The sequence below is a fragment of the Marmota monax genome, unplaced genomic scaffold (assembly GCF_021218885.2).
Source record: "Marmota monax isolate L192 unplaced genomic scaffold, Marmota_monax_Labrador192_F-V1.1 WCK01_AAM20220418_F8-fsc00041, whole genome shotgun sequence".
NCBI classification, from domain to species: domain Eukaryota; kingdom Metazoa; phylum Chordata; class Mammalia; order Rodentia; family Sciuridae; genus Marmota; species Marmota monax.
Window position 1 is genome coordinate 10906018 of NW_026695238.1, and position 71212 is coordinate 10977229.

Here is a 71212-nt window from a genome sequence, read left to right on the forward strand (position 1 = left end):
TAAAAACACAAACAGATTTTTTAAAAATTGCCTTTAAAAAAAAGAAAAAAGAAACCAGAACTTGACAGCTGCCACTCAAAGACCAAGTTCTGAAGCATTTCCCTGTTTTCTTCTAGTAGGTCCAGAGTGTTGGGTCTTACAATTAGATTTCAATCCCATTTTGAGTTAATTTTTATTATTTGGTGAGAAACAGCATTCTAGTTTCATTTTTATGCATGTGGCTATCTAAGCAATTATGTTTGAAAGACATAAATACACATTTTATTGTGCATAGTCTTATGCATACTTTGCTAATCATCCTTACCCACATTTATGCTAACAGTGCTTCTATTTTTTAATGTCACCATTCTCATTTCTGTGATCTAAAGGAAACTTTTCCTCCCCCCTCCCCTTTTTGACAATTCCTCCTGCAAGTGTGGCTGTCAAGAGGAAGAAAGACAAAAGGCAGCCATAGCGGGAGGGGGCCTGGTTTAATAGATGCTCTCCTATTTGAAGGTAGGAGGTAGGTTTTGATGCTGTTGAGGAGGGTGCAGAAAGCGGGGGGAGTTCGTTGCTCCATTTGAAGCGTCTAGAATGGGCAGCACCTCACAGATGCTCAAGGGGGATGGGAGTTAAGGAGAAGAAAACCCCTGAGAAAGGAGATTTAAAAGGCCAGGGAGGGTAGTTTTGAGGGGACAGATGGAGGGAACAGCCTTTGATGGCTGCAAAAAACGGGGAACAGAATCTCACACATCTCAATTGGTAGCCCAAGGCAAAGAGGAGGGTTGGGCAGATCCATGGCCATTTTATGAACTCCACCAAGGTAGGAAGTGCCACCTTCTCAGAGTTGAAGAGGAGGCTTCCTCTAAAGAAAGGGGAAAGCTTTGAGGTAGTTCTTGTAGGAAGAGGGGAATCCAGCAGCTGAGAGAAAAGGGGTGAGTGGGCCAGAAAGGGGTAGAACCGAGGCTGCAACTGTGCCTGATGGATGCCATTTCTGGGGCCACTGACTTATCTTAGCTCCCTCTAGTCTCTCCTGTATTCTTCTACCCCAACACCATTTCCTTCTTATTTTCTCTACCTTGTTCTCTCCTTCTAATGATACAACTAAGACAGAGGGGGTGGGGAGAGAAAGATAAAATTCATTTGGAGCCATCATTGACCTGCATCTTTAAGAAGGAGTAGAAGGTTGGCAGTGGAAGACAGAGCTTTCAGGGAAGGTGTGGCCGCAGGGAGGCAGGGAGGGAGATCAAGCTGAGATTGTGTGGTCCCGAGCTTCCTTTGTGAAAGCAAAGGCCTGTGTTGAAGGAGCAGTCTGCTGTGTGCCCTGCACCTGCCGCAGTTCATCCCAGGTGTCTGTACTCAGGGGTGCTGTTCTTGGCTGGCTGGTGTGTCTTTGCTGGATCTTGCCTGTCTCATTGTATCTGTCTCTGTCTCATTTCTGAGGGTTTAGCATGGTGCTGAGCACTCGACCATAACTATGAGCTACCAGCAGTAGTGGTCTTAATCACAAACTCTCCCTTCTCATGTAGCCTTCCTTAGATTACTCCGGAGCCCTGGTGAGAGACGAATCTGCGATGGCAAAGTGAAGCCACATTGTTGAGGGCATTTAATGCCAACTGGTGAATCTGAATTGTTGTGTAGGAGTGAAATAGGTAGCACTGGAAAATATAACGGCACGGGGTGGCTTTTTCTTTCTCCATGCGGGAGATTCAACCTAGGGCCTCATGCATGCTAGGCAAGTGCTCTACCACTGAGCTACATCCCCAGGCGAGGGTAGCTTTTTAACTATAGAAGAACCAAAATTCCATAAAAATAGCATTAAATCTCATTATCCCACGTAGTCACCCTATATAGATTTAAACAGTCGGAGTGCACGTCAATAATAAGAAACATTTTAAAGTAGTTTGTTTTGTCAAGGACCATCAGCTTCCCAATCTCTGCCCTAGATGTCCTTAAAGTGTGGCCCAAGAATTCTGGAGGCCCTCAGATTATTATAATAGTCTTTTCCCCAACTCCATATCTGTAGGAGACTGAATTTTCCTCATGTCCTACAATCAAAAGAACACAGTGTAATAGACTCGTTGAAGAAGTTGATATGGGAATCCAGCTGTCTCTGATTAGCTGGACATTAAAGCAGAAATATAAAACAATGCCACTGTACTCACTGATTTTTTAAAAAAATATAGTCATTTTCTCACAAAATGTATTATTTATGTGAGCATGGGATAGGCTTATATTGTTATTTTAAAATCAATTCTTAACTACTTTTTTTTTTTTTGGTACCAGGAAGTAAACTCGGGTACTCGGCCATTAAGCCACATCCCCAGCCCCATTTTGTGTTTTATTTAGAGACAGGGTCTCACTGAGTTGCTTAGCACCGTGCAGCTGCTGAGGTTGTCTTAGCATCCCAAGCTGCTGGGATTACAGGTGTGTGCCACCGTGGCTAATTCTTAAATACTTTTTTAAAAGACAGTGTTAATTTCTTTTCTTTTTTTTTTTTAACTTTCCTGTGTATCTCCTTTAATAGTGGATTCTTTTTTTTAAATTTTTTAGTTGTAGTTGGATACAATACCTTTATTTTATATATTTATGTGGTGCTGAGAATTGAACCCAGGGCCTTGCACATGCTAGGTGAGTGCTCTACCTCTGAGCCACAATCCCAGCCCAGACAGAGTTAATTTCAAACGCAGTAAGTATGTATAAATATCAGCCAATTAACAAGAGCTATCTGAGACCTCAATTATTTTTATGAGCACAGGGTTTGTGAGGCTAAAGTTTGAGAGTTGCTTCTCTACCCTTTCTGTATGGTAAATGTGTTAATGTGTTTTTCAAAATCTGAACGTGGGGCAGCTCTGGGCACAAGATCCCCTGAGGAGGGAGGGAAGTGTACTTTATAGATTGGAAGTCAGTTCAGAGGCCAAAGTTTGGGAGAGTCATGTCCTCCCCAATCCCTCAGGAAGGCAAAGAGCATGTGACAAATAAGGCCTCTAAGAAGAATAGAGTCAAAAAGCCTGTTTGGCTTTCTTTATTTTTTATTTTTTTAATTTTTTATTGTGGGTTGTTCAAAACATTGCAAATTTCTTGACATATCATATTCCACACTTTGATTCAAGTGGGTTATGAACTCCCACCTTCACCCCATACACAGATTGCAGAATCACATCAGTTACACATCCATTGATTTACATATTGCCATACTAGTGTCTGTTGTGCTCCGCTGCCTTTCCCCTCCTCCATCCTCCCCCCTCCCCACCTCTCCCCTCCCCTCCCCTCCTCTCTCTCTACCCCCTCCACTGTATAACCCTGAGGGTCTCCTTCCATTACCATGCAATTTCCCTTCTCTCTCCCTTTCCCTCCCACCTCTCATCCCTGTTAAATGTTAATCTTCTTCTCCTGCTCTTCGTCCCTACTCTGATCTTAGTTACTCTCCTTATATCAAAGAAGACATTTGGCATTTGTTTTTTAGGGATTGGCTAGCTTCACTTAGCATAATCTGCTCTAATGCCATCCATTTCCCTGTAAATTCTATGATTTTGTCATTTTTTAATGCAGAGTAATACTCCATTGTGTATAAATGCCACATTTTTTTTATCCATTCGTCTATTGAAGGGCATCTAGGTTGGTTCCACAGTCTTGCTATTGTGAACTGTGCTGCTATGAACATCGATGTAGCAGTGTCCCTGTAGCATGCTCTTTTTAGGTCTTTAGGGAATAGACCAAGAAGGGGAATAGCTGGGTCAAATGGTGGCTCCATTCCCAGCTTTCCAAGAAATCTCCATACTGCTTTCCAAATTGGCTGCACCAATTTGCAGTCCCACCAGCAATGTACAAGTGTACCCTTTTCCCCACATCCTCGCCAGCACTTGTTGTTGTTTGACTTCATAATGGCTGCCAATCTTACTGGAGTGAGATGGTATCTTAGGGTGGTTTTGATTTGCATTTCTCTGACAGCTAGAGATGTTGAGCATTTTTTCATGTACTTGTTGATTGACTGTATGTCCTCCTCTGAGAAGTGTCTGTTCAGGTCCTTGGCCCATTTGTTGATTGGGTTGTTTGTTCTCTTATTGTCTAATTTTTGGAGTTCTTTGTATACTCTGGATATTAGGGCTCTATCTGAAGTGTGAGGAGTAAAGATTTGTTCCCAGGGTGTAGGCTCCCTATTTACCTCTCTTATTGTTTCTTTTGCTGAGAAAAAACTTTTTAGTTTGAGTAAGTCCCATTTGTTGATTCTAGTTATTAACTTTTGTGCTATGGGTGTCCTATTGAGGAATTTGGAGCCCGACCCCACCGAATATAGATCGTAGCCAACTTTTTCTTCTATCAGACGGCGTGTCTCTGATTTGATATCAAGCTCCTTGATCCATTTTGAATTAACTTTTGTGCATGGCGAGAGAAAGGGATTCAGCTTCATTTTGTTGCATATGGATTTCCAGTTTTCCCAGCACCATTTGTTGAAGATGCTATCCTTCCTCCGTTGCATGCTTTTAGCCCCTTTATCAAATATAAGATAGTTGTAGTTTTGTGGATTGGTTTCTGTGTCCTCTATTCTGTACCATTGGTCCACCTGCCTGTTTTGGTACCAGTACCATGCTGTTTTTGTTACTATTGCTCTGTAGTATAGTTTGAAGTCTGGTATCGCTATACCACCTGATTCACACTTCCTGCTTAGCATTGTTTTTGCTATTCTGGGTCTTTTATTTTTCCATATGAATTTCATGATTGCTTTCTCTATTTCTACAAGAAATGCCGTTGGGATTTTGATTGGCATTGCATTAAACCTATAGAGAACTTTTGGTAATATCGCCATTTTGATGATGTTAGTTCTGCCTATCCATGAACAGGGTATATTTTTCCATCTTCTAAGATCTTCTTCTATTTCTCTCTCTAGGGTTCTGTAGTTTTCATTGTATAAGTCTTTCACCTCTTTTGTTAGGTTGATTCCCAAGTATTTTATTTTTTTTGAAGATATTTTGAATGGAGTGGTTGTCCTCATTTCCATTTCAGAGGATTTGTCGCTGATATACAGGAATGCCTTTGATTTATGCGTGTTGATTTTATATCCTGCCACTTTGCTGAATTCATTTATTAGCTCTAATAGTTTCTTTGTAGAGCCTTTTGGGTCTGCTAGGTATAGAATCATATCATCTGCAAATAGTGATAATTTAAGTTCTTCTTTTCCTATTTTTATGCCTTTAATTTCTTTCATCTGTCTAATTGCTCTGGCCAGTGTTTCGAGAACTATGTTGAACAGAAGTGGAGAGAGAGGGCATCCCTGTCTTGTTCCAGATTTTAGAGGGAATGCCTTCAGTTTTTCTCCATTCAGAATGATGCTAGCCTGAGGCTTAGCATAGATTGCTTTTACAATATTGAGGTATGTTCCTGTTATCCCTAGTTTTTCTAGAGTTTTGAACATAAAGGGATGCTGTACTTTGTCGAATGCTTTTTCCGCATCTATCGAGATGATCATATGGTTCTTATTTTTAAGTCTATTGATGTGGTGAATAACATTTATTGATTTCCGTATATTGAACCAGCCTTGCATCCCAGGGATGAATCCTACTTGATCATGGTGTACAATTTTTTTGATATGTTTTTGTATCCGATTTGCCAGAATTTTGTTGAGGATTTTTGCATCTAGGTTCATTAGAGATATTGGTCTGTAGTTTTCTTTCTTTGAAGTGTCTTTGTCTGGTTTAGGTATCAGGGTGATGTTGGCCTCATAGAATGAATTTGGAAGTTCTCCCTCTTTTTCTATTTCCTGAAGTAGCTTGAAAAGTATTGGTATTAGTTCTTCTTTAAAGGTTTTGTAAAATTCTGCTGTATACCCATCCGGTCCTGGGCTTTTCTTAGTTGGTAGTCTTTTGATGGTTTCTTCTATTTCCTCAATTGATATTGGTCTGTTTAGGTTTTCTATATCCTCCTGACTCAATCTGGGCAGATCATATGACTTAAGAAATTTATCTATGCCTTCACTATCTTCTAATTTATTGGAGTATAAGGATTCAAAATAGTTTTTGATTATCTTCTGTATTTCTGAAGTGTCTGTTGTGATATTGCCTTTTTCATCCCGTATGCTAGTAATTTGAGTTCTCTCTCTTCTTCTCTTCGCTAGCATTGCTAAGGGTCTGTCGATTTTGTTTATTTTTTCAAAGAACCAACTTTTAGTTTTGTCAATTTTTTCAGTTGTTTCGATTTCATTAATTTCAGCTCTGATTTTAATTATTTCTTGCCTTCTACTTCTTTTGCTGTTGCTTTGCTCTTCTTTTTCTAGGATTTTGAGATGAAGTATGAGATCATTTATTTGTTGGTTTTTTCTTTTTTTAAGGAATGAACTCCAAGCAATGAATTTTCCTCTTAGAACTGCTTTCAATGTGTCCCATAGATTCCGATATGCTGTGTCTGTGTTTTCATTTATCTCTAAGAATTTTTTAATTTCCTCCTTGATGTCTTCTATAACCCATTGATCATTCAGTAACCTATTGTTCATTCTCCAAGTGATGTATGCTTTTTCCTTCCTTCTTTTATCGTTGATTTTCAGTTTCATTCCATTATGATCAGATAAGATGCATGGTATTATCTCTACTCCTTTATATTGTCTAAGAGTTGCCCTGTGACATAATATATGATCTATTTTTGAGAAGGATCCATGTGCTGCTGAGAAAAAAGTGTAACTGCTTGATGTTGGGTGGTATACTCTATATATGTCAATTAGGTCTAGGTTATTAATTGTGTTATTGAGTTCTATAGTTTCCTTATTCAACTTTTGTTTGGAAGATCTGTCCAGTGGCGAGAGAGGTGTGTTGAAGTCTCCCATGATTATGGTATGGTGGTCTATTAGACTCTTGAACTTGAGAAGAGTTTGTTTGACGAACATAGCTGCACCATTGTTTGGGGCATAAATATTTATGATTGTTATGTCTTGTTGGTGTATGGTTCCCTTAAGCAGTATGTAGTGTCCCTCTTTATCCCTTTTGATTAACTTTGGCTTGAAATCTATTTTATTTGATATGAGTATGGACACTCCTGCTTGTTTCCGAAGTCCATATGAGTGATATGATTTTTCCCAACCTTTCACCTTCAGCCTATGTATGTCTTTTCCTATCAAATGCATCTCCTGTAGGCAGCATATTGTTGGGTCTTGTTTTGTGATCCATTCTACTAGCCTGTGTCTCTTAATTGGTGAGTCTAAGCCATTAACATTTAGGGTTATTATTGAGATATGGATTGTTCTTCCAGCCATATTTGTTTATTTCTGTTACTAAACATGGTTTGTTTTCCTCTTTGATTATTTTCCCCCCCTTTACTGTCCTACCTCCCACTGTTGGTTTTCATTGTTATTTTCCATTTCCTCTTCCTGTAATGTTTTGGCGAGGATGTTTTGAAGAGATGGTTTTCTAGCTGCGAATTCTTTAAACTTTTGTTTATCGTGGAAGGTTTTAATTTCATCTTCCATCCTGAAGCTTAATTTTGCTGGATACACAATTCTTGGTTGGAACCCATTTTCTTTCAGTGTTTGAAATATGTTATTCCAGGATCTTCTAGCTTTCAGAGTCTGTGTTGAAAGATCAGCTGTTATCCTGATTGGCTTACCCCTAAATGTAATCTGCTTCCTTTCTCTTGTAGCTTTTAAAATTCTCTCCTTATTCTGTATGTTGGGCATCTTCATTATAATGTGTCTAGGTGTGGATCTCTTATGATTTTGCACATTCGGCGTCCTGTAGGCTTCTAGGATTTGGGATTCTGTCTCATTCTTCAAGTCTGGGAAGTTTTCTCGTATTATTTCATTGAATAGACTGCTCATTCCTTTGGTTTGGAGCTCTGTACCTTCCTGTATCCCAATGACTCTTAAGTTTGGTCTCTTAATGTTATCCCATATTTCTTGGATGTTCTGCTCATGGTTTCTTAACAGTCTTGCTGAGCTGTCTATGTTCTTTTCCAGTTGAAATACTTTGTCTTCATTGTCTGATGTTCTATCTTCTAAGTGTTCTACTCTGCTGGTAGTATTCTCCATTGAGTTTTTAAGTTGGTTTATTGCTTCCTGCATTTCTAGGATTTCTGTTTGTTTGTTTTTTATAACCTCTATCTCCCTGTATAGTTGATCCTTTGCTTCCTGGATTTGTTTGCGTAATTCGTTGTCGAAGTGATCTTTCATTGTCTGATTTTGCTGTCTAATGTCTTCCTTGATACTCCAGATCATCTGAAGCATGTATATCCTGAATTCTTTATCTGACATTCCATCTGCTGCAGCTGTTACCTCTTCTAAAGTTGCGTTGACCTGCATTGCTTGTGGTCCTTTCTTTCCTCGTCTTTTCATACTGCTTGCGTATCTTTCCTGCAGGCGCGGGCGGCGGCTCTGCTCTCTCCTTATTCCAATTGGGGTGTCGTGGCTACCACGCCGGCAGGTCACTGGGCCTGTTCTGGGTGCTGGCGGCGGCTCTGTTCTGCCCCTACTCCAATTGGGGTGACGAGTGTACCATGCCGGCAGGCCACCGGGCCTGATCCGCCGGTCGGTTGCAGGTTTGCCTACCCTGCAGGCGCGGGCGGCGGCTCTACTCTGCCCCTACTCCAAATGGGGTGACGTGTCTGTCGTACCGGCAGGCCACTGGGCCTGTCCCGTTGGTCGGTCGCAGATCTGCCCACCTTTCGGGCACGGGTGGAGGCTCTGCTCTGCCCCTACTCCAATTGGGGTGTCGTGACTACCCCGCCTGCAGGACGCTGGGCCTGTTCCTGGCACGGGCGGCGACTCTGCTCTGCCCCTACTCCAATTAGGGTGGTGTGTGTACCACGCTGGCAGGCTCCTGGGCCTGATCTGCCGGTCTGTAGCAGGTCTGCCTACCTTGGAGGCGCGGGCGGCGGATCTGCCCTGCCCCTCCTACCACGCCTGCGGACCCCTGGGCCTGATCTGCAGGTTGGTCACAGGTCTGCTCACCCTGCGGGCACGGGTGGCGGTTTCGCTCCGCCCCCGCTCCAATTGGGGTCACGTGGCCACCACACCGGCAGGGCCTGATCCGGGCGTGGGAGAAGGATCTGCTCTGCCCCTACTCCAGTTGGGGTGACGTGTGTACCACACTGGCAGGCCACTGGGCCTGACCCGCCAGGCTGTCACAGGTCTGTTTACCTTGCAAGCGTGAATGGCGGCTCTGCCCTGCCCCTCCTACCACACCCATGTACCACTGGGTGGTGGGTCTGCCCACCTTGCAGGTGCGGGTGGCGGCTCCACTCCGCCCCCTCTCCAATTGGGGTCACGCGGTCACCACGCTGGCGAGCCGCTGGGCCTGCTCTGTGCGCTGGCGGCGGCCCGGCTCCTCCCCTCTGGCTCGAGGACAAATTGAGGAGACTCGGGTGTCTGTGCCTCACCCCCCTACCAGGAGACCAACTGTTTCTGTCGCCGCTGGTATTGATGAAGTTCTCTCCTCCGCCGCTTTCTGATGACATCAGATCTCTGCCATGTTGGTATCCTATGCGAATGGCAGCCTTTCGTTCTCCTTGCCGGGCAACCAAAGCAACGGGTGAGTCCTGACCGGCCCTCAGCAGGACCCGGACCGAGAAGCAGTTTCCGCGGGCTTCTAGCCCTGGGCCAGGGAAGTTCCGGGAGCCGGAACTCGGCCTCTCCGTGCTCGGTGTAAACTCCTATAAGTGTAGGCTCCAAGAAGCAGTCCCCGCGGGCTCAGTTCCGGGAGCCGGAATTCGGCCGCTTAGTGCTTGGTGTATGCTCTGATAGGAGCAGGGTCCAAGAAGCAGCCTCCGCAGGCTCCGCAGCCCTGGGCCAGGGCGGTTCCGGGAGCCGGAACTCGGCCGCCCCGCGCTCGGTGTTCGCTCCGATAAGATCAGGTTCTAAGAAGCACCCAGGCACTGAACCCTAGCAATCTGTCTGCAAGCCGCAGGCGAATGGCAGCCTGAAATTACCTGTTCTATGGCTGAATGAGCTGCGGTCAGTCGAAAACAGGGATGGTGACGTCAGCTTTCCAACATGGTGGCTGCTGGCCTCCTCTGTGGTCTGACTGGTGTGGAGAACCGAGATGGACCGCTTCCTTCCCCCGCCTCGAACCCAGAATTCAGCCCTGAGTACGGTGCTTGCACGGCTGGCAGAAACTGCAGCGCTGTATCCCTGCGTCGCTATCTCCTCGTTTCCCAGCGCGCGCTGCAGACTCTAGCCGCGGGGCGATTTGCTGAATAAGCAGTGTTACCCTCCGTGCGACAAACCTCTCGCGTTTGAGTCCCCGTAGCCGATCCTCGTGCGATGGAAATCCTTCCTCCAGGTTCCGGAGCACCCCACTATTGCTGGAAATTCCTAACAAGATATCCTTTAGCCGTCCTGACTTGTCATACTCCCACACAGTGAAGCAGCACACGGAGGCAATGCACTCCCCTCGCCGCCATCTTCCCTCTCCCTCGGCTTTCTTTAAATTAATCATTTCTTAAAGGTATTTGAACCTTTTCTGTGAAGTACAGTTTAACATACTGTGAAACTAGGGTTGTCCTAAACAAATTTTGGGAAGCCCAAGACTGATTATTCCCTCTTGGCAGACAATCATCTTCCTGAGTTCTGAGCTAACTTTTCCAAACTAGGTGTCAGAGGAGGGTTGTGTTTTGGGGGATAGTAGAGCTTCCTGGGGCCTCTGAAACTTCACCTCTGGTTGCTTGTGGCCACCTCTATCATTAAGACTGGATCTATAAATGTGACTCATGCAAGAAGAATTTATTGAGAGGGAAGTTCACATGCGAGAAGACGGACCTGAGGACTGTGGGCTTCCCCAGGGAGGGTGCTTGGATAAGTCCCTGAATGAGTCCAGTGTTTGTGGTCAGGGCCTCCCTCTTTGAACATGACTTCAGACCAGTGATGGAAGTGACTGATGTTGGAAGATACCTCCTTTAGGTTAAGTTCGCCTTTTCCTACTGAAGTGATCCCTAGGAATGTTCCCTGGACAGGAGTCAAGAGAAATATAGAATTCCCCTTGGAAAATAATAGTGAGCAAGGAAAACATCAAAGGCAGACACATCTAGTCCAAGACTGGCTGTACTTGCACATATGGATAGCTCCTTTGCTAAATATCCCCAGTGGGTGGGACAGAGGAAAATTTATCCAAACTGATTTAAGTGACTTAATGAGACTTCAGGTATCTAGTAGGAAAATCAGGAGTCTGAGGTTTTTCTATAGAAACTGAAATAACAAGGAAGTGGTCATGTGCCCATCCTCTCCTCTCCCAGAGTTGGTACTTAAGGGCCCCCAGCAGAAAGAGGCTCCAGACCTCCCTCTCCTCTCCTGAGTCCTCTCCTCTCTGCACCTGAGTCCTCTCTACTGACAACATGGGTTGCTGTGGCTGTGGAGGCTGTGGTGGCTGCGGTGGCTGCGGTGGCTGCGGTAGCTGTGGTAGCTGCGGCAGCTGTGGCTGTGGCAGCTGTGGCAGTGGCAGCTGTGGCTGTGGTAGCTGTGGTAGCTGTGGTGGCTGCGGTGGCTGTGGTGGCTGCTGTGGCTGCTGTGGCTGCTGTGGCTGCTGTGGCTGCTGCACCCGCAGGGTGTGCTGCCGCCGCACCTGCTGTCGCTCCTGCGGCTGTGGGAAGGGCTGCTGCCAGCAGAAGTGCTGCTGCCAGAAGCAGTGCTGCTGCTAGGCGGCCGCAGGACCCTCACTCTGTCTTGTTGGTAAGACCTCACTTCCCCGGATTCTCTCCAATCTCTCCCTCCCCTGTCACCAGCTTATCCCCTTGTGCTGCGTGGGGCTCAGGCTTTGTCCTTCTGAGATCTTCCTTTGTCCACGCTGCACAACTCTCCCAAACCACAGACTGTGAAGCAAGCATGAAGCCCAAGAGCTGATGGTAAGATAACTGGGTAAACTCAGAGACCGGCCGGAACCCTAATGGGTTATTATTCAAAAATGTTCCACCTTCTCTAAATATTCCGACTTGGATTTGGCCATTTTGATGTTTGCTGCCCGTGGGCAATCTTTCCTATGGCTTTTGTCTATGTGCACTCTTTTATATTTCCTAATAAAATGACTTAAGACAATCAAAAGCTCTTCATTGGTCGTGTTTTCATCAACTGCTCTGTTGGCTCTCCTGCCTGCACTGTGATTCCAGTTTTGTCTCACACTCCTCCTTCATCCCAACGCTGGCCAGGGGCCTGGACCCTGCCATTTGTTACAGGGGACACAACCCCCAAGCTCCTTCCCTGAAATATTATTTTACCTGAAGCATCTGTGTCTTTGGACTCCCCCAGATCTCCATGATGAGGGTGGTGGGATGGTTGATGTTGGTGGGGGATTTGTTTCTTGAACCTTCACTAAGAATGAAAAAAACGGGCTGAATGGGAAGGTGAAGGTGTGCAGCCTCTGCCCTGTGGTGCCCAGTGAGTTCCAAAGAGGCTGGGAAACTTTCCTGGGCAGGAGCTGTCGGCTGTGGGGTTCTGAAGTTTCTGGATTCATCTGGATTCCTGTGCTCACCGTTCACCTCCGATCTCTTCTGCTGATTGCATTCAGAAATCTCACCAGGCATCCCCAGGGAAAAGGGAACTGCCACTCCCCAGTGCTAACAAGGCAGGTTAATTCACCTCAGCAGGCAGGAGGGGGAGCCCCCATTTTTAAAACGTTTTTCTTTCTTTCTTTTTTTTTAGTACTGGGGATGAACCCAGGGGTGCTTTACTCACTGAACCACATTCCAAGCCCTTTTTTATGTTTTATTTTGAGACAGACAGAGTCTCACTAAGTGGATCAGGGCCTTGCTAAATCCCTGAGGCTGGCTTTAAACTTGTGATCCTCCTGCCTCAGCCTCCTGAGCTTATGGGATTATGGGCATGTGCCACCGCACCCACTTTGATGTCAGTCCAAAGCTTGGTTTCTAGCACAGTTCTACCAGCAACGCTGCAGAGGGGCTCTGTCTCCTTTTGCCCATTAGTTCCTTGGTCTCCCGGTGTGCACGAATGCTTCCATCCCTCATGACAACCCTGGGAGGGGGTGGTATCAGACTTGTTTCATAGCTGGAGACCAAAGCTGGGGCCCTTAGGAAACTCACCCAAAGAATCACAACTAGTAACTCATGATTTAATCCCAGGATTTTTTTTTTTAAACCCACATCTCCATCCAAACCTCTTTTTCTACTTTACTGAGACCCAGCGCTTAAAACTGTTTCCTTTTCCATTTCCTCTTCCACGCTCCTTACTTCCCAAGTTCAGAGACACAGGTGCTGTCACATGGCCCTTCCCGCCCTGCCAGGCGGTTCTTAGATACCGTGTCCTAAGAGCCACACTCTGGCTTCATCCTTCTCAGCCCTCCTCACTGCTGGGCTGGGAGTGCCCTTCTTGCCAGGTGACAGCCGGCAACTCGTTCCTGGAGGATCTAAGTGTCTCCTGATGCCTGGCTCTGGAAGGCAGTGTTCTGAAGTTCCTGGATTCACCTGGATTCCAGCATAGATTGCATCGGAGACATTCTGAGATGGAAGCACTTTAGCTATTTTCCAAGTCATATTCCTTATACCTCTTGAATCTACTCAAGGCCATTTAGAGGTGGCATGACTGTGGGGACACGTGACTAAATCAATGAGGGTCACTCCAAGTGACTTTGGGCTGACTGAATAAAGACACAGACACAGAAAATACCTTTTTCTTTGGGTTCAGTGACCACTCCTCAGCCACAGCTCCCCCAAGGAGGGCAAGGCAGGCAAGAAAGAGAGGGAGCATATCTCGAACCCGGGTTTTATTAATGGGGGGAGTTAATCCATGGAACATTCCATCCAAAAGAGGGCAAAAAGGTAGGATTACAACAACAAGTGTGTATAATTAACCCCATCAGGTGGTGTTCACTCCCAGAGCTGCACCTTTCTTATCTGAGGTGAGGTAAAGTCCAGCTGCATTGCAGAGACCAATACCAGTCCAGTATCTCTTTACTCAGGACTTAAAGGTGTGTGCATAGCTCCTGTTCAGGGCGGCCCCCAACACATGACTTTCCCAATTCCCTCCTTTCCTGTTAAGCCTCCCCCACGTCAACTTACCCAGGGAAGATAGAAGGACTCTGAGCTCCATTAATACTTGTTTCTTTAGTATTAGATAACATATGATTTTGCTATTATTATTGATGAACAGGAGATAAATAAAATTCTACACAGACACACACACGCATACACACAAACACCACCACCACCACCATTTTTTTCTGTTCTGTACAGCTGATGTATCTCTATCTATTCAGGCTCCAGAGGGAATCTGCACACATTGTACGCACTGGCTGGATGCTGAGAATGGAGGATGGTAGGTAAAGCCTCCTGGCCCTGCGGTGTCCACAGCCTAATGGGGAAGACGAGCAAGTAAATGACACCCTGTGTAGTGCAACAAGTGCCACAGCTGAGAGCATCCTAGGGTTCTTGGAAATGCAGGCAGGGTACCCTGTTCAGGATTTGGGTGGGGTGAAAGGGCATACAAAGCCTCATGCAGGAGGTGACAAGATCTAGTCATGAAGGTGAATGCTTTAAAAGCTTTGGAATGAGGGTGAGTCAGGGCTGACTGAGGAGAGCTATTTCACCCAGGGGCAATTATGAGCAAAGACCAGAGGAAGCATGAACATCCAGGAATGGAGAGCAAAGTGTGGTGGAAGTTGAGGCGCAGAGGTGAGGAAGGTCCAGGTTGGACAAGAGCTCGCTCAAGTGTTTGGACTTATGCTCTGCACTACGGAAGAGTCTGAAGGATTCTGGGGGAGAGTGGCATGCTTTATAGAACATACCAGTCTGACAGCACAGGAAGAATGGATTGGAAGGAGTTGAGTCCTGGGGAAGAAAGACTAGACAAGAAGCCATTGTTGTGATCAGGGATTCACATGGGGTCCTGAAATACAGTGCAATGGAGAAATTTGAGAAATGTTTAAAGATAGTGCTGGGACTAATTGCTAAGTTAGTGGACTTGAGAAGAATCCAAGAGTGATGTTTCTGGCTTGGAGAGGTAGTGTGTGATCCAACACGGGCAGGTGGGGCAACAGGGCAAATGGATTAATTGGTCACCCAGAAACAGGGACCAGGGCAGTGAGCATCATTGAATTTAGTACTTACAACAAGGCTAAGAGCAAGTGCTGGTGTTACCCACCCATTTCCTATAGCAAACTGAGGTTGGGAGAGAGAGTTTCTCAGCCGTTGTATGGTGAGGCTAGGATTCAAACCCAGTCTATGACACTAAAGCTCATTTTCTTTCTTTCTTTCTCTTTCTTTCTTTCTTTCTCTCTCTCTCTCTCTCTCTCTTTCTTTCTCTCTCTCTCTCTCTCTCTCTCTCTCTCTTTCTTTCTTTCTCTCTTTCTTTCTTCTTTTCTTTCCTTGGGGATTTGAACCCAGGGCCTCATGCATACCAGGCAAGCACTTTACCACCGAGCCACATCCTCCGCCCACAGCTCATTTTCTTTATTCTACCCTGTGTAGTTCGTCAGGGAGGAGTGGGGCAGGGAGTCTCACCTTGCTCTTCTCTCTGGCCTTTCAGAACCTAATACAGTGTTCACATGGAACTTCTCAAGAATGTTTCTTGGAGTAAATATAATTGAAACTGCTCAATGGGAAATGATGAGACCTTAAATTCTTTGGATTCCTGGTCACATGTGTCTTCCCTCCATCTACAGTCTTGCACAGGCAAGAGGGACAGCCACATTTGCATTTGCAGAACCGTGGTACCATTTAAGAACCTGGTCAGTACCAAACTGTCAAACTCTTTCAAAGTAAGAAGCCAGGCTGAGGCATGGTGGAGGCCAAGCCAGGCAAGGACAAGGTCTGATTCTCTTTCTATAGAATTTTATATTTTACTCATCATGGATTTTTTTTCATACTTATTTTGATTTTTTAATTATATTATTTATCTTAATAATTGAATTTATGTTTTTGGTGCCACCTTAAATTTTGTAGCCCAGAAAATTGCCTCCCTCACTCACTTTATTTTAGCCCTGGAAAGACCCGTTCTTTGGATCCAAGTACTCCCCACAGCTGTTAGCTCTGTATTTAACCTGGATTAATGCGTATTTATTAGAAAGTGTGAACACTTCAGACTGAGACTAAGCATCAGTGACCATGAAGAGCTTGTATGTTAATAAGAAAATCGTCCTCACTGTGATTACGGGAACAAGACAGATTCCCTTTCAGAGGGAAGTCAGCTGTAGAGGCTCCCATAGGCTCATTCCAGGCGTGTGAGAGGCTAAAAACTCCAAACTCAAACTGCACTGCGGCTCACCACAGTGTATTCAGTTTAATGCAATTTGCTTACAGTAAAAACAAAATAAAGTTTAAAAATTCCCCTTTAACATGTTTTAAGGTCTATTTTAACTGGTAAATAAAAACATAAAAATGTTGCATATGGAGAGGATATCAGGTTCCCTTTTGAGTCATGAATACACTGTGCAATGTTTAAATCAGGTAAAACATATTTATCGCCTCAAATATTGATCATGTCTACATGGTGAAAACTTGCAAAATCTTTTCTTCCAGCTTTTTGAAGTGCACAGTACATTATTGTTATCTTCTAGCCACCCTACTGTGCATCAGCATACCAGAAAATAAAGCAAGGTCAGACGCTCAGAGGCAGGTGGCAGTGCTTGGACCCCTCAGGACAGAGGGCTCTTGGACCCTCATCAGGGGAGAGCTGACCTTCTCTCCTTTCATACAGTTTTCATACAGGAAAACCCCTTTGGCCAAGTGTGCTCATGGTCCAGCCCTCTCGGATAATGTGATGCCTGCTCTTCCCAGTGAAGCCTTCTAACTTGAAACAGACATACTTCAGAGAAGCCCTGCTTCAATAAAATAGTATTTACAAAACAACGGGTGGGCTGAAAGCGGGCCTCAGTTTATTGAGTCTGATCTAGACATTGAAGATAAGAAATCCAGTGGTGTACAAGGGTCCAAGGTCAGGCTGCCTGGGCCTGTTTCCCAACTTTTCAACTCCTTTGTGATCTTGGACAATGAACATTCCAATATTTTTTGGAGTGTTATTTCAAGAATAAACTTAAATGTTACATGTAAAAATACTTAGAACATTATAAGATGTTTAGATGCCTGTAACATTATAAGAGCTCAAAAATATTTGCTCAGAAAACCATTTATTTGCTGGGAACAGTGGCACAGCCCTATAATCCCAGTGGCTTGGGAGGCTGAGGCAGGAGGGTCCATAAATTCAACACCAGTCTCAGCACCTTAGTGAGGGCCTAAGCAACTTTTCAAGGGCAGGAAAGTTTCTTGACATTTCCATTTAAGGCTATAAGTTTACATTCCTTAGTGATGATATAATAAAATATAAAAAGGTCTGGGGAGGTGGCTTAGTGGTTAAGTGCCCCTGGGTTTAATCCCTGGTATCCCCCCGACCCCCACAAAAAAGTAAAACAAAAACAAAACAACAACAACAACAACAACAAAAAAAAAAACAGAAAGGGTTGAAGCATTGTAGAATTTTAGAGGAATGATGTATAATACAGATTGGACTTTCTTAGCCATTCGAGAAGCCTTTTCTTTGTGCTCCAATGAACTTGATCAGACCATGTGGGGCACCTAAGATCTTTAAAGGAGTAAATTCTCACCTTAGCTCTGATCTCATCTCCCTCCTGTCCTTGCAGTTACCCTCTCCTGTGACCCATGACCCCTCGCATAAACCCTTTGACTTGGACTAATAACTGTTAGTTATCTGTTTTCCTTCAGCCTTTGAGGTGACAAAATGCAGGAGCAGAACCTCATCTTGGCCACTTTGGTTGATCACTCCTTTCTCCCAGGCAAGCCCTTTACCCAGCACAATACCTGGCAAAGGATGGGCAACATGGTTTGGTTCTTCCTATTAGCTGGAGATAATGAGGAGCCCATTTAGCTTATCCTTCTGTGGCCCACTGAAGTTGCTTTGGAGAGTTATCCTTATTGTACTCATTAATGTAATGTATTATGGATAAAATTTTCAATAAGACTGCGTGTGTTTGAGAATTTTGAGTAGAGATGAAATTCCATACCTGTAGCCATTTAATTGGCCTGTCTCTGGGTTTTCATCTGGAATTTATCCTATAAGCTGCTGTCAGATATATCTTCCTGAAATACCGTTTTTTAAAAACCATGCCATATAAGTCATTTGAAAAGGAAACTTTTCAAAGTTCATTACTGTCTCAACTTGAATTTCCATCTTGAATACACTTTTCACCGTAGGAGAGACTAGCTGCAAGGGCCCAGCTCAGGAGGGAGATGAGATCAGAGCTAAGGTAAGAATTAACTCCTTGAAAGATCTTAGGTGCCCCACAGTAGGAATACACTTTCCTTTCTGTGTCTTGAATAAGTTTTCTCTTTTCCCTGGCCTACCTTGAAATACTAGTAATGGCTAACATCTATTGGTGTCTCAAGCTCTATTCTAAGAGTTTCAGATGTGTTGTCACATGCATACTTCACAACAGCCCTATGATATAGTGTTATTATTTCCATCAGGGAATTAGAAAAGATTGGGTCATGTTTTTCTGGAGGTGGAGGATCAATTCATGCAGGATGATCGGAGACCGTGTCCTGTGCCCTCTCTTCCTTCTTCCTCTCCACCTATTAAGTCTGGTTTTCCACTCCTAGCCAGCTCCTGCTCTGTCATCTCTATAAGCCAGCCTTTCTTTTCTGTGTAATTGGAAGTGATTTGTCACTCCTCTTAAAAATCTTAATATTCAGCTGGAACTTCACCAGCCACTGCTTTGAGACAACTCTTCCTTTATTGAGCTATAAATCTTTCTTTTCTTCCTTTTCCCAATTATTTTTTCTCATCTCTCTTATGGGTTTGGAGTAATTTAAACGCACATTTCTTTGGTTCACCCATATGGCCTTGCACATAACAAGGGTTCGACAAATGCGTATTGATTTGGTCCCATTTTGCTCAGCTGTTTATCTTTCACCATGGAACTATAGGCAGGAAGTTAATTGATAGGTGCACCAAATAGCATCCTCTATGTATTTAGGACAACAACACCTGGCTGTTTTTAGCTGGCATGCTGAAAACATGTAGGAATTTGTGCTACTGACTGCTAGGTGCCAAACTGGAAAGCCAGATGGCTTCCAGTGACTTGGGTTTTACAGGTTGCCTGGATGGGGACTGGGTTGATAATCCCCAGGCCAAGCTGAGCTGACTGCCTATAGGCAGACGTATATGAATGCAGATGCATTTTGAATGAATTTTGATCATTGCTTGATTTATTATTTTCTAATTTTGGCTTAAAATTGTTTTCAAGAAAAGAAAAGTTTTCATTAGCTGATATCTATGTAGGAGTCTAGTATTTGGGGTAATTATAGGGATTCCTACATTTTTTTTTTCACAAGGGAAACCTTCTGATTAAAATTCTGTGTGAATGCCTAAGACCTAGGGGTGATTTTGGGGTGCCCTGAGTCCTGCTTTCTCCAGCTTCTCTCTGCCTTTCCCCAACTTGACCATCCTTTCCATCGGCTCTTGCCTTTGTGAAATGTCTCTAACACAAATCCTTTTGCCACATTCATTGACATCTGTTTTTTCCTCTAGGGCAGCCACACTAATGTACACAGAACCTTTTTGTCCTTTTCTATAAGGAGGAAAGAAGTGGAGTAGGAGCACTTTTTTTTCCCTTACTGAAAGTGTTCTTTTATCTATTTGCTTGCAAAATACAGGGAAAATACACAGTTACAATATTTAAGATAAAAAATAATAATTCCATTTCCTTTAGAGATAACCATAAACTCATTTGCTGTTAAAATGCTCCTTACCAGTCCAATCACAAGTAGCGACTCCAAATGGCAGTTTCCACATAGCCTGGACTCTCGTTAATGCCTTACCCATTATCTGAATGTCTGGCTTGAAAAATGACTTGGAAGAAGGGAAACCTGACGAAGCCCTTCTCTCTATATTTTTTTCGACTTGACTTTTCACAAATACACTCTGAGCACAGAATGACACATAGAAGTGTAATTATAGATTAATTTTATGATGAATTAATTATACAAAAGAGTGGGCAGGAGCCATTAGGTAGAGAAAAGGTATAAAGTGGATTGACTTAGCTATCAAGCTAGAAAGAGGATTTGGAAAGCTGTATGGGTGGCCACAAAAGTTTATCAGTTCTACGATGTCATTTATACTTGGGACTGACTGTCCCCACTTGAGACTAAAGCACCACTGGCCTGGGGAATTCTAAGATGTCTCATTAAGTTGGGAAACATGTGAAATGGAGCTTAAGACTGGGGGATACATCCTAACCAAAACCAAAAGGCAACAAAGTAAAACAAAATCATTTTAGCAGAAAGAAGACAAACAATGAACTTTGGTTCTATTAACAATGCCCCAGTTCTTAGATATGTTTTGAGTGGTATATATTATAATGAGTTCATATTTATATGATTATAAATAGAAAAAGATGTACTCTAGGTCCATGTTGTGAGCCATAACAATTGTACACCACAGTAGATTTGTGCGTGAAGCATGTGGAGAGAAAAATCCCTTGTGAGACATGGAGAGTCCAGCATAGTATTTTGGGACCAAGTAACAGAATGTGGTAGAAGGTAGGGGAAAAACATTCTTTCCACTGCATCAGATTGATATCAGGGTATAGGGTATATCCGGGTGACATTGGCATAGACGTGCTCAGAAGTGTTGGCAATGGCAGAACCACAACATGTGTGGTGGCTGGTGACAGTGATGAGCTCTTCCATGGCATAGCTTTGGCTTGGGACCTTCGAGCAGCACCTGCAGGAGGTGGTATCCACCAGGACCCTACAGCAGTCTTTCCTGCTCACAAGGCCTCAGGGCTGCTTCCCTGCTAGGCTCGAGCGACCAGCCAGGGTAGAAAGACAAGCAAGTGGAAGGGCCACGCCACAGGGCAGCAGAGAGTGGTGTGTCTATGAACACACTGACCCCTCTGTGGACCCTCAGAATAGTGATTGATGGGGCAGGAGGGCTTCAAAGGAAGTGAATGAACCCATGTAGTAAATAATAATAGATAACTCAATTTATCAACTAGTTCATTAACACATTCAACGAATATTTATTGCTCTTGCCTAGCAGGCACAGAGCCCTGGATTCAATCCCAAGCACCACACACAAGTATTTATTGACAACTTACGAAATGACTAAGTACAGATCCAGCAGAAAACTAATGGTTGCTATTACCATGACCCTGTTTTCTCTACTGCAAAGATGACCCCTAAGAATGTTGCATGTCCAACTTGTCACTTTTTCCCCTCTCTCACTAACCCAGCTGTTGGCCCATTGAGGACCACATTCAATTTGGCCAAAACATTGCAAAAGCCCCTTAAGTGGTTCCCTGTTGGATTCTCACCTCCCAAGTCCTGGTTCTGCTGTTGGTTACCTTCCTGAAACATGGATCACAGTTCCCACTGACTTGTACACCTCCGAACGCTTCTTCAACATGGTACCCAAGGATTTGTCCACTTTGACTCAAGGTTTACAGGTGTGGCTCTGACTATTCCTGGCTCCGCACCTTCCCTGTTTTACCTATGTAAGTCTCACCCAGTTGTCCTTTGGATGTTGTAGCCTGTTTGTCCTTCATTTTCCCATCTCCAGTCTTTCCTGCAGCTCTTATGGAAAGCCCCTTCTATGACAGAGTCCCTGTCGTAGGCTTCCCAATTCCGTTTCTCCCATGCACACTCAGAGTTGGCTTATTTCCTCCTTGGCGACTTAAACAGTCAGTCTGCAGGGTTTTTCAGGTCTTGTTCCAGCTGCTTATTGAAATTTCCTCATAAGTTTCTCACCAGACCAAGAGCCTGTGGATTCTTCTTGCTATGTTCTCACGGTGCCCTGCAGAGCCACTTCCTCATTGGAGAAGGCACTTCAACATCAGCTTATTAGATTGAATACGCTGCTCCCCACCAAGGTTTATGTGATGGAAAAGCATTAAGGAACATTAAAGTAGAAGTTTATAAGCCCTTCTAAATAAAAAAGACAAATCCTGGGGGTTAGAGATCTGGGGAGAAACCCAAATGAAAGCATGGAGGAAAAGCTTCCAGGACCCCACGAGGGAAGTACACAAAGGCCACGTGAGATTCTGCTGTCGATGTTTGCATAACAAAGAACAGGGAAGTGACACGCTCTAGGTCAATTCTGCCCCCAGAGTTGGTACTAAGCCCCCACCCTTGCAGGAAGAAGCATCTACTCTCCCTCTCCTCTCCTCCCTCCTCCCTCCTCCCTGCACCTGAGTCCTCTCTACTGACACCACGGGTTGCTGTGGCTGTGGAGGCTGCGGTGGCTGCAGCAGTTCCTGTGGTGGCTGCAGTAGCTGTGGTACTGTGGTGGCTGTGGTGGCTGCAGTAGCTGTGGTGGCTGTGGTGGCTGCGGTGGCTGCGGTGGCTGCGGTGGCTGTGGTGACTGTGGTGGCTGCAGTAGCTGTGGTACTGTGGTGACTGTGGTGGCTGCAGTAGCTGTGGTAGCTGTGGTGGCTGAGGTGGCTGTGGTGGCTGTGGTGGTTGCAGCAGCTGCACCACGTGCAGATGCTACCGGGTCGGCTGCTGCTCCAACTGCTGCCCCTGCTGCCGTGGCTGCTGTGGGGGCTGCTGCAGCACCCCTGTGTGCTGCTGCCACTGCACCTGCTGCCACTCCTGTGGCTGTGGCTCCTGTGGCTATGGGAAGGGCTGTTGCCAGCAGAAATGTGTTGTCAGAAGCAATGCTGCTGCTAGGGGGCAGGTACGGCAGGTAACGGCTATGGGTCAGGTAACGGCTATGGGTCAGGTAACTGCTCTGGGTCAGCTTCCTCCTTCTGTCTCCTCCTCTCTGTCTGAAGCATGACCTCAGCCTATCAACTGCTCTTGAAAACATCCCACATTTCTATAGTTCTTGTGATCTTGTTCAGTTCCTAATCACCAACCAAAGTAACAAAATGCTGTCTTTTCTGTCAATCTCCATTCAAATCATGGCCTCAGCACAATGCAGTAAAGATAGTTAATGCTATACCTCCTTAAACTGCCTCTAAAGGTCTTTATTTATGTCCTGGTTTTATCACTGCATTGGCATATTTTATATACCAAGCAATTCTTGTCTTAATAAATTACTGTAAATCAGCTTCAAAGAGTCGTCTCTTACTCTCTTTCCAGTCTCTAAACTGTCTACGGGGGAAAAATGAGTTTTATTTCAATAGATAAGGCCCATGCTATATGTGCAAAGAGCCAAAATTGATATAAATTGCTTGCAGTAGGCACAGACAGATTAGGGGATGATTAATATTTTGTGGGTTTATTGAGAAGAGAGGGGTGGGGGCACTTCCTCAACCTTGGCACTTCAATGTCATAAACCAAAGTGGTCCCCAAATCTCTCCCTTCATGGAGTCTTTGCAACTAAAGTCTGGTACAAAAATATTGATCAGCCCCCAAATGATCATAAGATCACATAAGAGCACGGCCACTTTTTAGACTTATAATTCCTCAAGGTCCCTATTTGTCTATGCACAGAGTTCTTTTCCACCACATGTTGATCTTGGCGGCCATGGCTTCATTGCTGACAACACTCCAGAAGGCAACGTAGCCAGAGGACTGGAGTCTTGCTGCACTTCTCGTCCATTAGCTGTTTAGTTCACGTTGTGCTTTCCACCAACTGTCACTCATTACAAAGCCTCTTATCCTCTGAGTCATCTCTCCAAGATCCAGACATCTGAGCAGAGATCTAGCCACGTCAGGTACCAGGGAATCCATTTTATCAGCTGCTTCAAACTAGAAGATCAGCTTTAGTTGTAGCATAACATCAGCATTAGAATCATAACAATCAAACCACCCCTAATGTCCACCTGCACAAAAAAGTACATCCCCAAACACCTCTTCTCCTAATGTCAAATACTGCTTCTTGGGCTTTCTCCATGTAGTCTCCAGATTCCTGAACTATTGTGGTTTATTTAGCAGTGAAGTGAGAGTAAAAGGAAGCATATGGGGCCCCCAGCTGGGGTGGGGCTGTGAGGTTGGGGCCAAGGGAAACCAACCTCCTTGGATATATCTCCCAGGAGGACATTTCTGTACTAATCCAACGAGGCCCAGGTGGGGTGTCTTCTTGTCACTCCATGCAGAGTCGGCCACAGGACAAGAGTTTACACAGGCTGAACTGACCCAATGGAATAACATCAACAAAGGAAACAAAAGTTCAATAACTACCTCTTATAAGACCTCCAAATAGGAGTCCACAGAAAGCTAATCTCTTTCCCGTGGAAGTCAGGAGATGGGGTTGGAGGACGGCTTGTGGATGGATGAGCCTCCTAGACTTCAAGTTGACAAGGATGTTTGGGTACTCACCTGGCCTTCCCTCTATTTCCTTTCTTACCTGCCAGAGCCCTGATCCTCTCATGCCCTGAGGCTACCCAGAGGTCCTCTGTTACTCTCAGCATCTGGGGTTCTTGCCTGCAGTCCCCACCTCTGATTCAACTTCTTCCTCCCATATACATCCTGACAACTGCCTCTACCTATAGTAGCTGTCCTTACTCAGGAGGGGGTCAGGAGATGAGCACCAGTTCACCCATCTCTCAAGGCGGAGGAGAGGACTCCTTGAATTCAATTCCCACACAGCAATGTTGATCAGAAGAGTCTGAGACATGGAGTCCCCTCTAGGATCTAAGACCCAACTCTGCTTAGGATCCTGCTCTCCCTGTCTCGCTCATTGGAAATGTGAGGTTGTTCTCAGTCAGTGGAAGTAGAAGACATGGGCAGTAAGTATTTCTTGGGTGTTGCTTCCCAGTGTTGACATGGATCTGTGAAAAAAAAAAATCCAGTACGTGTATGAGTGGACTTCATTATTTTAAAAACGAGATGTCAAACATGGTCATGAGAGGAGACAGAGGAAAGGCTCAGGGAAGGGGTTCATTCCATTCACAGGTCCTGGAGGGATGAGGTCACTGCCTGTCACCAGGGGGTCACTGGGAGGAAAAACTGGGAAAGAGCTCAGACAGCCAGGGAGGAGTGGAGAGGGAGCGTAGCCCCATGGGTTTGTCGATGGGGGTCAGGGTGGAGCCTTTCAAGCAAAAGGCAGAAGGGGTTCATGGGTGCCTCTGAATGTTACTAGGTATCACTCAGGGAGGACAAGGAGGGGAATTTGTGGCTGGGCTCCCTTATCTCATGGTGCACCTGGCCACCAGAGAGGAGCTCAGGATTTACATCACAGTGCTCCACTACCATGTGTTGAACATGCATCTTCCAGACATGGTTTTGTGTCCTACTGGGGACGCTGAGACTCAGTTCTTTCTGCTACATAGGTGACAATTTGTTATGGAAAAGAAAAGTACAAATAGTTACTAGAAACAAGAGCAAAGGGCACATGAGACTAAACATAGGTCACCTGCAAAATGTAAACAAAAGAAAAAAATAAAATGTCTCTCTACTTTGCTTTTGTTATGGGCTTTTGTTATGGGCTGAATGCACTCCAATCCCAATTCATCCTTGAAGTGGTAATTCCAAATGCCAGACATACTGTAGATAGGTAATACTTAAAAAGAGGCAATTAGGTTAAAATGAGGTTAGGATGGGTCCTATTCCAGTATGACCGATGCTCCCCTAAGCATTAGGACACAGACCTGTAGGGAGGGAAGACCATGTGAAGATGGGAGGCCACAGGGATGAGGAAACTCCTGGCACAGACATGCTGGCTGGCCTTCTCATCACAGGAACAGCCCCTGCCTTGCCACCACACAGTCCTCAGTCTGGAGCGCTCAGCAGCACTGGTTCAAACTAGGCTGGACTTGACAGAGAGAACCCACACTGGCATGTTCATGAGGAACGGGGAGCCGTGGACTTGGTGCTTGGAAGATATTCTGGTGTTTTCAGGAGAACAGCATCCCTTCCTCTGATAGGAGTACCACAGCAGTAACCACGCTTAGCCTAGGATGAGTCTTTATGCATGCCATTCCCTCCAAAGGCACTCAGCTGCAGGTCTGCTGCATCGTTGAACTTGCCTCAGGTCCCCAGACCTGGCTTTGTATCTGAGAATCTCTCAATGAACACTTGTTGACAGCAACCAATTTTCTTCTGAAAATTTGTAATGCTTTCAAAGACAACTCATGGTCTGAGTCATAAATCATTTGTCTTTCCATGTGAGTCGTAAGTGTGACTGATAGCTATTGGAGGGTAACTAAAGTCTATAGTTTCCTCTTAGGTATAAAAGAAATAGATCCTACCTTTATAGAGAAGTTGTTCTATCAGGACCCCCAACCCCCAGTCTGGCAAAAGAACACAGATTATGGTACTGATCAAGGATCCTCCAGGCTTACTAGTCCAAAAATTGAGAAAAAAATGAACAAAAACATAAATCACAATTTAAGAAAACCAAGTCTTATCAGTACTCTAAGTATGGTTAGATTGATGCAGACAAAAAACAAATAGTAATTCTATTGAAGACAAGTAGTGAGCCTAGAGGCTGCTTCAAGAGAATAGTGATAACTCAGATCCATCCCATTTTCATTGATGCCTACCCATTTAGCACAACCCGATGGCGTTAATTGTGTAGTTAGGGAGATGGAAGAGCTAAATAAATAATGCCAAGGTTCTAAATGTGCGTGGCTGGCTGAATTTATGTCGGGGGTGGGAGGGATGGGGTTGGGGGACAAAGCAAAATGGTAGCCATCCCTGAGAATCTTCCCTCTAGGCCAAAAGCGAATGCCCCTAGCAATGTCTCTCTGTAGTTTTGTTTGAATTTTTTAACTGTGAACAGAACAGGATTTTGAATGCATTCACAGAAGTTGACCATCTGAAACCAAAACACTTGCCTCAAAATTGAACTCAGATGACAGATATAACCAGATGTATTGTGCGTACATTCCTACCTGAATTGCATGAACAGCAGAAGCAGGAGAGCTATTCACAGTGTCACTGATGACTCTGCCACCACTGTCATCCAACAAAGATCTTTTTGGTACTGGGGACTGAACCCAGGGGCATTTTACCATCGAGCTACATCCTCACCCCTTTTAATTTTTAATTTTTTTTTTAAAATTTTGAGATAGTGTCTTGCTAAGTTGCTGAAGGTCTCTAGAAATTGCTGAGGCTGGCCTCAAACTTGAGGTCCTCTTGTCTCAGCCTGGGAAGCTGCTGGGATTACAGGCATGTGCCAGTGTGCCCAGCTCATCAAAGACCTTTTAAGAAGGATTGAGATGTTTTAGGATACGGGATATGGTCACACCAAAGTAAAGATAAAGAGAAGTGTTTAATGATAAATTTGTATTTTGCTAGAAAAATTTAAAATAGCCATTGACTACTAGGAATACAGAGAGAAAAAGCACAAGATAAAAGTGAAGATAAAAGCACAAGAATGGGAAGGAAATAACCATATACATCAGAAAGTATGTGGGGCCACATTCTGTTTGGATTGGACACGTGACGTGGGCTCCTTTAGGAGCTGGGCTGTCTCAAGCCTTGTGTAGGCTGTTTGTTGTTAGATAGGAAATTCTTCTGATAGGAGGACGGAGAACACCGAAGTGGACACACAGTGACACAGAATGTAGGAGCAAAGTCAGAGGCCAGGGGGAGAAGTCTCAGGATGCTGGAGGACAGGTAGTGCTGGTGAGGAGGTCTGGGGAAAGTCCCCTGCATCTCTTGCCCAGGATCAGAGGCACAAGGCCACCTAGCAGCAGCACTGCTTCTTACAGCCACACTTCTGCTGACAGCAGCCCTTCCCATAGCTACAGCCACAGGAGCCACAGCCACAGGAGCGGCAGCAGGTGCGGCGGCAGCAGCACATCACAGGGGTGCTGCAGCAGCCCCCACAGCAGCCACGGCAGCAGGGGCAGCAGTTGGAGCAGCAGCCGACCCGGTAGCATCTGCACGTGGTGCAGCTGCTGCAGCCACCACAGCCACCACAGCCACCGCAGCCTCCACAGCCAGAGCAACCCATGGTGTCAGCAGAGAGGACTCAGGTGCAGGGAGGAGGGAGGATGGAGGAGAGGAGAGGGAGAGTTGGGGCTCTCTTCTGCAGGGGGTGGGGTTTAAGTACCAACTCTGGGAGAGATGAAAGAGGGCATATGACCCCTTCCTCGTTTCTGATGTGCAAGCAAGAATCTCAGCAGCTCTTAATTACTTCCCTTCACAGATGTCTTTGTCTTCTTTATGTTCTCAGCTTCTTTCTTTCCTTTTTTCTCTTTCTTTCTCTTTTTCTTTCTTTCTTTCTTTCTTTCCTTCCTTCCTTCTTTCTAGTTGTAGTTGGAAACAATACCTTTATTTTATTTATTTTTATGTGGTGCTGAGGATTAAACCCAGCGTCTCCTACGTGCTAGGCGAGCGCTCTACCTCTGAGCCACAACCCCAGCCCCTTGTTTATTGTTTCTTAAAACTACATTCCAGTACAAACAAAAAAGGCCTAACGGTTCCTGGGGAGCATTCTGGGATCCAGAGGCATGACAAGGCTGTCAAAGTAATGGCAGCCTTCTCTCTCTTCCCACAAGGTTTGGAAAACGTGGACCTAGTTTTTGAACTCTGGGCAAGGGCTCACTGACCACAGGCATTGCCTGGAGCCCCTGGCCCAGGGGCTGTGAGCTGTTGAGATGCAGATGAGTGAGGTTTAAGGCTCAGGCCCTGACTTCAGGGCCTACACACAAAGTAACACTGCAACTGAGAATAGGAATAGCCAACGGAGTCAAAGTCACTAGTAAGGCCAGATGCCATCACCCCCTTATCAAGAAGTGGAATCTGCTGGTGGAATATTTACTCCTTCACTAACCACTTCATTTGAAGCATACCATTGTGATTTGTCTTCTGCACACCCAGGCTTTAAGGATTGTTTTAAAAGTAGAAATAAATCTTTATTGAAGTCTACATGTTAGTGGTGCAATTCCTGTCACATGTTGCTTTGGGTGAGGAAGACACTTTTGTCCTTGATTGGACGATATCAACTGAGATGTGAGAGAAATACCTCCCTGCTAACTAGCCTGACCGGGACCCTCTAGATGCTGGGCTATCTGGGCTCTGTCTGTGGCACACACAGTCCAGAGGTCAGGAAGGAGAAGAGCTGACAAGGGAGAGAGCAGTTTACGGCTTTGAACTGAAGATCAACCCCATGGATCCTGGTGGGCTTGGCACTTGGTGATCCACAAGGAAGCTGTAAAAATACAAGGAAACAGATGGGAAGGCTAGCGGGCTGTTCTTAGGTGCCTTCATGCAGGAGCTTATCTGTCAATCAGGGGGAGTTCAAGGGACAGTGCTCAGACCTTTGGTGGCAAGACCCTCTACTCTTCTGTTTGTGAGAGGCTCACTACCCAGGGCCTGTTTTCCCAGCTTGGTAAACTGTTTTTAGAAATTGAGTGAGAGGAAATGCTGGAAGTCTTTAGGCTGATTGGTGGTGGTGGTGGTGGTGGTGGTGGTGGTGGTGGTGTGTGTGTGTGTGTTGCTAGGGATGAAACCCAGGCCCTCACACATACTAGACGAGTGCTCTACCATGATACAGCTGAGCTACACCCCCAGAAAACGTGGGGTTTTTTCCTCTTTATTTCTTTCTTTCAGCAGGATCTTGCAATTTTACCTAGGCCAATCTCCAATTCACAGGCTCAAGTGATCTTCCTGCTTCAGCTTCCCAGGAGGCTGAGTCCACTATAGGTGTGTAGCACCACACCCAGCAGGTTAGTGACCCTAGTCCACCTGCCTGGTCTTTGGATCAGAGGGAGATTTTGCAAGGGCTCAGGGGTTGCTTGAACTGGGTGGGGTTGCTGTGGAACTATGGATGTGTGAATAGGTTTTGCAGCTTTTAAGGAGACAGAATAAACAGAATTTGGTGAGAACAGATACAGGACTGAGAGAAGGGAAGGATTCAAAGATGGCTTTCTCATGCATTCACAATGTATGTAAGGATGTAAACAAAGGAGAGCCCTAGACAATCTTAGTGTGGGAAGTGCAATAACAACAAGGAAGTGAGCACTGATCACGAGTCCTGGGTCTTTCCCTTTTCCTTTTCCCAAGATGGTACTTAAGGGGCCCCAGCAGAAGGAGGCTCCAGACCTCCCTCTCCTCTCCTGAGTCCTCTCCTCTCTGCACCTGAGTCCTCTCTACTGACAACATGGGTTGCTGTGGCTGTGGAGGCTGTGGTGGCTGCGGTGGCTGCGGTGGCTGCAGTGGCTGCGGTGGCTGTGGTAGCTGTGGTGGCGGTGGCTGCGGTAGCTGTGGTGGCTGTGGCTGTGGTGGTTGTGGTGGCTGTGGTAGCTGTGGTGGCTGTGGTGGCTGCTGTGGCTGCTGTGGCTGCTGTGGCTGCTGTGGCTGCTGCACCCGCAGGGTGTGCTGCTGCCGCCGCACCTGCTGTCGCTCCTGCGGCTGTGGGAAGGGCTGCTGCCAGCAGAAGTGCTGCTGCCAGAAGCAGTGCTGCTGCTAGGCGGCCGCCAGCCGCTCCACCAGCAGCCATTCTGGGTAAGACTTACGTCCTTTCCTTCCTGTTCTTCAATCTCTCTCTGTACCTGGACTGTGTTTCTGGTTTTCCTTGGTATTTGAAGTCTTCCTGGCTGAAAAGTTTCCAAACTAATAGGAACCATCTCAATGCCACAGGACACCTGATCCTGGTACCTGAGTGACCCCCAAGTCACTGACCTCTGACCTCTGCTCAATGAGACCACTATTCCCAGCGCTCCCTTGGGTGGGTGATCACTGTCTTCACTTCCCCCTCTGTTCTACTTTTCCTTTTCTATGTAAATGTTTCTTTTTTTCCTTTTTGTTCTTAGTTATTATGTAATAATAACCAAATTTTCTAATAAAGTATATGCACATAAAAAGTATTCTTTTTTCCTGTGTTCTGTTTGACCACATGAATCCTTGTGTGTTCTGAAACTCGAGGGATGTTTTATTTTGAGGAAAACCCTTGAAACACTTGTAATGGTAGCATCTCAAGCAAAGGGTCACATAAGAAGCTATGGCCAGCTGGGCCCAGTGGCACCTGTGCCCAGCAGCTCTGCAGGTGGAAGCAGGAGGATTACAAGTTCAAGACCAGCTTCAGCAAATTAGTGAAGCCCTAAGGAACTTAGCAAGACCCTGTCTCAAAATAAAAATATAAAAAAAGGCTGAGGATGTGGCTCAGTAGTTTGAGTGTCCCTGGGTTCAATTCCCAGTACCAAAAAAACAAAAACAAAAACAAAAAAAGCAAAACAAAACAAGGGTTGAGATTGTGGCTCAGCGGTAGAGCACTTGCCTTGTACCTGTGAGACACTGGGTTTGATCCTCAGCACCACATAAAAATTTAAATAAACAAAATAAAGATATTGTGTCCATGTATAACTAAAAAAATATTAAAAAACAAAAACAAACCAAAAAGCACACACACACACACACAAACAAACATACACTATGGCTGGCCTTATGATAACCAAACCCCTCCCTCAGTGAAACATTCAGTTGTCTTTACAAACTCCCCCTCCCTCATGCTTTCAGTGTGCATTACCCCTGGAAGATTCACAGTCCCTATTTTATTGATCTAATATGACATAGTCCTTGAGCTGCAGCCCCACATACCAAACATGGGCATTCCTATCAAGATCTGAATATCGTACAGAATGGCAGGACTAAGCCTATTTGGGTTTTACAAAAAAACAAAACAAAACAAAAAAAAAAACATTATTTAACCAAATATAAGAATTAAAAATGTAGTTCTACAACTGGCTTGAATCCAGGATATCTAATTAGGTGACCTGTGTTACTAAATTTGGCCTGATCCAATGCGTCCCTTCTACAATGTGTAAGATCCCTTCCTACGCATGCTCTCCCAATTTATTTTCATAAAGCTTGAAGGTCACACATTTCTTTGGGTGAGGAGTGCACTACCTCCTGGGTCACATTCTGTAGCTCTCCCTTCAGGGCCTGCCGGGACTTGAATGTAGTTTTAAGTCTCCAGCAAAGAGAGAGGCAGGGATAATGTATGGTCCCTGGAAAAGGAACTGCCCCCGGGGAGCCTCCGCATGTCCTTCAGGTGGAGGAGGGCTAACCTCCACAGGTAACTGGAAGAGCTGAAGCTGCTGCAGAGAAGACGGGGCAGAATTTGGGGGTTAGCTATTCCCAGCTTCCATAGGAGTGGCCCTGTTTCTGTTCCAATTGTCACAATTCCGCTCCTTTCCAATCAATGTCTGACTTCATGAGAGATGACTGAAATCAAAACAAATCACACTTTTTTATAAGGTTCGGCCCAGAAGGTTAATATATTATCTATTATTGACATCAAGACTCCCAGCAAGGCTGGGAGTTCAACTTACATTGTAGGATGAGATTTTGGGTTTGATTTTTCAGAATATTAAGTTTCATATAATAATGGGGTATAAAAGTTTCCTTTAGGTCAAATGCAGGCTTTTAAGTCATTAATGTGGTCCTTAAACTGGGAATTCAAAGTCCCTGACCTCATCCTTCTCCTTTCTTCTAGTTCCTTGTCGACAAGTTTCTTAGCTTTCTTGTCAACAAGCTAAGAAATGTCCAGGGTTGCTGACAACCATCAGATACTAGGAAGAGTCAAGGAAGGACCCTTCCTGTGGAGTCTTCAAGAGAACGTGGTCCTGCCAGCACCTTGATTTCAGACTTAACCTCCAGGGGCACTTCGGTAGTTTAGTCTGTTCACTGTGCACAATTTCTTATGGCAGTCCTTGGTGTCTCTGCACCCACATCATGCCATGATTACCAGTCCCCTCTTTAACATTGCAAATAGATTCATTGTGGTTTTAGATATAACCAGACTAGTTAACCAATTCCAGAAAACCAGAAACAGTTCAGGAAACTCAGTAAGATTCTTTCATGACTGCTACCAAAATCTACATCAGTCAGGGTTCATCCTAAGAAAGAGAACCAGTAGGATATATAGAGGAAGAGGTTTATTTCGTGACTCACCTGATAAGGGACTGTTGAGGTGGTTCAAAACTCCACAGATGGAGTTTTCACTTTTAAGGGAAGCCTGAGTTTGTCTCTTAAAGATCTTTCAGTTGATTGAATCAGGCTCACCCAGATATTGTAGGATTATCTTTTGGAATTAAAGTCAGCTAATTATGAACTCACATCTGCAAAATACTACACAGTAACACCTAGGTTAGTGCTTAATTGAGTAAATGAGGACTGTAGCCCAGTCAAGTTGATACATAAAACTGGCCATTACAAATTGAATTTTAAACTTATAAATTAATCTGAGAAGAATTGAAATTGTTATGATATTTATTCCATATACAATGTCATGGTAAAATTTAACTGAAAAATTTCCTTTGATTTTTTTTTTTTGCTTCAGTTTGTGGGAATTAAATATGAATATTCATTCTAACTTTTTGTGCTGATATACAATGTTAGTATAATAATCATGGTTATCACATATTGATCACTTAACTTAGATCTGCCCTGATCTAAGTTGTTTACCTATTTCTGAAATCGAAACAAATTACACTTTTATAAGATAAAAGATAAGGCCCAGGAAACAACCTTTTCAAAAATTTGTCTTTAAAAGGGATGAAAAAATGACTTACTCTCAAGCCTACTGTTAGCCAAAGCAACATTCTTTTATAGGACAGAATGCCTACTGTTTACATATGCTTTTTCTTAAAAAAAGATAAAACTAGATTTGTGATTAGGAACAAATAAGAGGTTTCTAGGTATTGGCAATGTTCTCTTTCTTGGGTGTGAGAATTGGAATATTTGTTTTATAATTACCTGCTATAATGATTTGTTATGCTATTGGTCAACCAGTACATTTGTTTTATATACCTTTCTCTATACATGTAATAATTCAAAGTGTTAAAATAAGTTTAAGAGATTCATAAGATCATGTGTGTGAAAAAACACAACAGATAATATGACTACTGAGTCACAAAATGTATTTGAGAAGGAATATTCCAAATTACATGTAGACCAAATTTGACTCAGAAACTCCAAAATTGTGTATACTAAGTCTGGCTAGTAGGTGAATGTTTGTATCTTTCTGATTTAATTAAAAGTGGTGTTTGAAAAATCACATAAATATTGAGAACTAAGACAGGAAAAAAAAGGATTAAAAAAAGTTCAATAATCAAACCACAACAAACAATTCCTTGATATCATCGAGTCAGCAATCAAATTTCCCTAATTGTCTCAGAGTATTTTTAGCTTTATTGAATCAGGACTCAAATGAGTTCACACATTGCCATTGATTGACAGTTCTCTTAAGGAACTACCAGTGTCTCTTTTCTCCTTGCATTTTGTGTGTTGAAAAAAAAAACAAAAACCTGTAGTTTTTCAGATTCAGGTGTTTTTTTTTTTTAAATTCTATTCATGGATGTCATTGAATAAATTCTATGTCTTCTCTCTTTCTTGTAAATTGGTAGTTCAATGTAGGAGTTCACTTGCTATTTTAGTGATAATTGATGTATCTTCATTTTTTTTACCCTTCTATTTTTCTTGCTCCTTAATTTCCCCTTCCTTTCTTGAATCTTGTGTTAATATTTTTCCATAGTATATATTTTATTTTTTTCTGTATATAACTTATATCACATACTTCTGATTTTTTTTAATAGTTACACTTGAAATATTTACATCTTAAATAAAGCATTGGCTTGTCAAGGACAGTGGAGATGGTGGGAGTGATCTGCCCTGGGTTCAGGCAGTAAGTGGGAGAATGATCTGTAGGGAACTTTAAAACGTTAGTAAAACTGATGAAAAGCAATAGTAAAACAGTCTGCTTTTTATTACTGCTGTACACAAACAATCCTCAATGATGATGGTGATAAAGTATGCCTCATTGCCTCATTGCCTCATGGGCATACAGGAGTAGTGGGAGCACTAATTAAAAACTTAATCTCCAAATCATATGTTGATGGTATTTAAAGGTAGGGCATTGGAAGGTAACTGGGTTTAGATGAGGTTTAGATGATGGAATTAGTGACTTTATTCCATCAAGCTATTCTCTCCTTGCCAATTATGCCACCTTTCTTCGTCCATTATATTTTAAAAATATTTTTAGTTGTATATGGACACAATGCCTTTACTTATTTATGTGGTGCTAAGGATCGAACCCAGAGCCTCTTGTGTGCAAGGCAAACACTGTACCACTGAGCTACAACCCCAACTCTCTTGATCCATTTTTTGATTACTATAACAAAATAGTTGAGTCCAGGGAGTTTACAAATAATATAAGTTTATTTGGCTCATGGTTCTGGGGTCTAGAATGTCCAAGAGTATGGTGAATCATAACATGGTGGAAGGTCATTGCATGGTGACATGAAGCAAGTGTGCCAGCTTAATTCATTCTTTCTCTCCTTATAAAGTCACTAATTCCATCAAGCGACATCACCCTAGTGACCTCATCTAAACCTAGTTACCTTCCAATGCCCTACCTTTAAATACCATCAACATATGATTTGGAGATTAAGTTTCTAATTAGTGTTCCCACTACTCCTGTATGCCCAGGTGCAGAGCACCCTTCCAGCACTGGGTCACCTTATGGCATCTCTCCAGGGAGATGCTGCAGCTCAGTAGTGGGTTGAGGCAGCCAGGGACAGGACTGGCCAATTGGACCTCTTTTGGGCACCCTTCTGGTGCTCAGATGCCTAAGAAGGCTTTTACCAAACAAGAGTAAAATCCAGAATCACTTCCTCTCTTAGGTCTATGTGGCAGTTGATTAAGTTACCAAATCCATGCCAAACCTGACTCCAAATGAAGTTCTCTAACGGATCTGACAACTGATTCTATAAATGTAATGATTGAAGCACCTCTGTCAAAGGGAGAGGCTACCACTGGGCTCTGTGGGTATCTTTGCAGGGTCTTAAAACTTCAGGAAGAGTGCTGTGTTTTGGATAAGGGTGGAAAATATTGTGAACACAAGGTGAAGCTTTTGACCTCTACAACTGCAGAAGAGATCTTGGAGAAAGTATACGAGGAAACCATAAATAAATAAATACAACGGAAAGTGCATCCTTGAGGGACTTTCAAATTTCTAACCATGAAGAAGCTGCTAAATAGGAAAATTTATGTTAGATGTGAGGTATCCCCCAAAAGCTCATGTGTGAGATAAGGCAAGAACATTCAGAGGTGACATGATTGGATTATAAGATTTTTAACATAATCGATGCATAAATCCTTTGACAGGGATTAACTGGGTTGTAACTGCAGGCAGGTAGGGTGTAGCTGGAGGCGTGGGTCCCTGGGGGCGTGCTTTGGAGTATGTAATTTGTCTAGAGTAAGTTGCACTCTCTCTCTGCTTCCTGGTGTCATGTCCCTAGCTGATTTCTTCTGCCGCCCATTCTGCCATGATGTTACGACTCACCTTGAGCCCTGAGGAATGGAGCTGACCACCTACGGACTGAGACCTCTGAAACCATGAGCCCCCAAATAAACTTTCCTCCTAAAAATTTTCTTGTCAGGTCTTTTGATCACAGCGCAAAAAAACTGACAAAAACAGAAATATCTTTAAGTGCTCAAAAGAACATGGGGGGGGGATACATAAAAGAAAAAGTAGAAATTAAAAAAAATCTATATGTTTAATGCACCATGAAAGATGGCAATTAGAACATGAATTCTTTGACTCCTCATTGAATGAGTTATCTTAATTGTAAGCTAAATAACAATGTCCCTACAATATTTCTGGAGTTCTGGGGATCGCCTTCTAAAACCGTTTTCAGGTAGCAGAGGAAAACCTGTGATGCTGCTTCTGTAGTTTGACTTTATATTTTAAGATGCTTATCTGAATGCAATTTTTTTACATATTTTAAAAACTCTATGGAGCATTTTGTAAAAAAAAATAAATAAGAATCATCAAGACTTGTAATCTAATGTTAATTATTTTTGAGAAACCACTACATTTTCTTCCTCTTCCATGGTAACTTGCACCTTCAAATCCATTGGTACTTACCAATCTCCAAATCCTTCAAAGAACAATGGGGACATGGAAGTATATTAAAGTTGAAAAGGATAAGAAATACTTTTTTGCATAAAAAAGGTTTCTAACACATGAACTTCTGGGAGCCATATTCAAAAAATGGTACCACTCTAGGAGTAACTTATGAACCATTTTTATCTTCTCGGGAAGAGCACAAAAATCTTTAGTTTTGAACACATTATCACTCTCCAGTATGTTAGTATTTTAAAAAACTTTTCAACATAAAAATGTAAACATTACTATTTTGCTTTGCCACTGTTTGCTTGGGTTTCCTGCATCTTTAGCTTCCTTCTGGTTTCCTCCTCCTCACGTGCCTTCCTTTGGGGTAAGTCCTCCTTCCTCAAGTGCCTCTTTCAGAGGCTTCTGTAAGGGTTTGCTGGTGATACCCTGCCCCCGCCATTTCTGTTGATCTGAAGATGTTTTCATCTTGTTCTTATTTCTAACGTGGTCTTCTCTTGGTGCACCGTTTCAGGCTGGCAATAATTTTCTCCAACCCTTTGGAGATGTTATTCCACTGTCTTCCTGGCTTCCACTGTACCCCAGTGAGAAGGCACTTGCCAACCAAATTGTCACTCCTCCTAGGTGATGTTCTTTATATCCCTCTGGCCTGTTTTTTAAAAAATTTCTTTCCCTTTTCCCTTCTTTCTTTTTATTGGGGGAGGGGTATTGTGAAGTTTCCCTACCATGTGGTTAGAGATGAATTTCTTTTCAGTTTTCCTTTTGGAGATTTCTAGGCCTCCTAACTTTGAGGATTCATTTATCTCTTCTTCAGAATTTCCAGTGAACGTTTCATTATCTGTCCTTCTTCCACTCAAGTAACTCTGAATAGATAGTTAAATATCTAAATAGATATTTGCTGACCTTTCTCACTTTAGTCTCCATGTATGATAATTACTTATTTTCCATTTATACTGCTCTGAGTTGTAAATCTAGGTGATTTCTTATAGTTTAATAGTTTTTCATTATGTGAATCTAAATTGCTCTGAACATGTTTATCAAACTTCTAATTCTGTATTTTGTCTCCTAATATTCATGATCATTTATGATGTATCTTGTTCTACTCTTATTTTCTTATTTTCCTCTGTATGCAAACCTATTAAACATATTTACTTTCTAATGCTAAAGATAGTTCCTTCCATCTTTGATCATTCTATTTATTATTTCAGTTGACATGTATATAACACTATATTCTTGTATGATGTTGGATTTTTAAAAATCATAGGCTCAAATTGAGCAGAATTTTATAGGTGGTAATACTTTTAATTTGATTTTTTTTTATGTCACTGGGGACTGAACCCAGGGATGCTCTACCATTGAGCTATATCCCCAGCCCTATTATTATTATTATTAATCATTAAGACAAGGTCTTGCTAAGTTTCCCAGGTTGTCCTTAAACTTGTGACCCTTAAACTTGTGACCTCAGCCTCCTGAGTTGCTGGGATTACATTCAGCGTGTGTCATGGAGCCTGGCTTGTGGCAATGTTTTGATTCTAGTGTTGGAGGCGTTTTCTAGAAATTATTTGCCTTTGATATACCTGAGGACATTGCCAGTTAGGACCACTTTAAACTAAATTTAAAAATGTTTTAGACAGATGTAGCCTGTAGGAATAGATTTCCAGAATTTTGTGTATTGGTTTGTGAAGGCAAATTTACTAGCAAATTCTTCCGGTAAATTCCTCAGACTCCATCCAAATTAGTCTTTGTCTAGGTTCCCTCCCCTGTAATCCCGTATTTTGCTCTGATTCACCATTCAGCGGAGATGGCAGGGGGTGATCTGTCAGTCTCAGGCTCCACCATTTTATAATCTATTTTAATGTTTTAACTCAAAGAACAGCTTAAGTTGAAGATCAGCTTTTTGTTATCAAATGAAATAACAACTTATGTGGATTTTCAGTGAATTTGGGGTCCTGGTCATTGAGACATCACATCGTTCTCCCACTTTCTGTTCTCGTGGAGATGGACGCAAGGCAGTGACCTGGAGGAATAGTACTGAGAGTTTGAGCTTGAAGGAGAAGAGGGCACTGGGGGTTGTTTGAAATTTTAAAACACATTAATAAATGTTTTTAAAAAGAATAAATTAGGAAATCTCCTTCAATAAAAGCATCAGGCCTTTTAAAATTGATTAAAATAAGAAAGGTTTCCTTTTATTAAGAAACAACAAACTAAATATCAGAACTATCTTACACCACAAAACACCTACATTTCATTGATACCAATTTTTTAAATGTAATTATAAATGGCTGAATTGGTAGGAAACTAGGAGAAGTCCTCAGAGGTCAAAGCAGGAACAATAAACCAGGTACATAAGGAAAAGCCACGTGCCACGGACTCAATACATCTGCTGGCTCCTCAGTGACCTGGAGTTTTGATTTTAGTGGCAAACCCCACGCCATGTGTGAGTTCATGATTGTAAGAGGAAACCCTTCAGCTGAGCTCTCAGGACTGTCCAGAGTCACATGCTCGGCACCCAGGGGACTGTGTCCACTGGGAGGGGGATGGTGAGAGAGTGGTTAATGGCATCAGAGCAGAGGTGGGCAGTGAGGAGGCAGCTCTGACTTTGTACAGCACAACAGGACAGCTCTAGCCTACAACACCAAATTACACATTTCCAAAATAACTAGAAGACCTTGAAGGTTCCTAACACATAGAAATGATAGTATCTGAGGAGACAGAGATGCTAATTACCCTGAAGGGATCATTACACATTGTATGCAAGTATCTGATTAGAACAGCATAACCCATATTTCAGAGCAAATATTATGTCAATTAAAAAATAAAATAAGCTGGGTATAGTGTCGCATGTCTATGATCCCAGTGACTTGGGAAGCTGAGGCAGGAGGATCAAGAGTTCAAAGCCAGCCTCAGCAAAAGCAACTCAGTGAGAGGTTGAGTGCCCCTGAGTTCAATCCCCACAACCAATAAATAAATAAATAAATAATAAATAAATAAATAAATAAATAAATAAATAAATAAAATAATTCTTATATATGGGAGGCTATACAAACTTCAAACAAATACCCATTTCATACACTTAAAACAATAACATCCTGTTTTACTTTTGGTGAGGTCATCTTTCTGGGTAGAGTGCTCCTGTCCTTAGTAAGCCTTTGGGAATTAAAACTAGAAATCCATTTTCATGATTCTAACTTTTATCTAATTAAAGGTAGACTAAAGTACCAGTTATCCTAGCTGGATCATCTAATGGAGCGCGCAACCAGGGGCCGTCCATCAGCTGGTCCCAGAGCAGCTGCGCATCAGGGCTGCAGGCCACAGAGCTGGGGAGGAAGGGTCACTGGCTTTCCAAGAGAAGACGCCAGAGAGGAGCCGCACAGTGCTGTGGGTTTTATGAGTCCAAGGCGCCACTGTGCACAGCCAACTTTTTTTTTTTTCTTTTTTCATGCGAACTTCTCAAATTGGCAAGAGTTGCTTTTTCGTATCTTAAATTTCAAGTCCCTTGGAGGAGACTGAAGGGTGTAGAAAAGAGATTGTGAGTGGGTGAGGGGTCTTTTTGTGAACTCCCTTGGTCAGAATTGATGTTCTCACACTCTGTTCTCTACTCCAAAGCGTCTGTCTGCAAACTGGGGGATGCGACTGAGGGGAGGGAAAGGGGTGGAGGGATCTGATAATGGGTAACTCATGTCTGGGTGTTCTGCCATGAGCCTGCGGGGTGTTATGACTTCATTTACCTAATTGAAGGATTGTTTTTAAAAGTTAACTGTTTTGAGATGTTGTGTTTTTGGTAATTTACCCATCACCTCCAATACCCATCTCTTTTTGTAGAGCCTCCCCCAATGTATTTTAGGTCATCAGCGTATCATACTTCCTATTCCTCAGTTCATGGCTATGGCTCCTTGCACAACTAACTGTGTACTTACTGCTAAACTAATCCTCACATTTTTTTAGATGAGGTAAAAATGCTCCTCTTGGCTTTTCTCACGAGCCTTTCCCTCTAATCTCCCTTGTTTTGGAAGATGTGCCTTGAAACCTCTTTTTAAGATCGTCCTGCTCCTGAAATTGGGAAATCATGAGCAGCCTACATCCCAAGACCAGTTTGGGAAACACTGAGAAATGAGAGAAGTACTTCAGAGTGTCTCCAAGCAGCCTTTGCTTGACCAATCTCTGTGTCATGAAATCACTGGCTCGGTTTATTTTTTCTACTATTTAGATTCCAACCTTTTAAAGTGGCCTTTGGCCTTGTGTTCATAGAATCAATGATCAACAGACATTTATGATTGAGATTTGGGGGGTTTTAATCAATTTGCTTTCATATTATTTACTCTTCAAAGGTTAGCTCAAGCATACTTGCATTCCTATCAAAAATCGATTTTTAAGACAGCAAACTTGTACAACCAATATGGAAAGCAGAATGGAGTTCCCTTGGAAAACTTGGAATGGAACCACCATTTGACCCGGCTATCTCACTCCTTGGTTTATACTCTTAGGACTTAAAAACAGCATACTACAGGGACACAGCCACATCAGTGTTTATAGCAGCAAAATTCATAATAACTAAATTGTGGAACCAAACTATATGCCCTTCAGTAGATGAAACTGTGGTATATATACACAATGGAGTATTACTCAGCATTAAAAGAATAAAATCATGGCATTTGCAGGTAAATGGATAGAGCTGGAGAACATTAAGCTAAATGAAGTAAGCCAATCCTAAAATACCAAATGCCGAATGTTTTCTCTTATATGAGGATGCTGATACATAATGGGGATGGTGGCGGGGGACAGAGCATGGGGAGAAATGGAGGAACTTTAGATAGGGCAAAGGGGATGGAGGAGAAGGGAGGGGGTATGGGGGTAAGAAAGATGGTGGAATGAGATGGACATCATTACTCTAAGTACATGTATGAAGACACAAATGGTGTGACTCTACTTTGTGTACAACCAGAGATGTGAAAAATTGTGCTGTATATGTGTAATATGAGGTGAAATGCATTCTGCTGTCATATATAACAAATTATAATAAAAAGATAAAAAATCAATTTTTAAGAAGGCTGCTTTTAAAAAAACTGGTTCTTTTAAAATATACATGACAGCAAGAGTATATTTTGACATATTATACATACATGGAATATAACTTATTCTAAACTGGATGCCATTCTTGTGGTTATACATGATGTGCTGTTTCACTGGCTGCTTTTTAAAACTGGGGATTTTTAATATAAATAATATGATATATATATATATATATATATATATATATATATACACACACACATATATACATATATATATTTTTTTCAGGGAAATGTTTGTAGGACTAGCATTGGTCTTCTGTTATGACTTTGCATTTTGTAGTTTCTGCTTTGGCACGTGGCTGACCTGGTCCCTTCTTCAGGAGCTGAGCTTTAAAATAACTTCCCATGGAAGAACTCAATAAAAAGTTGTTCTAGAGCTGAGATGTCAGCAGAGAATAGAAGATATGACAGAAATACAAAGGAAAATTTGGGAGAAGTTCCTTAAAAAGTCTATATTTCTCTTGGTTGGGAAGGAAAAGAGATTTGGAGTTCTTGAACTATTTGGGGATAGAAAAAATAAAGCTTGGATTTTTTTTCTATTAAATTTTAGATCCCCCCTCCCCCAGCTTTCCATACCTGTGCGACATCCCCTTTAATTAGACAAAAGACTAAAATGTATTTGTTTGTCAACAGAGAAGACATTTAAGACAGGTTACACAGAACAGGGGCACAAAAGGTGACGGATGCATGGGTCCTTTTCATCTCTAGTCCTGCCTTGCCTAACTCAATTATTGAAATTCACTCATTTCAAACTAAGACCTAATGGATTTGTGGAAAAGTAAAGGAAACATCTGGAGATGATTAATGTAAAAGTCCTTAGAAAATGTAGGTGCATCCTAACTGCTGACTTAAGTGTATAGATGTTGTTCATTTGGAAAAGAGAAAGCTGTGTCCATGTATTGAGGACACTATGGGGGCAGGACTGTGAGTCTCAGAAGCCAGCATTTAACCTAGTGTGAGAACTCAGGAAGTAGGCCCTATACTTGCTGCTTTACTGATGAGAAAATGAGACACTTATAAAGATTATACCTTTGGGGTTTACTTCAAAGTCATCCAGGGACAGCGGAGAGGAATTTCATGGGAGTTACAGGTGGAAGAAGTCTGGCTGTACATGGGTCATTGTAAAAGCTGCGGGACAAGAACATCAGCCTTCCTGGCACTATTCTATTTTATTTTTCAAAGTCATTGGGAATTTTTAAAAATGAAAAGTTTCTAAAAAGTCAGTGATAAACATGAAGATGGAACCTGGGAATTTACTGACTCCAGCTTTGTTCTTTCTCCATCATACCACACACATAATGATCTTTAACAAACTGGAGAGCAAACTGCAAGCCACCTAACAGTTCAGGAATTTAACTTCACTTCAAAAGTTACAGTTGTTTTGTTGTGACCTCAAAATGTATGGAGTCTACATGAATCTTAGTTTTAGTATTTATTAAATGAAGATGTCTTTTTGCCTATTGAACCAGTGTGAGGATAAAATAGATTTTAAAAAATATTCTGGTGTGAATTTCGGGTTTTAAAAAGTTATTTATTTTGCCTTTTATTTTAATGAAAATAGTTCAAAATACTAAACACTTTTATTGACTATTTAAGGAGTAGGTAGGATTGACCATTTTGTCCATGAGACTTAGTAGGTTTATGGACATTGTGAACCAAGCTTTAATGAGATTGAATGTTTAAAAAAACAAAAAACCTTTCACTGTGGGCTGAGAACTACTCCCCCTGGAATGACTTTGCGGCTCTATCTTATACTCTGCGTTTATTCTCTCACTTGTTCAGTGAAAAGTCACCTGTTTAAAGAAAAGATTTCTTAAGAAACAGGATGTATGATAACCACACCATCTTTATATTTTTTAATATAGAATTATCCCACTGAAGACATTATGCTAAATGAAAGAACTGGAAATAAAAGTCCAAATATGATGCGATTTCATTTATATGGCATTCTAAAGTGACAAATGATGGGGATAGAAAACCCATCAGTGGTTGCTAGGGTCTGGGGTGGAGAAGAAGGGTTGATGGCAGGACCACAGGAGAGCATCGTTCCGGGTGAAGAAACTGTTCTTTATCTTCCTCATGGTGGTTACACAGTTATGTTTGCTCAAATTCACAGAACTGAACAAGAAAGTGTGAATTCACTGCATGTAAATTATATCTCAAATCTGACTTTAAAAAGTGTGTGTGTGTGTGCATATATGCATAATTCACTACATACAGTAGTACTATGCCTCTGTGTCAGTGGGAGCACAGAGGCTGTGCTCCTACCTGGGTGCTGACTAGATCATCCTCGGTTGTCAACCACAGTCACAGTCATGGTGGTCTGAATCACCAAAGCAATGAAAGTCTCGATTTTGAACACCGAAGAATAAATTCCACGCTGAGATTAACTGCAATCTGAAACCTAACATCGTGAACACAAAAGAGCTTAACACTTGTGTGGGCTTTTAAACCCCACACAGTGAATTGTGCTCTTCCTCAGGTCTTTTTCTGCTGGGGAAGCTCAGGCTTTTGCTGACTCTCTAGAAGATCTTCTAGCAGGGATAGAAGAAATAAGGGTAAACTGGGTATTTTATTGTTCCACAGGATGAGATGTATTGTGATAATGAGCTTAAAACTAGTTATCCATTTAAAAATTAAACCAAATAATCTAAATACTCTGGAACCAGGGAACAACAAGTGTTACTTAAGATTGATATGGTTCAACAGTTACTTGTTGGACATTTCAGTAAGTGGAAACAGCTCAATGTGTTGAAACTTTGTTATTTGGAAATCTGGTCACTGAATCATTGGTTGTCTAAATGAGTAAAAGATAATTATTTTTCTGGAAAACCCACAAATTATTTCCTTTCACAGTTGATTAGGTTCAACAATCAATTCATTTTAAATAATTGTATTGGGGTTTTAAATGTAACCTGTCAAGATCAACATACATGTTTTTAGAGTTCTTCCATGTAATTGAACCAAAACAGTTATAACATGAATCTATTTACAAATATGAAGTCAAAGGAAAAGTTTTTACTATTTGTCCTATCCAAAAATCCTCAGATAAAAAAATAAATACAAGTATTCTAAGATTTTGTTATTTGATGACTATGCACTATTTCTATGCAAATAATTATCAACTAAACGTAGCAAAACCTCCAAAATAACCCGAGGTGTCATGCATTGACTGTGACAGGTGGTCCAAATGGGATTTTTAATTTCAGATATTTCTTTAGCTAACAATTTTTCCCTTGAACAAATGTTTGACTGGATTTTTGCTTTCGAAACCCAGATTAAATCAAATGGCAGCTTTCCTTTTAGCATGCAAATCATTCCCTGTTGAAATCTTTATGTAATCTGTGCAGATTCTTAAACAGCTTGACAGTGATTACTTTGTTTTGAATAAGACCAGTACATGTGGTGAATTCAGAAAAAAAGACACTGTTCTGACTGCAGGCTGGGAGAGGCACTGAATCCTAAGAGTTTCAGTCCAAATTCAGAAGCTGTTTCTAAGGAACCCAAAATGACATGAAGTTATACTGTATCAAATCTTGTTTGGAAGCTCTGTTGGGTCATTTCACAGTGGCATCCACATGATCTCTGTGGAGACAGAGAGCTACCGTCCAGAGTACAGGTCTTGGAGAAAGAATTGTCGTATTTATATTGTTCTATGGGGGCATTTAGCATGAGATACAGATGAAGCTCTGGGATGGTCTATAATTTAAAACAGAACCCCTTGAAATGTTATTTGATCAAGGATGTGCTGTGTATTATACAATTATGGGATTGGCATTTCCCAATTTCTCTGTAATTTAGAGAAAAGTAATAAGAATATTTTCTAAAGCATTTAAAATATTAGTTTGTGCTTTTATAATAATGGAATGATTAAATTAAATTTAAACGCCCAAAGTTTTTTTTTCATGTTGTATTAATTCATTTTTTCTTTCAAGAATATTAATAAGTGCTTAACATGAAACAAAAACAAAGGCAAATACTAGAGGCATGCTAGTGAACAGGTTGGACCCTGCCCTCAAATAGTTTGCACCCCATCTTGCGGGGAAGATAGAGCTCTACTTCTGTTAGGATATCAAAGGATAGAAAAAAACATGGTAACAATAAGGAAATATCAGTGAAGCTTCACATAAAGAAAAAGTAGGCATACTCAAACAAAACCAAAGTGTCCAAAAGTAATCAGAAGAAGAAACTCATCATATTTAAGAAAACAAAAATGATAATGACAGTTAATTCCTCAATGCAAGCCAGGAGATAATAAAATGACAACTCTTTAAAAAGTTGAAGAAGCCGTGTGTGTGCAGTCACACACATCTGCAATCTCAGGGGCTCTGGAGGCTAAGGCAAGAGGATCACAAGTTCAAAGCCAGCCTCAGCAACTTAGTGAGGCCCTAAGCAACTTCGCATGACCCTGTCTCAAAATAAATAATAAAAAGGGCTGGGGATGTGGTGGGTTGAATAGCTCTTTAAAAGATGTATCCAAGTCCCAAGTCCCAACTCTCTGAACCTGTTGTTAATGTGACCTTGTTTAGAAAAAGGATCTTTGTAGATGTAATAAAGGATTTTGAGATGAAATTGTTCTGGATTTATGGACAGTCCTAAATCTAATGTCTGGCATTGTTATAAGAGAAAGCCTCTTTCTCACCATAAAATGTGAGTTATATCTGTTCATGTTTTGTGGTCTTGCATTACAATTTATAAGGCTTTTCTTTATACCTAGAAAACAACAACAATAACAATGATAAAAGCATTTTTCTCTGCTTGTGGAGGGTGGGGGTATCACCCCTGTTGAGTGTATGCATGATCTAAAATTACAAAATATGGCAAAGAGGAGTTTAAGAATAAAGAAAGACACAGCACCTTTATTGATAACAACTTTCAACATTGTTGAGTTTTTATTTTTTCCAAATTGATGTATAGATTCAAAACCATCTAATGAAAATCCTAGCAGCCCCCCTTTTTCTTTATTAAAGAAATAGACAAGCTGATTCTAAAGTATATACACATATGTAAAGACCCTAAATAAGTAAGAAAATCTTAAAGAGAACAAAGTTGGATGATTTCCATTACCTGATTTTTAAGACATAGTGTAAAACTAGTAAAAAAAAAAAAAAACACACCAACAAAATACTGTGGTGTTGGTGCAAGAATAGGCATAATGGTCGATGGCACAGAATAGTTCAGAAACATTCCCTTGAATTTCCCCAAAACTTCTCTCCCAATACCACTTCATTCTGATTTTCTTCCTGCCATTCTTCTGAAATACATCATGGAAAAATTATCAATGGCTTCTCCTCAACGTTTTGTACATTTTTGTGTAGATGTTTTATATATTTTAATAATATTGTTGCTCACCATCTCTAGCAGTCAGAGAAATGCAAATCAAAACCACCCTAAGATACCATCTCACTCCAGTAAGATTGGCAGCCATTATGAAGTCAAACAACAACAAGTGCTGGCGAGGATATGGGGAAAAGGGTACACTTGTACATTGCTGGTGGGACTGCAAATTGGTGCAGCCAATTTGGAAAGCAGTATGGAGATTTCTTGGAAAGCTGGGAATGGAGCCACCATTTGACCCAGCTATTCCCCTTCTCGGTCTATTCCCTAAAGACCTAAAAAGAGCATGCTACAAGGACACTGCTACATCGATGTTCATAGCAGCACAATTCACAATAGCAAGACTGTGGAACCAACCTAGATGCCCTTCAATAGATGAATGGATAAAAAAAAAATGTGGCATTTATACACAATGGAGTATTACTCTGCATTAAAAAATGACAAAATCATAGAATTTGCAGGGAAATGGATGGCATTAGAGCAGATTATGCTAAGTGAAGCTAGCCAATCCCTAAAAAACAAATGCCAAATGTCTTCTTTGATATAAGGAGAGTAACTAAGAACAGAGTAGGGACGAAGAGCATGAGAAGAAGATTAACATTAAACAGGGATGAGAGGTGGGAGGGAAAGGGAGAGAGAAGGAAAATTGCATGGAAATGGAAGGAGACCCTCAGGGTTATACAAAAGTACATACAAGAGGAAGTGAGGGGAAAGGGAAAAATAATACAAGGGGGAGAAATGAATGACAGTAGAGGGGGCAGAGAGAGAAGAGGGGAGGGGAGGGGAGGGGAGGGGGGATAGTAGAGGATAGGAAAGGCAGCAGAACACAACAGACACTAGTATGGCAATATGTAAATCAATGATGTGTAACTGATGTGATTCTGCAATCTGTATATGGGGTAAAAATGGGAGTTCATAACCCACTTGAATCAAAGTGTGAAATATGATATATCAAGAACTATGTAATGATTTGAACAACCAACAATAAAAAATTAAAAAAAATACAATTTAAAAAAATTGCGTTATCTTTTAAATTTTTATTTGAATTATTTTCTGTTAACACATAGGATTATAATTTAGTTTATGTATTGATCATGTATAAAAAAACTTTACTTACAATAAATACAAAGCATATTTTTAGATACCTTTGAACAGTCTCCAACTATTACTTGTCATGTGAAATAATGACAATTTTGTATATATACTGTGTATATCCTCCTGATTTAATTTTTACTTTGCTATTCTTTTACATATTTGGATGGGGAGTTGGGTACATTGATTTCAATGGTTGGAGTCCCCACTATGTCTTGAACATGAGCACCATTGCTGGCAGGTAGCTTTGCCTTTCTGATGATTGATTCAGGGAAATACCTTCACTATGCCATCCTGAGTATGCTATCTATAGTTTTTTGATCAGGTAGAGAAAGTTCCCTCTTTTTATTCTTAATTTGGAGGGGGGATGGTACTGGGAATTAACACAGGAGTTCATTGCCATCGAGCCACATCCCCACCCCTTTTTAAAAATTTTATTTACAGGGTCTTGAACGTGAGCACTGATAGTGACTAAGTAGCCACACACTGGCCACACACTGGCCATCCTCCTGTCTCAGCCTCCCAAATCACTGGGATTACAGACGCATGCCACTGTGACTGGTATCTCTAATTTTTGAAGAGATATTTATTTATTTATTTATGTTTAATTCTTGAATGACTTAAGTTTTACTGAGGGCTTTCTCTGCATCTAACTCGATCATGATATATCCACTTAGTTCTTCCATATTCTGTTAATCTCACGAGTCATATAAGTTGTCTTACAGATATTTAGTTAATGTGGTGTGGTATTTCTGCAATAAACCAAACTTGCCATGCTATATCATTGTTTTTAAATACACAATTGTCCTTCAGTATCTATGGGAAATTGGTTCCAGGACCTCTAAAGACATCCAAGCCTGTACATGCTTGAATCTTTTTTTTTTTTTTTTAATATTTTTTATAGTAAATAGACACAATACCTTCATTTTATTTTTATGGAGTGCTGAGGATTGAACCCAGTGCCTCATACATGTTAGGCAAGCACTCTACTGACTGAGCTACAGCCCCAGCCCTGCTTGAATCTTTTATATAAAGTGGCATGTATGTGCATACAAGTTACACATATCTTCCTGATACTTTAAGTTGTGTCTAAATGGCTCATAGTATCTAATACAATGTAAATGATGTAAATACTTGTTATATTGTATTGTTAAGAGAATAGTGACAAGAACAAAGAATCCACATATGTTCAGTACAGATGCATTTTTTTTGTCAAAATTTTTGATCAGCAGATGCAAACCCTGTTGTAACAGGGACAACTCTAAAGTTGCATATGACTAGCTACTATTTTGTTCAGCTACTGTTTTTGCACGTATGTTCATGAGAGAATAACCTGTAATTTCCTTTTCTTGGAATGTCTGCAGCAGCTTTTGGCAAGAAAGTTATGTTTATCCAATAAAACAAACTGGGAAGCATTCCTTGTCAATATTTATATAAGACTAGCATGATTTCTTACTCGAATATTTCACATCTTTTATTTGTGAAGCCAAGGTGGACTGGAGCTTTCTTTCAGTGAAGATTTTTATTTAAGGATTAAGTTTATTTAATAGGATTCTTGAGGCTTTTTATTCCTTCTTGTGCACATTTTAGAAAATTGTGATTTTTAACAGAGATTTGTGCATTTCATCAAAAATTTCAAGTTTATTGGCATAAAGTTAGTAATAAAATCTATTATTGTCTCTTCAGTATTTGAAAGATATGTAATTGCGTCTTCTTTTTCATTCTTGATATAATAGCTTGTGTTTTCCCTCCTTTTTCCACAAACAGACTTTCCCACAGTTATTGGTCTTTTCAAATGACTAATTTGATTTTTCTGATTTATATTATACTCTTTTCTATTCTATTGATTAATTTTTTGCTTTTCTCTATCATTTTCTTCTTTTTGCTTTAAATTTAATTTGCTATTCTCTTTTAACATTTGGTGATATATGTTTAAGTAACTTGACTTTATTCTTTCTTTTTTAAAAGAAATGCATCCTAGGCTCTATGCTTCTTCCTTCTCACTGTTCAGCTATGTGATATAAATTCCGATTTTCATATTTTCGCTATCAATCACTTCAAATTGTTCTCTAATCTTGACGATAATTTCATTTTTGACTGTGTTCTTTTTAGAATTTCAAAACATTTGGCTATTTTAAAATCACAAATTTGTTAATGATTTTAGCTTCATCGTGATTATCAGAATACATATTCTGTTTGAAATTTGTTGAGAGCTACTTTCTAACCCAGTGTAGGAGCTTGGTTCTGGTCAGAATTCCTTGTCTTCTTGAAAGGAATTGTTTACTCTGCAGCCACTGAGTGCAGTATCCACATCTTTGTTGGGAATGTATTGAACATAAAGATAAGTCTTCCTATTGACATTTTTGTCTCTATTCTTGAAAGAGTTGTGCTCATATTTCCAACTATAAATGTGGACTTTTTAATTTCTCATTTGAGTTTTGTCAGGTTTTGCTTAATCTATTTTGTTTAAGATATTATGTACAGATTGATTAACCCTTTTACCATTATACATTCATTATTAAATTTACCATAGTAAAAAGACAAATCACTCTTGTATTATTGTTTGCTTGTCTGATATTAGGATCACTAAACTAGCTTCCCTTTGGTTAGTGTTTGCATGGTATAGCTTTCCCAATCCTTCAGCTTTCAACCTTCTGGAGCCCTTATTTTCAAGAAGTGTTTGAAGCCACATAGGGCTGAGGATGTAGCTCAGTGGTAGAGGCTTGCTTAGCTTGGTGTGTGCAAGGCTCTGTGTTTGATCCCCAGTGCTACAAAAACAAATAGAGACAAACCAATGAATTAATTAATAAAAGAGCAAAATAGTTCGGTTTTTGATTATTTTTAGTTCATTTAGTTGAATTTTTTTTTTCATGTGCTTAGAGAAAATGGTTCAGGCACATTTTAATGATCTTATTGATCTATTTGCTTTTAAATTTGCCACCTCTTTTGGGGCTTTCTGTTTGTCCTGCCTGGTCTGGGCTCATTCTTTTCTTTCTTGCCTTTTGTTGTATTAATTAAGTTTAAAATTATTTTAATTTTATATTTTTAGTGGTTACCATAGAGATTAAGTTGTGTATTTTTGAAGTAGTAGAGTCTACTTTTTTTTAAACAATTTTTTGACAATACAGGGACGTTGCAGTACTTTAATCCACTACTTCTGCTTCCTTTTGTGTTGTTCTAGATTTTAATTCTACTTATATTTTTATTATTTATTTTTTTATTTTGAGGGTGTTCTGGGGATTGAACTCAGGGGCACTCAGCCACTGAGCCACATCCCCAGCTCTATTTTGCATTTTATTTAGAGACAGGGTCTCACTGAGTTGCTTAGCGCCTTGCTTTTGCTGAGGCTGGCTTTGAACTCTGATCCTCCTGCCTCAGCCTCCTGAGTTGGTGGGATTATAGGAATGCACCACCACGCCTGGCTCTTACCTATATTTTCAAAGGAAGAAACACTATTATTGTTGTTTTAAAAATCAAAATGTCCTTCAATTTACTCAGTATCCACCCTTCCTGTTATTTTTCCTGCATTGCTGCCATCCCATTCCAAGTTCTTGTGCCTAAAGAACTCCCTTCAGTATTTCTTCTAGTGTGAGCCACAACAATTTTGCCAAATTTTTGTTTGTCCCAGAATGCCCTTATTTTGCTTTATTTTTTGGAGAATATTTTGCCAAGTATAAAATTCTAGGTTAGTAGTTTTTTACTTTCATTGCTTTACTGTTATGTCAAGGGAAATGCTTTCAGAAAAATAACCAGGAAGTGAGGGGCGATGTCCTGTGCTTCACATGTCCATCCAGCAGCATGCCTTGCCTCCTTTACTTGTTTTCTTACCTTTTTAATTAATCTGCATTAAATTTTTAATATTTTAAACTTTGATGTGATAGTTGTTATGTTTGTATATAGTTTTGTAGAATAGCTACACTTCTAGAACAGTCCTGAGGATATCTGGTATGTTGTTTCAAAAAGAAGTAGCTTAAATGCTCTCTGATGATTCAAGTAGGCAAGGAAAATTGGGAGTGGAAACTAAATTAAGTCAAAACTCCACCAAATCACATCCTATTATATTATGTTGCCAAATAAGACAAAATCAAAAGCAGAAAGTATGTCATTGCTTATTAGTTGTGAGCACTTTACTTTGTTCCCCTGATTAGTAGTCTTAATCAAGTACTAAGTGAAATTTGACTAAAATAAGAATATAGTCCCATTGTCTCTTTTTTTTTTAATATATTTTTTTAATATTTATTTTTTAGTTATCGGCAGATACAACATCTTCGTTTTTTGTATGTGGTGCTGAGGATCGAACCCTGGCCGCACGCATGCCAGGCGAGTGTGCTACCGCTTGAGCCACATCCCCATTGTCTCTTGTAGGAAGCATTTGCCGTAGCATTGCAAAAGGCCATTCAGAAGGAATGCATAAACACATTTTGTTGCTTCAGATTTAGACTGTTAAAAGAAAGACATAATAAACACTGCAGTGGTTATAAGAAGCACGTAATCTGACTTGAATGCCAAAGACTAAGCATAACATACCCAGATATTTGGTGTGAATGCACGAGGAACAGTGAGACCTCATCTGCTGCAGACAAGGTCCCAGAGACCAGCTTTCCCAGATTTCAGTTAATTTCAGTAGACCACTGTGAGGGCTGCCATAGTCCCTGAAAAGAAAGGAATCGACTTATACTGTATCTTGTTAGTGTCTTCCATATTATAGAAATGTTGATCCACTTTCAGTGTTAAAAAAAAAACCTGACTTACTGCACATTTTAAATGAAAAATCACTCAGTCTCGTTCTCCTAGAGTTTGAAATAAATCAACGGGGTTTGCGTGCCCTTAAATCCATAACCTGGAAAGGACCTGGGGAGCCCATTGTTTTCTTTCCTCTTCCCTTTGAAGGTCATAAAATTTAGGTGCAAAAACCTGGTGTCAAGTAAAAAAGAATCTGGACTTAGGAAGAAGCTTTTATTTAGAAGAGAGATGACTGCAATAGGGACAATGTTCTGGTGGCAGAAATCTGCCAGTGTCCCCAAAACAAACAGAAAAAGGGTGTTTTTTTATAGGGGAAAGAAGGGGCAGGCAGAGATCAGCAGAATCCCTGCAGGGGGAGTTGGACATTCAGGGGGAAATGCTCCCTGAGCCCAGACAGGAAAGTGTCCTGCCTTGGTCAGTCCACTCCCAGGGGGTGCTGATAAGGGGACACATTCCTCAAGTTTTTTGCTTGCTCAGGGTTGAGGCCAGTGGGGTTTAGGAGCCTGTAGCAAAAAGAGGAGCCTGATTCAAGTTTGGCAAGATAAAGCAGAAGGTGAGAGATGGGGAACTGTGACCACGTGGCCATTGGAGGGAGGCTGGCCATTGGAGGGAGGCGTCCAAGATCTCCAGTCTGGAGCTGTCTAATCTGAGGTGCTCTCTCTGGACTCCCATAACCTTTCCACCTGCCCTCTTACCCAAGATCTCCCCCTTTGCCTTCGTCTCAGTTTTCTCTTTCTATAACATCATTTAAAGAGTTGCCTAAAGATACCTGACAGATACCAAACTGCTTTTCAAGAATTTTCTCTAAATACTCTCCCAACTATTTGTGTGAACCTTCCTTTCTTTACTTGCTCATTCATTCATTCACTTACGCTTCAAGTATTTTCTAGCTTCTTTATGGCACAATATGGTAGTGAATTTGGTGCCCCTGCTCTTAAAAACTATGCAGCCTAGAGGGATACATTAAACTAATAAATGTTTAGTTTTAATATAACAGGGTAAGAGTTATGAGGGGCTGCTGACCCTAACCCTAATCTAACTCTATCTCTAGTCAGCCCTTCTTAACTAGGAGTACTTTTCTTTCTGGGGCCTAGACGGCGGCTATATGTGAAGATGTATTTGGTTGTCATGATGAGGGACATCCTGCATCTAGGATTCAGAGGCTGATGATGTGGCCACACATCGTACAATGTGTGGGACAGCTCCTCCACCCCAGCAAAGGATTATTCAACTCCAAACATCAATATGCTGAGGATGGAAACACTGACCCAAGCTCTGACCTAACTCACCATGTGTTGGGAAGCACATGTGGCTATGGGCCCATCCCAGGAGAAACTCATCTTAAAATGTGCATTAAATAGATGTCTTCTGGTGTGTTCCTACAATGTGCAGAGCTGAGCAGACAGCTGTCAGCTTTCATACCATTTCCAGCCTTCTTTCTTAAAGACCCGGCTTAATTTAATGTGAGGCCTTTTAGCAACCAGAATTTGTGGTTTTTGCCTAAAAATTTGACACTGGGTCCTTGCTATTACAAGGATACTAAAAATCATTTGAGTCTAAAGAGTTTCAGGCACTGACTTTGCTGGAATTTTACCTTTTCTATACATGTCTCAAGTAAGAGTGTATCACAGGACTGGGGGGCGAATCTACCCCCACTTCTCCCCAGGAGCAAGTATTTACAGTGGAAATGAGCTTAATATGATCAAATCTTAAAGAAGGTTTCTAGAAGTCAAATGGGAACTTTCAGAAAGGGAAAGGAGACTATTAACAACGGATCCTGAAACTTCCAATACCTAGGTTGGTGTGGAACAACCCAAGTTCAGAATAAATATCTTCAAAGTCTCATTTGATGTGAGAGCTTTGTTATGTCAGGAAAATACATGTGCATTGTTGGGGTAACTTCAAAGACATCTCTGGGCTCTGCCCTTCTTATCTTAGGCCAGTAGGACTTGCATTAGCACCCCCTGGAGCACCGGTGCCTGGGACACTTTGCCTGTCCCTCCCTGCACCTCCTTTCTTTGGAAAAGTGTTTCAGTCATGACAAAACATAAGCTGGGAAGGGACAAGTATCTAAAAAACCCCAAAATACCTCAGCTTCTTAGATGGAGGGACATTTTGACCAAGCAGAAAGTTCAGGAGAGGGTTCAAAGTTGGGTACTGGATCTAGAAACCCTCAAGCACCAGCGAGATTCTCAGGGCCCTCCCAGGCCACCGAATCTTCCTGCCTTTTTCCTACTGGGTAAAATGCAACATCAGAAATCCATCTCTAATTGAACAGGGATGAAGCAGACACCATCCAACTCCAGGGAAAGCAGTAAAGTGAATTCTTGGCACCGGCTCCTACCCACCACAAGGGGCTGCCTCGCCTGCCACCTCACACCTTGCCTTGCCCCGCCCCACCTGGTGTGCTCCTGGTCTTCTGTTGCACTATCACCACAATCAATAATTACTACTTCTTAGGAGGAGGCTTGTCCCTGGTTCTTACCAACAATAGTGAAAAAATATGCATAAAGCCAGACAGAAAATCATGCAGGACAGCCAAACAGCCTGGCTGTGGAGATGGGAGGGGAAGTTTCAGAATTCACTGTTATTCTTGCAGATAAATCAGAAGACAACAGATATACAGTTAAGGAAAGAAACAACATAATTATTAAAGTTATTGATTTGAAATCTTTGAAATATGTTAGCCAAATCTCTTGCAGAGGAAAAAATTTATATACTGCCCATCACATGTATTTGGATGTGAACAGAATTTTCACTAGATGGAATGCATCCTTGTGAGCTGATATGCTCCTTACATTACCCCCTCACCCACCCACCCTATCTTACACAGTCTTACCTGACTCTTTGATTTAAATATTGGTCAGATTGGGAGTACTGCTCAGTGGTAAAGCACTTGCCCAGCATATGCAAGGTCCTGGATTAGATCCTCCGAAACAGAAAAAAAGGAAGGAAGGAAAAAAGGAAGGAAATAAGACCTTGGTCAGCAACCCCACTGAATTGTTCAAGATCTATAATCGGTACAGGGCCAATTTATGCTTTTGTTACAGACCTGGGCCCTTCCAGGAAACTGAGGCAGTTCAAAGATCCCCCTACCCACTGCCAACCCTGATTTTTCAATCAAATCAGAAAGATTTCAGACACGTTGCTCAGAGTAATAGAACTGAGTGTACTGAAAGGACAAGACAAAAGAAAGGGACACTCTCAAGGGAAAGAGTGGGTCCTCTCAGAAAGGAGAGGCACAGTGGGCATCTCCTGCACCCCAGTTTTATTAAGGATCCCAGAGAAATTTCCAGAAAGTTCCAGCTAGGTCCACCTCTTGAGATTTGACTGGCAGCAAGGTGACATCACACTTCCAAGTCCCCACGGCCATGGCAACCCTAGGTTATTTTGGTCCATGCTGAATTGTTCTAATTGGATTCTTTACTACGAATTCTTACAGATTTTTTGGTTAGGAGGAATTATCCTTATCTCCCCGAGTCTTGGGATCTGGGCTATGAAAAGGGTCACAAAGTCTCCCCCTTCAGGGCAACTTGGGTTTCTTTTATCGACATTATTTGGGGCATGCATTTCTCTTGTAGATAACAGGTAGTTTGCTGAGGAATGTGACATATCGTGTCCACTTAAGCCAGGCAAGACTGCTTAAATTGCTTCTTAGAAAAGAAAGCATGTAGCGGTCAGCACAGTGAGCCCAGTTACAGAAATATTCCCTTAACCTTCTGTTCACATCTCTCTGTCCCCTATCACTTTGGACTATAAGCCACAAATCTTTTTCTGTTTATTATTATTTTTCACAATTCTTGTCACATATCGTTGCTGTTTTTCTACAGCGTGCACTGCACACTGTAGTGTGTGCCATGGCTCAGTTTGCCCACCTCATGTCAACAGCTTGCAAATGACAGCTAAAGACTAGAGTTGGTGAAAGACTAGAGGAAGGAAGGGGTCTTGATGGTTCAATCGGAAACCTCCAGCTGTCCGAGGACAGGCCACATTTGGTCAGTAGGATGCTACCTTGTCACTGATGTCTTTAGGGAAAGGTAGAGCTTCATCAGTCTTTCATGACATTAGCTGCCTCTTTTGAATTTTGTAACTAAAGTCTTATTTTTTTTCCAAACAATCTAGTATTCAGTGTTGAAATCAATACCACGGTGTTATCCAAGATTACAGTTCGAATGCTTAATAATTCATTTTGTATTAAAAATTAACAAAAACTCTGTTTTTCACTTAAGACCGACCTTACAATATACAATTACCTTTACATGAAGATCCCTTTTGGTCTTAAAAGTAATCTTATGAAGGAAGCTAGCCAGTATTGTTCTGGCCTTTTAGGAGAACAGAATGGATTAAACTGGAGTTTTAATTGACTTGCCCACTTTGGAAGTGATAGAACATGGATAAAAACTTGAGACAGCGTTTTTCCCCATTGATTCAGTAGTCCTCTTCCATATAAATAGCAAATATGTCACATTAACCACATGCTGTATACTCTTCCTAACCTTAGGTCTTGTAATCGGAGGTCTCATGAGCTTTCTCTTCTCAGGGCTCCACATCACTAAAATACACTCATTACAGTTATTTCCAAATAGCCTAACTGTTTTTATTTTTTTATTTTATTTTTTTTAACCATGGAGTATCTCAGCTACATATATTATGCACATTTTCTGCACATGGATAAGATAAAGTCTTGCATACCAACTCCCCAAGGTTTCAAGGGCTTCTACTGCTCCATTATAGATGGAGGAATCTTGGGATGGGGCCTTGTCATCCCACAGGATCTGCACATAGTTCAAAACCTGGTTAAAACCCGCTGTGGAAAGAGCCCACCACAGGGACCAGTAGAAAAGACGCTTGGAGGAGTAGCACTCCCGCAGATCCTGGAACCACTGCACGCTGCTCCTCAAAGCCTCATGTCTGGGCTTGGGGCTGCTGGGCTGGCTCTCCTCCCCATGCCTGGAAAGGGTGCCTGCTTCTTGGTGGGCTGCTTCGTCACCTCTATGGGCTTCCTCTAGGACAGCAGTCTGTCCTGGTGTCTTCTGAGAAGCTTGTTTGCTGGGTTTTGCGTGGAAAAACATGCTCTTCTTGGGCATTGGCAGAAAGAGCGAGAAGAAGAAAGCCACGGAGACAGAGGCCAAGGTGGTGACATTGAGGTGGAAGTAGGACACGTTTGCCAGGGAAACCAGGAGCTGGGCCAGCACCGAGGCCGCTGTGTAGGCCACCAGCGTGACACTCCGACAGTAGCCGCTCACCTTCTGGTAGTGCTCTGGGCTGACCACACTGTAGATGTAGGCATAGTAGGCCACCTCGGTGGCCGAGACCAGACCATAGACAAATTCAACAAGCTGCATGATCTTCACTCCTTGGCCAAACAGGAGCAGCAGCCAGGTGACGATGAAGCTTATCCCCTGTAAGACGATGACCGGCTTGTAGCGGACGTAATCAGTGAGGACAAACACGGGGAGCAGCAGCACCAGGTAAGAGTAGGTCCGAAGTGGAAAGTTAGTTGTCTTTTGTGTTCTGCAAAATTAAATGTGGAGAGCGCGAGGGCAGAACTACCAGGAAGTGAACTGAACTGTGGGTCTCTGTCACAGACATGGTTAAGATGACGTGCATCAATCCCTGGACACATTGCTTGGCCTCTGCCAAAGTGGGTCCGAGTTCATACTTTACAAGAAGTTCTGACAATATGTTGAAAAGCAACACAAAACCCAAATTCAAGGAAACAAGTTGGAAAATGACAGATATTTGTAACCGGTGGCTTCATACCTCCAGGAAGGTGGAGGGGGAGGAAGAGGAAGAAAAGGAGGAGGAGGAGGCAGGGGAGAAGATCCTTGGCCTCTGTCTCTGCAGTGCCTTTTTCTCACTCTTTCTACCAATGTTGAAAAAGAGCTTGTTTTTCCATGCTCTTAGATGAGTCACCTGCTGTTAACTTTTTAAAAATGTAATTTGATCCGCATAAGTTACTGAGGTTGGGGAAAGAGTCCAGAATGCACAAGTTAATCTTTTTACACTTTGAAAATCCAGGGCAATGCAGGACTGCTGAGGTTCTGGGCTTGTGGGTACTTAACAAAATAGCTTACTCCTCTTCAAAGTCAGAATCAAAAGGTCAAAAAAGATGACTCAGTACTGGAAGAACTTGATCACCATCACCTTTGATCCACATCGGTGCTTGAATGAGCGTAACACTGAGATACCATCGGGACCATCAGGTAAATATGGTACAAATGACTGGTTTGAGGTTGAAAGTCAGATAAAGAAGCGTGTTTGAGTCACTCCTCTGTGTTTCCCCATTCTTGGCTGGGCTTCTTAGGCTGCTCTGGAGGAACCAGGAGAAACTACTTAGCTCCCTTGCTCCCGCCAACGTTGTCATGGAACACAGGTAGCATGAGCAAATTATCTGAACGGGGCAGTAGAACGTGAGTATTTCAGTTTCCATAGAGGAAATGATGAATGGATGGAAGATGACATAAAGGAGGCAGGATAGTTCCTCTCAAATCTCTCTTCTCTCTGAATTTTCAACCCACTGATTTTCTGAGCCAGAGAATGTACTTTGACCTAATCTGGGACCTTGAGAGTCCAGGTCGACCTTTACCCAAGTGCTTCTGTAGTTTGGAGAACTTTCTTCCTTGATTTTAGAAATAGCTACTAATCTGGGAAAGGTCTCATTCCAGCTCAGCTTTACTGAGTCTCTGGAGTCTAGGTCCAGCCCAGTGAATCTTCCAGCTAAAGCAGTTTGCGCCTAATGGCAGCCAAGATTGGCATGTACTCATGTTTACTGAGAGGAGAGCAGTCCCCTTGGTGTGGATGGAGGCGAGGAAAGAGAAGCCAAAGAAGAGAAAGTTGTGATCTTACCAATTACTGTTGGCTAAATAACCAGGCTATAAAATGGAGGTTAGTAAATTATTTTCCTGAAGAAAATGAACCAACACAGTTTCTTCTTTGATCTTATCATTGCTCAACAGCTTAAACCAGTGGTTCTCAAATTAGCATATGTCAGATTCACCCTGAAGGTTTGTTAAAAAACAGAAAACAGGACTGGGTCTGAGAATTTGCATCTTAACCAGTTTCTAGGTTATGCTGATGCAGTGTCTGGGGGCCACACTTTAAGAACCACCGACTTGAGGCTTCTTAAGATCCTTTGACCCGAGTGAAATTTAAAAGCAGCCTAATACTTATTCATAAAGAGGGAGAAATTTTCAGAGGCCTTCTCACATGACTTTTGGTAACTTGCCCCTGGGCCCTGCTCCACCCCAAATCTTCTATTATCCTCTAAGTCCTACATTCCTAAGCGGGGATGGTGTGGTGTTAGGTTAACGATAATAAGCAAAAACTCCTGGAGGTTTGGTTTTGCACAGCCAGAAGATAAAGTAAGTTTTTAATTTTTTCACCTACTCCAATTTTGTTGTAGCTCAAATTTTTATTTTTACATAACTGATACCCAGACATGTTGATGCCCATCTTAACAAAGTTGACATCTGAGATCATAAGAAGTGTTGCTATTTTGCTCCTACCCAAAGTGTTGGACATAGTTGTAACTAATTAACTTAGCACACTGAGGCTCATATTTTTTGTAAAGTCCTGTTAAATAAACTATGATAAATGGCTCTGATGGTTTCATCATTGAGAAAAAACCAAATAGGCAGAGAATTACTATAGGATAAAGCCAGGAATGGCTTGGTGAAGTTTGGCAACAAGTCATGCTTGGTTAAACTGTCACAAAAATTTTAAAAGCAAGTTGGAAGACTGGTCATCAATTCAATTGATTTCTTTTCATAAAACATGCATTTTATTCTCCGTGTTCCTCTCGTACTATCAAAAATGAAAAAAACATCCCCGTGACCATGAAAATATGACACAGGTCAAGAAACGAACTTGAACCTTTGCTTTTGGTTTCTTGTCTTAACGAGAAAAGTGATGATTGCCCAAAAAACACTGTAGGAAAAGATTCAGTTTCATTTCAACTGGATCCATGGTGTCACTGATGAAAACCTACAATATGGCCCACGTCACTCAGTCAAATCCTCCATTAGTCTTTTAGTTTCAAAAATCAGGGGATTTTTCCTGAGGCAGTGGAAGGTGAGAAGGTAAGACTGGTAGCTTTAGACAGGAAAGATATCCACCAACAAACACTTATTAAGCATCTATCTCTCATCTCCTTCATGAGCTCCTTAACATGTCACTATTGCTAAGTGGAGACTAATTTTAATGAACATTTAAATGCAGAGAATAAAGCAGCCCTTGGGGAGTAAAGATTTTTTTCCATTACTTATTGGTGCATTATAGTTGTACATAATGGTGGGATTTGTTGTTATTTGTATATTTGTACATGCACACAATATTATTTTGCCAATATCATTGGGGTATAAAAGATTTATAAAACGGCATAGGTATCACTTTTTCTAAGAATTAAACTCAAAAATGAACATTCAGCTCCCTGAGAGCTGGGATCAACTTTGTCACCAGGGTTTAACACAGTGTCTGACCCAGCAAAAGTACCCAAGTGGCATGGACAGAATATCACTCACCATTTCTGAGGCCAGGGAGACTAGCTTCAGGCTTTTATGTTAGAAATAACTACTGGTTCCAACCTCATGAGGCAGCCTGTTTGTAAATGCAGAATGTCCAACTCAAAAATGGTCGAATTGGTGGGTTTGAGTAGATTAGGGAATTCATCAGGACCACAATGAAAAGACCTACATAACAAGTGACCATGCAGAGAGAGGGCTGATTCTCTCTAAATGGGGAATTTCCACTACTCAGTTTAGGATGGGCAACAAGTTCGCCCCCTGCTGGTGTCTTCACTTATTGTCAGAAGCCAGTGTATTTTTATTTTATCTGTCAGTGTTCTGCCTATGCAGCCCCTCTCAATTGAAGGGCTTTCTTTGTGGTCTATAGAAAACTAATGACTACCTAGGAAGAACTTTGAAAACATAAAGCGTACAATATTCTTTGATTATGTGGTCTATCTGAAATTGAATGGAGCAAAAAAACTGGACATGAAAAGTTCAAAGTGTCCTTCCTTAGAGTTCTTTCTTCTAATTCCAAGGCATTTTTTTTTCTCTTTCTAAAATTAATGATGAAGAGTGAGCTGTGAAAAAATTCAAATACTGGATTTTTAATCCCAGGTAAGTGGCATAATTTTTAAGCAGGTAGCTGCTTTTTTGTTAGTTAATATTTAATCTGATGCTTCAAAGGTCATTGAAAACCAGTTAAAATGTTACCCAACAAATGCTCTGGTTACTTCTAATGATGTTAAAATGTAAATTCCTAGCCTTCCTGTGGAAGAGGGTTCCTTTGAAAGCAGTGGACTTCCGGTCCAGGGTATTGGACTAGCCTAGCATTGTTTCAGACAGGGTATCCTGTAGCCTTGGGACTCTGGGTGCTCAGAGGTGGCTTACTCCTCAGCAGGAGGGGGTTTCATACGCAATCCAGCTATTTCTGTAAGGTGGGTCACCATATATATGTAGGTATGGATATATTTCTGTTTTATTTGATCCTAGCTGTCTGACATTATTCAAATTCCTAAATGTTTCCAAGGCCCACTGATTAAAAGAAAATAAAAACTACCCACATTAACATTTGTGAGGAGTAAATGAGATCAATTACTGATTTTCTCTAAATAGGGAATCAATAGGAGAGGACTCAGGACAGTACCTGATACAATAAGTACTCTTTTTCCTCTGAGAATCTGGTCTAGGCCCAGCTGACCATAAAGTTACAAGGACCAATGAATTGCTAACAACATAAAAACTTGTAATGCCAGACCCAGCTAATTTGAATTGTTGATCATCTGTATAAACTATGTAATCAGGGTCTGGGCGTGTAGATTGGCATGTGTAGAGACCTGGGTTCCATCCCAGTACCACCACCACCACCAAAAAAAAAAAAAAAAGAAAAAGTGTAATCAGTTTCAAGGTTGTAAGAAAAGAGACTGATGAAAAACTGAATTTATTTTTAACTAAGTTAGCAAAAAGAGCTGTTTGATTAAGGAATTACATTGTCTGAAGGTACTTTATCACTACTAACTTATGTAAGAAAACTCATAAATCATCCTTTTGTCCAAGATGCACAGTTGTCCACTGCAGGCAACACCTGAGCAGTTTAGTTTATTTCTGCTCAAAATACAGAAAATTCTGTCCACATGCATATTTCCCTATTTGTATATTTTATCCAATGCATTTACATACTTCTCCATAGTGAACTCAGTGCACATTTACTCTGTGCTTTTGAAAGAGTTGCAAGAAAATGATCTCTATATTCCAGCTCATCATGACTCAGCATTGAAGGTATTTTTATCCAGATCTCTTAAATCAGCATCCCATTCGACACAGCTCCCATAGGAACACTGGTCTGCCCTTTCTTACTGGCAGTGTGAACGCATCATTTTTAATGCTGATGAGGCAGATTTTCTCCTAGTTCATTTTCAATGGTCAAATCACTGTTCTTGCTATTTAGATGCCATGAACTAGCACCAGGGCCATCAGGGGCTGATGAATTATTTGATATCAATTTTGGAAAACAGGATACTGCTATAATAATTACATAAGTGGCTTTTGGGGCTGTGTAATGGGTGGAGGCTGGAAGTATTTTGAAGCCTTGGAGAGAAAGAGCCTAGATAACCTTAAGAGACTGTTGGTAGAAATGCAGTCATTAAAGGTAGTTCTGGGAAGGGCTCAGAAAGAGGTGAGGAGAGATACAGAGAGATCTTCCATTGTCTTTTAGAGAATCCTTGCATCTCCATGTACAGAATGTTGCTAGACTTATGAACATCACGGTGCTTCTGGTGAAGTCTCAGATGGGAGGAAGAACATGTTATTGGACACTAAAGGAGAGGTGACATTGTTATAAAGTAGCAGAGAACTGGAGTGACTTGGGTTGTGTCATTGGAAAGAAAGTAAGCTTGTAACTGACAATGAACTTGGGTATGTGGAGATTTCCAAGTATGATGTGGAAGGTGCAGCCTGATTTCTCCTTGCTGTTTATAGTAAAATGTGAGAAGAGAGAAAGAAATTGAAGCAGGCACCGCTACACAGAAAGGAGTTGGCACCTGGCAACTTGGAGAGTTCTTAGCCTCTCTAGACAGTGCACTACAGACATAGCCAAGAGTGTGGCTTGACAACTGTTTGCTAAATAAATGAGGTGTGTGACTCATGGATCTACTCAGAGGTCTCAGCTGAAGCTAGGAAGTGAGAGGCAGTTGTTCAGGAAAGATCTGTGGACGATCCTCTGGTCTGGTGTCTTGGATCCCTTTGATTGCAAGGGAGGCTGACAAGGTTTTTGAGTTCTATAGCAGAAACATTTCCAGTCTGGACTGAAAGGCACAGAACAAAATTAATGAAGAATAACTTAAAGGCCAGAGCCTTGGGTGCAGAGGCTTGGGTCAACAGGACCTCCTCATGTAGGCCCACTGCCCCAGTGGCCCAACTGGGTGGGACTGCTGCCCCTTGGGCCCAGAGAAAGAAGCATCAGAGCTTAGAGCACTGTTCTCAAGCCTTAGAATCTAATGGGATTTTCCCTCCTAGGTTTTGGATTTGGCTGGAATTCATGACCTCTTTTCTCTTCCCAGATTCTCCTTTTTGGAAGGAAAATATCTATCCTATGCCTAGATATTGTATTTGGTAAGCACATAACTGTTTCTGATTCCAGAAGTCCATATTTGGAGAGAAATTTTGGCCCAGAATGAATCATGCTCCAAGCCTTATCCATAACTGCTTTGGATGATGAAATTTGGGACTTTGAGGTGATGATATTTAGATGGCATTTTGGACTTGTATTCGATGGGAGGATAGTTAAGAGTTTTGAGGGTGTGGGGATGGGATGCATGTACTTTGCACATTGGGAGGACATGATTTTGGAGGGCTAGAGTTGACTGTGTCCCCCAGAAAGATATGTTTAAGTCCTAACCCCCAGTAAGTCAGATGTCACCTTCCTGAAAACAGAGGCCTTGCAGATGTCATTAGTTAAGATGAAGTCGTGCTGGAGTAGGGTGGGTCCTAATCAATAGCTAGTGTCCCTATAAGAAATGAAGAAGAGACACTGACACGTACAAAGCGAGAAGACAGCCAGGGGCAGAGAATAGAGTGGCGTGATACACCTACGGGACGGGAACGCTGAGGACTGAGGCCAACACTGAAGCCGGAGATTCAAGGAAGAATCCACCTTCAGGTTTCAGAGGGCACATGGCCCTGTCTACGTCTTGCTTAGGACTTTCAGTCATTAGATTTATGACACAATAGATTTTTGTTGTTTTAATATGCATAGTTTGTGGTACTTAATCACAGCAACTGTAGGCACTAATACAGATTCCAGTGAACCTGATTTGAATTTGTATCATTTGCACAAAATGTGTGATCAATTAATTGCCCAAGAAACACAATAGGGCTGGGGAGGCAACTCAGTGATAGAGGGCTTGCCTCCATCTTCAGCACTGCAAAAACATTATTTTTCACTTAAATCTGCTTTGTCCTGGTTTTCTCTTTCTATATTTCCATTGTTGTAAAAAAGAGATGGGACAGATGAAATTTTATTTACATGTGAGGTGAAATCTTCCAGTTTATTTTTGTAGCTGCCCATAAATATCTTTAGCCAGGTAATGGGCATGAGCCAATTCCCCACGTAAGCATTTGAAAACTGAGATGTCCTCCTAAGAGACTGCAATGTAAGTTTTAAAAACTGAACGTTATAGGAAATGGATAGAGTGGATAAGGGGGTGTGTAACCCTTGCAGGTGCCCCATCTTTTTAAGAAAATTATAATTTTCAAATAAATGTTGTTAATCTCTTTATAGCTTAGTCGTTACTGTATTTGTAAATTTAGTTAATATTGATTTCTCGAGGACACCCGTGTTTATGGCTTTGGCTTCCCTTTAAAGTTTTCAGGTTGGGGAACAGTGCATCATGGTGGCAATGAAGGTGTCTCTGGCGTGGGTGGTTGATGCTGCTGGGGCGTATGCGGCAGATCCTCGCTGTCGGCCAACAGAGTCTCATCACCCGTGGTGCTCAGGCAGCCTTTGAGGAAGGAGGAAGGATGCAGGGAGGGAAGGAGGCTGTTTTTTGGGTAGTTGTGACAGATTTGCTCTGACTCATTTTATCCAGTCTCCTTGGTCATGAGCAGAACAGTGGCATGGCTTGGCCAGAACCAAGATTCGGGCTGGAGGGAACATCCTGTCTCCAGTGTTAAATGCAGGCTGCCTGAACAGGGTGTCTGCCTCTACTTCTCAATGCAAAACCTGTTGTTTGCAACTGGCGTTATCAGCATAGAAATTTTCTTTTAAGGAACGATGAGGCCTGGAGATGTGGCTCAGTGGTAGAGGCTGTGGGAATCCCACAGTCCCCTTCAAAAGTGGCCCCCAGTGATCTGGAGACCTCCCACTAGGCCACACCTCTTACAGGTTTTTCCGGAGTGGCAGTCTCAGCTCCTGGGGGAAGAGGCTACATTCCACAGCTTGCTGCTCCAGAGAGTCACATTGGTATGAAAATGGGTTTTGTTCCAAGTCAGATCTGATGGAAGTTAGAATAAACTTTTTGTTTGAAAAGTTCCATCTTTGAAGGCTCTGAGCTTGAGGAAAGTTTTTAAAAGAGAAAAGGAGGCAAGATGGGACACAGAGCAGGAAATACGCATACTCAGCCTAGTTAGCTGGGCTGGACAGGCCGGGCAGCTGGCCATCTCCATTCTCAGCCTTCTTGGTGTCCCCCAGGCCAGCAGGTGAGGTGCAGCTCCTCAGCCTGGGGATGATGCTGTCAATCTCAGAGGGGCCTCTAATGCCATTCTGCTTCAGTTTCACCACCTTCCAGGAGTGCCCTGGGCTGAGAACCAAGCCTTCAACACATGGGCCTGAGGGAGACATTCCAGATTCAATCTAAAGCACCAGGTTTCTTCTAGAGCCTTCTTTTGTTATTCGTGGCAGTGTTACAAAGAAATTGGCAGTGGGTATTGTTGGAAAGGACGAAACTCATACTGAGACTGAAAACACAGCTCAGATTGAAACCTGCTGAACACCTGTCAAGTAGAGAAATTGTATTTGTGAACTTTGGAGCTTCCGACAGGCTCTGCCAAGCCTGTTCTCCCCCCTCCCCCCCTTAACTGAAAGCAAAATGGCGCAGAAGTTATTACCACTGCCACTGGGTGAGGAGCTCATCCGCGAATTTGCTCCTCATCTGGAGGGCTTGTTTCCACACTGACGGGGGGCCCCATCCTCAGTCACTTACCCCATGGGACTTGGGACCAAGCATCTTCACTTCTAACCAGTTCCCAGGTGATGCTGCAGCCGTGGGGTCCTCACTTTGGGAGCCACCTTTAGAAATTAGCAGTTTGGGCCACTGCTTAGGCTTGAAGGTTCTGCAGTCCCTTCAGCATGGCTTCCCTTGAAGATGACAGCAGAGGGCAGTGTTACAGCATACGGGGATGGGCTGCAGCCTGACCTCCCGCTCCGCTCCATTCAGCCAGGGTTGTCCAGCTGGGCCAGCGGACACTTGCTTGGATCCGTGGACTGGTTGTGTCTGTTTTGTTAAGGCATGTTCCACGTAGGAAACCAAAGGTAAGTAAAGTCCTCCTGCTCAAAATAAGTTTAAAATCTGCTGTCTCTCCTCTTTATTTTAAAGTCATATCCCTACCCAGCTGGAGAGCTGGTGCTCTTGATTTGTATGGTTTTATTTCCCAGTTTTTCAGAGAATTTGGGGTATCGAGAGAGGATTTGCTCTTTGAGTCTAAATGTGCATTCAGTGACCTCAGTTCTCTTAATAATGGAGATAAGGCTTGAGACTGAATGAGTTGGGGAACACTGAGTTCAAGTTATACAGGCTCCGTTACTGGGATGCACCTCAGAGCCTGGATTTGGACATTGGAAGCCACTGGGAGAGGGTGTGGCACACAGCACACGTGCCAGGAAAGTGACTCTGAGGTTTCTGGAAAGGACCCACCTATTTGGGTCATAATTCTTCACTGTTTTCACAGGAATCAAAGATTGGCTGCAGGAAGTGACAGCACCTGTCTCCTGACTGCAGCCCACGGTACGGTACGTACGGTACAGTTCCCAGGCAGGCAGATGCATTCCTCTGCAGGGCCTTGCCCTCCACCTGTAGGAACACTTGCTCAGGATGCCTGTGGGCCGTGTCCCATCACTTCCTGCAGACTGTGCTCAAATGCTACTTATCAGACCGCTGTCCTAAATGACTTACTTTTTGACACTTTTTTGGGGGGGGTTTGGTACTGGGGATTGAACTTAGGGGTAATTAATCACTGAGCCACATCCCCAACCCTTTTTATATTTTTAGACAGGGTCTCACTAAGTTGCTGAGGCTGGTGATCCTCCTGCCTCAGCCTCCCCAGTCACTGGGATTATAGGCATGTGTTACTGCACCTGGCCTTTTTAACACTCTTTGTTTCTTACCTAGCATTATCACTAGCTGTTACATAGTGACAATTGTTATCTAGTGTTAGTTGTTACCTCTAAAACAGAAAAAACAGGACAGAAGGAACTTTATCCATCTTGGTGCCTGCTACATACCTCTCATTTTTTAGGTGCTCAATTAACACATGTTTGTATTAATTAACTAATGCTATCAAGGTACATGACATAAGACTATATGTCGAATTAGTCAGAGGTCTCCAAGGAAATAGAACCAATAGTAGATAAGTATGTAACTCTATATAAATAATGTTAAATGTGCTTAAATTGTTAAAAAAGTGTCTTTTAGTTAAATGTGCTTAAATTGTTAAAAAAAAGTGTCTAATAGTACACAGATTAATTGAACATTATATAAATTTGTAGAAAAAATCCCACTTGCATTTCTCAGTTTAAAAGTATAATACCTCATCCTTTCTAGTAATTGTCTAAATTTAATGACATTTTATTTTTGTATACCCTAGTTGTGTTAGAGAATATTCTTCCCGGCTTCAGGAAGTTTAAATTTAAATAATGCTCAATAATGGATATTTATATTTATCTAGAGGATTTTCTGAGAAAGAATCCTACAGTGGGTTTGACTGTAGTTAAGATAATCACCGTGGAGAATACTGTGTTTTTTTTTTTTGCATTTTTGCATTTTATTTTCTAATATCCACATCTCATAAGAAGCACCTGCTGATCTGAAACCTTACAGACCCACTTGTGACCAGCAAATGTTGTCCAGGGTTTCTTCTGGGAAGGCAGTAGAGGAAGAGGACCCTGGAGGAGGTGGTGTAATGGTAACTTGAACTGCCAACTGATAACAAAGCAGGGACCTTTCAAAGAGGTTTTGAAGTTTGCCAACCTACCATAAGGCTCATCTTCCCCTCCCTGCTCAGTGCCACCAGATTTTATCTTCTGCCTTTGAATCACAAGACCTTTTCCTCCCCTGCTGACCATGAAGTCATGAGAGCAGGAGTGGAGGGAGGTGTGTGTGTGTGTGTGTGTGTGTGTGTGTGTGTGTGTAAAACAATGCCTGAAAATAAATGGTGATGTGATAAAGAAATGATGTGTTAAATACTTGACTTCTGGATTCTTGTGCAGGGGTCGATCCTGCATTCAGTGAGAGCTGCAAGCACTTCTAGAAATGTATTTATGCTTACTAACTAGTGACAGTCAAGTAGCCCTGAGTAATTTTACTTTGAAAGAAGTCTAGAGATAATGCTCACCACGGAAGATGAATGCTCATATAAGAGCGTGTAATCTTGGGTGGAATTCTGGCTCTTGGTGGGGGAAGGACGTGGGGAGGAGGATTGCACGGTATTGGCTGAATCCCACTCTGCTCTTGCACGAGGTGGATCCAGATGAAGATAGTTTTTTTTTTTGGAAACTGATTAGATGAGCATCCTCTTCCCTGTGGTAAAGTAAATACTGTTCCAATTCATGTCAACTAAGCTCTTGCTTAACTCCTCCGAAAGGATCCTCTTCATAACCTCAAAAGTAACTTGCTCATTTGCAAATCCAATGAAAGCATGTCAGCAGGCGACTAGTTCGCTTTTCAGTGTCATTTGACACTATCGGTCACTCCTTCCTGCTTCAGATAAGCTTTTTCCTTGGCAATATCCCAGCCAGAGTGCGTTTGGTGTTCCTCTTCCCCCAGCCTCCCCTAGGTCACTGTGCGTGTTCCTGCTTCTCTAAATGAGCCCAAATTGGAACTCCGCCAAGCGTCCTCCTGGACCCTCTCCTCACCTCACTTTGTTCCTCTGTCTCTGCAGTTCCATCCCTGTTCCTGGCCTGCCTTGCCACCTCTGATGCCTGTGTCTCAGCATCCGGGACCTGTGCTCTAAGGCCTACGGGCATCTGCACTGGGGAGGCTCAAGGGCATTTTAAGTGCAGCATGTTCACTTAAACAACCCCCCAACCTCAGCCTCTTCCATGGTTCTCCATCAGAACAATGGCACCGCCCCAAATCTAGACGTTTCCCCTCCTGCTACTCTGTCTTTAATGCTTCCCCACGTTCTACCAGGGCTACCTTAGTCCTCAGATACTTTCTCCTTTCCACTTCTAGTTCACATCTCCTGGTGTCGACACCGTGGTGTCCGGTAACCCATTATGTCCTGGGTCCCATATGTAGGACACCTATAAAAACTTAAATTGAATCTATCACTGGTAACTTTGTTGCTCAGCTAAGTTTTTATAGGCGTCCTACATAAGGGATGCAGGGACACAATGGGTCTGTTAACTGCCCTCCTCCTAAGTCCTCGGGCCCTGCCTCCTACTCATTCTCCACTCAGTAGCCAGTGGGATCTTTCCAAATACAAAAATAATTACTGTATTTTATTTAAAAATCCTCCCTATCATGGCCTAACAGACCATGTTCATTCTGCCTCCTGCTCCCTCTCAGTAGTGTTATCCTGAGCCATTCTTTCTCTCCTGTTTGCCCTATTGGTTCCCTTTCAGTTCTTTAAGCACATCATGCTATCTTCTTTCACAGGGCCTTTGCACATGCTCTTACAGAGAATGGGACCTTTCCCCTCACCTTCTGCCTTGCTTGCCTACTTTTAATTTCTAGTGCTTAGCTTAGGTGTTGTTTCCTCAGAGATATTTTCTCTAACTCTCCAGTCAAAGTCAGGTTCCTTTGTCTTCTCATAGGTAGTCTTTTGACTGAGTCTGTTTCTTAGTTGGTGACATGTAGATTCATTATTGCACTTATTGAATTAACTGAGGTCCCCATTGGGGCTGTAAGCTCCATGACATCAGGGATTGAATCTGCTAATGCTGTTTGCCAAACAGGGCAGAGTAGGGCTTAATAAATACTTTAAAATAAATGGAAAATTTACTGAATCCCAATTGTCTCATTTTATAAGGGTCGTAATAGAGGCCTCATAGGAATTCTGCAAGGACAGAAAAGAGATATGTGCAT

The 71212-nt window shown here is 42.1% G+C and overlaps 3 protein-coding genes, 1 long non-coding RNA gene and 1 pseudogene across 11 annotated transcripts; 2 read left to right on the top strand and 3 right to left on the bottom strand.

Moving 5' to 3' along the window:
* Positions 1-16483: 16483 nt before the first annotated feature.
* LOC124089778 (U6atac minor spliceosomal RNA) lies at positions 16484-16597 on the bottom strand (annotated as a pseudogene).
* Positions 16598-21896: 5299 nt separating this feature from the next.
* Positions 21897-30601, top strand: LOC124089747 (small cysteine and glycine repeat-containing protein 6-like). The gene is made up of 5 exons (XM_046439979.2): positions 21897-21945; positions 22106-22150; positions 22222-22263; positions 22350-22555; positions 30173-30601. Exons 1-5 carry the CDS (start codon positions 21897-21899, stop codon positions 30218-30220), a joined length of 390 nt encoding a protein of 129 aa, XP_046295935.1. The 3' UTR covers positions 30221-30601.
* LOC124089594 (small cysteine and glycine repeat-containing protein 5-like) lies at positions 27491-27760 on the bottom strand. Its single transcript, XM_046439751.1, has one exon. It carries the CDS (start codon positions 27758-27760, stop codon positions 27491-27493), a length of 270 nt encoding a protein of 89 aa, XP_046295707.1.
* Positions 30602-56720: 26119 nt separating the features above from the next.
* On the bottom strand, positions 56721-58518 carry LOC124089749 (thiamine transporter 2-like). Its single transcript, XM_046439980.1, has 2 exons — positions 58499-58518; positions 56721-58422 (listed from the first exon to the last, which is right to left on the bottom strand). The coding sequence occupies exons 1-2, from the start codon at positions 58516-58518 to the stop codon at positions 57528-57530; spliced, it is 915 nt and encodes a 304-aa protein (XP_046295936.1). The 3' UTR covers positions 56721-57527.
* A 274-nt stretch (positions 58519-58792) lies between these two features.
* Positions 58793-69311, top strand: LOC131423984 (uncharacterized). 8 transcript variants are annotated; one of them, XR_009226276.1, is made up of 6 exons: positions 58793-59114; positions 59216-59796; positions 61988-62030; positions 64472-67440; positions 67857-67912; positions 68977-69311. It is a non-coding gene; the product is annotated as an uncharacterized LOC131423984 (long non-coding RNA). The 8 variants fall into 8 exon arrangements; XR_009226277.1 differs by lacking the exon at positions 59216-59796 and having other exon boundaries at positions 58799-59114; positions 61952-62030; XR_009226275.1 differs by lacking the exon at positions 59216-59796 and having other exon boundaries at positions 58799-59114.
* The last annotated feature ends 1901 nt before the right edge of the window (positions 69312-71212 follow it).

Excerpts from the sequence above, each read along its gene's own strand:
- LOC124089594 (XM_046439751.1), bottom strand. The coding sequence starts at position 27,760 with ATGGGTTGCTCTGGCTGTGGAGGCTGCGGTGGCTGTGGTGGCTGTGGT.
- LOC124089749 (XM_046439980.1), bottom strand. The coding sequence starts at position 58,518 with ATGCACGTCATCTTAACCAT. Across the intron at positions 58,423-58,498 it reads ATGCACGTCATCTTAACCAT|AACACAAAAGACAACTAACT; the intron begins GTCTGTGACAGA and ends TTAATTTTGCAG.
- LOC124089747 (XM_046439979.2), top strand. The coding sequence starts at position 21,897 with ATGGAGGAAAAGCTTCCAGGACCCCACGAGGGAAGTACACAAAGGCCA. Across the intron at positions 22,264-22,349 it reads TGGCTGCGGTGGCTGCGGTG|GTGGCTGTGGTGGCTGTGGT; the intron begins GCTGTGGTGACT and ends GTGGTGGCTGAG. Across the intron at positions 22,556-30,172 it reads GCTGTTGCCAGCAGAAATGT|GGCTGCTGCCAGCAGAAGTG; the intron begins GTTGTCAGAAGC and ends GGCTGTGGGAAG.